Consider the following 72,089-nt stretch of genomic DNA (forward strand, 5'->3'; position numbering starts at 1 on the left):
TTCAAAGTTAGCTTATAAGTCTATCTTGCTTGGCTCTTCAACTTTGCGCGTCTGTAGTAAAAAGATCATAACTCGAAGTATGAGTGTTGAAATCATAAGTTTCTTAATTTGTTGGAAAAATGACCCAAAGAACTACAATATATGTAAAAATCACGGTCAAAGGCTTTATGGATTGATACAAATATTACTTTGAAGTTAGCTCACAATTCTTTGTTACTCAGATCTTCAACTTTGCGCGTCCATAGTAGAAAATTGATAAATCGAAGTAGGAATACTGAAATCATGAGTTTCTTTTTCCATTGGAAAGAGAGATAAAAAAAACTATCATATGTGTAAAAATCACGGTCAAAGACTTTACGGATTGGTACAGATGTTGCTTCGAAGTCAGCTCATAATTCTGTCTTTCTCGGTTCTTCAACTTTGCACGTCTATGGTAAAACATTCATAACTCGAAGTAGAAGTACTGAAATCATGATTTTCTTTTTCTGTTGAAAAGACGGCTTAAATATCTACACTATGTATAAAAATCAAGGCCAAAAGATTTAATGATTTTTACATACATACCTTCAAAGTAAGCCCACAATTCTTTCTTACTAGGCTCTTCAGCTTTGTGTGTCTGTAGTAGAAAATTCATAACTCGAAGTAGAAGTGTCTAAATCATGAGTTTCTTGTTCCATTGGAAATATGACTTAAAGAACTACAATATGTGTAAAAATCACGGTGAAAGACTTTATGAATTTTCACAAATATGCCTTTGAAGTCTGCTTTGATCAACTCCAAAATATGATGGTCTTTTTTCATTTCAACCTTGAGCGACAAAGGTAGAAAATTCATAATTTAGTAGAAACCTCTTGACTTACGGGCCAATTTTTTCATTGTGAAGTGGACTCCAAGAACTGTAATATATATATAAAAATCACGTCCAAGCCTTTTACTGATTTTCACAAATACGCCTTTGAAGTCAACTAAAACTTTGTCTTGCTTAGCTCTTCTCCTTTGCTCATTTGTAACACATTTAAACTCACGTTTTAGCTATGTAATTTTAAAGAGCTATTGTGATGATCACGTAATGCAAAAAACTTATCTTCTTTTTTTTACTCATGTGACTGAGCATAGAGTGACTAATCCAATCACCTACGTACCTCGGTGAGGAGGGTCAAGTCATATTATAGTTCAAGATGGTGAGTTTTTTTAGGTCGTACACTATTTATACTCTTGCGGGCCAGGAGTAACATGCATTGTATGCTCGTACTTTAAGGAGCATTGTAATTTGTAGAGTAGGCTCGTACGTTGATGAGCATTGTAATTTCCAGTTTAGGTTTGTGCATCGAGGAGCGTTTCAACTTGCAGTTTAGGCTCATGCATCCAGAAGCGTTGCAACTTTCAATTTAGGCTTGTGCGTCAATGAGTGTTTCAACTTCCAGTTTAGGCTCATGCGTTGAGGAGTATTTCAACTTATAGTTTAGGCTAATATGTTAAGGAGCATTGTAACTTGCAGTTTAGGCTCATGTTTCGAGGAGCATTTCAACTTGTAGTTGTAACGCCCCGAGGCTACCCCCTGGGCGTTAACACGGGACCTAGGATCACGAGTGACCCCAAGCTAACCCTGAGATGGCATATCATAAGCAAACTAGACATATCTATGAAAAGATGAACTAATGCGAAAGCTATTTCATGAGATAACTGAATGATGGGGAATACCCAATACTGGTCTGTATATATATAAAATTCTAAGAGTTTAGTGATACTGAACAATCACTCAAATGCTAAAGCTAAATCTAAAACTATGTTTGAAAATGCCTCTATCTGACTAGAGTTGTTGGGACATGTCCCCATCTAACCCTAACAAAACTAAAACTGAAATGAAAGTCTAAATCTGAAAATATGTCTATCATCCTCAAAGTATGAGGACTCACCACTGAAGCTGCTGAATGTGGATCGAGAATCGATCTATGCGTGATGTAAATGTTGAGGACCTGAACCTATATCATGAAAAAATGTAGCGCAGAGTATGTGTCAGTACTTGGAAGGTACGGAACATGCAAGATAGGATAAAAGCTGAACAAAACATATAAGCTAAACAAAACATACTGAAAAAAAATAATATAATCTGAACATAATGGAAGTATTGATATATACTAAAAAGAACTGAACTGAATGCAATGACCAAGTACATAACATGTTAAAACGGAATACTCAAGTATAACTGAAATCCTGGCCAAATGCACTAGAGTCTGACTGTGGAAGCTACTATTGACCTACATAAAACCACGTGAGCTGAACGTGGAGTCCGATGTATATGCCCCATCGAGAGGACCCAATATACCTTGCAAGGGGTATAAAGGCATAATTGTTCGATGTATACCCCCATATCTAGAGGACCCAACATACCTTGTAAGGGGTATAATGACATGAATGGTGTGATCACTAAAACTGAGGCCCACAGAGGGGACTTAACCTATGGGGGCACGTAGTTCTGGGATTATGAGGGTACGCTGAACCCTAGTCCAACTCGGTCTAAGCTTACTCCCAATTGGAACGTGTATGACACAACAAAACTGAAATACTAGATAGCTCAATGTTTTGACATGCAAATCTGAGAATGCAACATTTAAACACTAACAATGAAACATTCTTAACTGGAGCATGTATCTCTGTTTAAACTGACCTAGCAAGTGTAATTCATAAGGTAAAAGAATCTACACAACTAGGGTTCTGAGTTTCATGCAAGGAACTAAGCAACAATGTTATGAAAACATGATAATCATATTAAGGACACTATAACAGCTAAGTCGCAACAATTTTCTAAAGTTCTAGAAACCCTAGGTCTAAACAAGACAAAGGGAGTCAAGAATTTGACTGAATTCTAGGGACCTAGTGCATGAAAGGAACCCACTAGTGAAATCCCACATACCTGGTGATGAATCTCACAGAGAAATGTTTTGATTTCGGGGCTGGAACTGAAGAAAACCTATTGCGTTCTTGGAAGGGTTGGGTCGCCTCTTTTCTCTTCTTTTTTGTTCTAGGCTTGGTGATATTTAGAGAATAAATGTTATGGGTATGTCTGACTAAGCTATTAGGCTTAAACAGAGTAAAACGGCATAGTTTAGGCATCAAACGACGTAGTTTAAGTGCCGAACGCATAAGGTAAAGGACCAAAATGACCCTGACTTAATTCTGACGAATCCCATCCATGGAGGAAACGACAGTCCATCGTTTGGACTACCAACCATTGTTTGGGTTCATCGTTCATGATCTACCTGACAGGGCTTCACTAAAACGAACATAAATTTTTACTCAGAGATGAAATTTTAGCAAACTCGATTGCGTTGGAAAGAGGATTCAATTATATTTCATTTGATGGGCCATGGGTCATGGGCCACCTACTTCCTTTCGAGCTAAGAGTTATGACTGTTTGAAGTTGACCTAACAACAATTTCCCTCTAACTGGCTGTTGACCCTCACCTACGGTCTGTAGGTCCAACAACGGACCATAATGGTCGACCGTGGGTGGGATCAGAGACTATAAAGATTTGGGCCTTAACGGCGAAACCCCACCTACAGTCCATGGTCCTACCTATGGTCCATGGGTGGTTCCGTTGGTACTGGCACAAGATTTTGTGAAAACTAGGATTTTCTTCATTTGAGATCCGATGTGGTACATTATCTCCCCCTTGGGAACATTCGTCCTCGAATGAAGTCTAAATTTGTTGGGTATGGAGGGAAGGAGTTGTAATCCCTATCACTAAGTATTAGAAATTGATATCGAACTGAACTAAGTTCCAAGAACATGCAAATATGCTGAAAAAGCAAAAAAAATTGGAGGAACAAGGTACTAAGACTGAATTTACACACGAGTAAACTGAGAGACTGGAGAGGAACTATTATCTCAAGCTAAAACGAAATTGGAAGGAATGAGATGAGGATACGTGGCCTTCATGTCTGCTTTTGCTTCCCAAGTAGCCCTCTCTACAGACTGACTTCTCCAAGCTTGTCAAATCTCATCACCCCCTTTATATGTGATACTTTCAGGAAAAACCCAATCATCTATCCTGAACTCTAAGTTCCTCTGCTTACATATGCATAAGACTTCTGTCTTAAGTCTATTTCTGACGAGCTGAAATTTTTCCCATAGCCTCATAAACCAAATCTAGCCCAATCAAGGTTGCTTCACCTACTCATCCACCTTAGGAACACATAAGCGACCATCTTCCCCTTGGGAAAAACCTCTACTTTCTGCTGATAAACTACACCTTCCAACTGGAACAATATATGATCAATGTCTTGCTTTTCCTTTACCTCCACTACCAATGAAGGTATTGATCTATTCTGGACTATCACACCACCCTATGATGTTTCCGTAAGACTAACTCCTAAGCGACCAAGCCGATAAACATCTTTTGTTAATTCCTTCCCTTTTCCTCAACATGTGCTACACCACCCTCTAGATATCGTCTTTATGGCCTTAAGATAAGAGATAATTCAACCTATAGTGTAACATCTCACTATTTGAAAAAACTAGAAAGAGTTAGAATTGGAAAGAGTCATTTTAGGAAAGCATGAAAAATTTGGAAAATTGGTTAAGTTTGAGTTTTTTTTTGTCAAATTCAAACGACCATAACTCCAATCTCAGGATGAGTTAGGTGTGCTTCCAGATACCATAGGAAAGATCTTGGAATTATCTTTCCAAAGCCACCAAGTTTGCACGATTCCACATTTGTATGAGTGAGATATGCCCATTCAAAGTTGGGTTGTTCAAATAAGGAGAGTCTAATTCGGATTTTGGAAGGGTAGTTTGGTCTTTTACTTACCCAATTATTTTATTTCATTTTTAAGAGTTTAATTGGATTTTAATCAGAATTATATCAGTTGAAACAATTGGAGATTCACGCAAGGTCTTGGAGGAAAGAGAAAAGAGGAGAAAGGAGAAGAAAAGGCAAGATTCGTCAAGATCGTGCAATTTTGTTTGTGGATTTCGCCAAGGATTCAATCCTACGAGGTGTGTGATATCACATAGCGTTGGGTTAGTTCACCCACACGCCAATCATGATTCAATTCAGCGAGGTTGTGTAGTTTTGAAAACAAATATTACAAGTTCTTGATGATAATTCGTTTAAAATCTTGTGGGTTTTTTATGTTGAAGTTTATTGAGTTTGATTCCTGATTTGAGGTGTGTTTTCGAGTAGAATCTTACATATATTGATGATATAGTTGATTCTAAGTGTTTGGGTAAAGAACCAAGTGAAATTAGAGGGTTTAGAGTTGAAAAACGAAAGAGAAAAATCGGAGATTTCTGGGCAGAGGTCTGGGGTATCGCGCCAGCCAGAGCACCCCACTTTAGTGTCTGAAGTTTGGGCTCTGGGGCGACGTGCCAGCCAGAGCACCACAACTTCAGTTCTGAAGTTTGATCTCTGGCGCCCTCTCAGAGCGCCAAGGACTCCAGTTCTTCCTATTTTTCCCCCTTCTTTCCGTACTAGTTCCTTATCAACGTACCTATGTTTTCTAGTTGATTTCTATACTCTAAGGTATGTCTAAACATCATGAAATCATCATTAACATGAGATCATAAGCCTTGAATCCATACTTCAATTCAAGGAAAGTTAAGATTCAGGTCAAAAGGTTAAGATTTATGTTAAGAGAAGTTCATATAGTTTTCCAAAAGTCCTTTACAAATGTTTTAACTTTGTTTTAAGACTTAAAATTTGAGTTGAGTAAAGAGTAAGAGTAAAGTTCATTTCTTCAAAGATTATATGGGAACTAAGTATTCCTAAGATTTAAAATGTTTTCACATTTAAGCTAGAAAAAAAACACTGATTTCCAAGAGAGCTTTTAAGCTAACTTTTGAGTAATTATCTCAAACCAAGGAAAGAGTTTTGTTTTAAAAACATATGAGCTGAGTATATTTTGGGTTTGGGAGTAGTATTGAGCACTAATATAGGGATGCGAGTTCATAATAACTCAAGTCTCCATAAACCATGTAGCCATCATGGGTAGAAAGGATCATACTTTGTAGATGATTCCTTAGTGCTTTTTAGCATAGACTAGTGGATCCACTTAGTTAATGTGTTCTATATGATGGCAAAGTATAGGACAGTTCTGGGAGCGTGGGTAAGACGTTGTATCATCACTTAGGCTCATAGTGGTGGTTGTCGGTTAGAGAAACTCCCACAGTATTATATTACTTTACATGTAAACTGAGTTGTTATTGCATTTCTTTAACAAATTGAGTTGCTACCTCCTATTTTAAATGCTTTGTACAACTGCACCATTATTGTTTTTTACTTTGCATTTGAGTTGAGTTATTTATGAGTTGAGTAAAGTCAAGGTAAGTGTTATTTTTAGATTCCTTTCAAGCTTATGTCTTGTTTAGTATTCCCCTCGCATACTTGTACATTCAATGTGCTGATACCATTTGGCCTGTATCATTTTATGATGTTGTCACAGGTAACCAGGATCAACATCCAATGCCTCGTTGATCCAGTTGAGCACTCAGAGTCAATTGGTGAGCCTATTTGCTTTCCAAAGGGCTCCTTTTACATTATTTTAGTACTTTAGTTATTAGGATTATTGGGGTTCTTATCGCGACATCCCTCTTTGTTTTAGAGGCTTCATAGACTGTTAGTAGTTCAGTTGTCTTTACATTGTTATTTCTTATGTTAAGACTTAGGTTGCCATTTTGGCCAAGTTGAATGTTTGACCTTTAAACGTTCTAAGTTATTTTATTAAACAGTTGAGTAGAGATGAGTTGAATCCTTTTATTAATGCTTTTAAGTCTTCCGCTGAGTAAGTAAGCCAGGCCAAGGGTTTGGTTAGGGCCAGCAATGGTTCTCGACTCCCAGCCACATCCGGGGTGTTGGCTCAGGGAGTGACAAACTTGGTATGAGAGCTCAGAGTTCAAGAGTCGTAGGGAGTCTATAAAGTCGTGCTTGTAGAGTCCTAGTTTTTGGTGTGAAGCGCACCACATCTATAATTAGGAGACTACGACGCTTAGGGAATTTTCTCACTTCTTTCACACTCATTTCGTGCATTAGAGTTTGATCTCTAAAAATTTTCTTCTAACTCGTGTTTGCACGTGTCTTTCAGATCATGCCTCCACGAAGATCTTTTCGAGGTCGTCCTGCTAGGAGGAACGTTAAGGAGCTAGGGGTACCTAATGAACCTGAAGTGCAACCCCAAGGAGAAGTCACGAATGTTGAGTTCAGGGAAGCGATTCTAATGTTGAGCCAAGCTGTGACTAACCAGGTTAGGCAAAAAATAAGAGCTAGACAAGAAGTGGCTGATACTTCGAGGATCTGAGAGTTCTTGAGGATGAATCCTCCAAGTTTCACTAGTTTAAGCACTACTGAGGATCCATAGAACTTTATTGAGGAGCTACAAAGGGCATTTGAAGTTATGCACGTTACCGATGATGAGCGAGTTGAACTAGCTGCATATCAGCTGAAGAATGTTGCTAAGACTTGGTTTGACCAATGGAAGAAGGGTAGAGCTGAGGGTGCACCAATTCTTACTTGGGCTATGTTTGAGGAGGCTTTCTTGGGGCGTTTCTTCCTCCCGTGAACTGAGAGAAGCCAAGGTACAGGAATTCACTACCCTTAAGTAGGATTCTCTAAGTGTTCATGAGTATGGTTTGAAGTTTACCCAACTTTCTCGATATGCTCCGGAGATGGTTGTGAATATGAGGAGTAGGATGAGTTTGTTTGTTGTTGGGCTATCTCGTCTGTCGAGTAAGGAAGGTAAGGTTGTGATGCTAATATGTGACATGGATATAGCAAGGTTGATGGTTTATGTGCAGCAGGTTGAGGAAGAGAAGCTAAGGGATAGAGAGGAATTTAGAAACAAGAAAGCTAAGACAGGGAGTGAGTCCAGGCAGCAAAGGAGTAATATAAACCGTTCGTCCTTTTAGCAAAAGCAAAAGGGACCTGCTCCATCATCTACTAGTGCACTTACACCCATAAACAAAGGTAAGTATAATGGTCAAAATTCGCAGAACTTCAGAGCTAGACCTGAACAGTCTCAGGGTAGTGTGGCACAAAGAGGTGCATGGGCTCCTACATGTGCTAAGTGTGGTAGGAACCACGCAGGTAAGTGTCATAATGGCTTCACATGTTGCTTCAAGTATGGACAAGAGGGTCACTTCATGAAAGAGTGCCCCAAGAACCGGCAAGGTAATGGGAATCAAGGCAATAAAGCCCAATCTTTATCAGTTGCTCCACCAGACAGAGTTGTACCTAAAGGAGCTACTTTCAGTACTAGCGGAGGAGCAAACCGCCTTTATGCGATCACTAGTCGTCAAGAGGAAGAGAATTCTCCAGATGTTGTCACTGGTATGATCAAAGTCTTTACTCTTGATGTTTATGCTTTTCTAAACCCATGAGCAAGTTTATCTTTTGTGACTCATTATGTTGCAATGAATTTTGATGTCCTCCCTGAGAAGCTTTGTGAGCCCTTTTGTGTTTCTACACATGTTGAGGAGTTTATTCTAGTTGAGCGAGTATATCATTATTTTGTCATTTCCATCAATCAAAAGAACACCATGGCTGATTTAGTCAAGTTAGACATGGTAGTTTTTTATGTCATTCTTGGTATGGACTGGCTTCATTCCTGTTATGCCTCTATTGATTGTAGAACTCGAGTTGTTAGGTTTCAAATTCCTAATGAGCCAGTTATAGAGTGGAGTAGCAGTTCAACAGTGCCTAAGGGTCGTTTCATTTCGTACCTTAAGGAGAGAAAGTTAGTTTCCAAGGGGTGTGTATATCACTTAGTCCGAGTTAATGACTCTGGTGTTGAGATACCTCTTATTCAGTCAGTTTCAGTAATAAAAGAGTTTCCAGAAGTCTTTCCTGATGATCTTCTCGGAGTAGTACCTCTTGAGAGACAAATAGACTTCGGTATAGACACTCTTCGAGATACCCGTCCTATATCTATTCCGCCATACAGAATGGCATGAGCAGAATTAAAAGAGTTGAATGATCAGTTGAAAGACCTCCTAGATAAAGGTTTCATTCGACCAAGTGTCTTACCTTGGGGTGCTTCGGTCTTATTTGTGTGAAAGAAAGATGGCTCCCTTAGGATGTGTATAGATTACCGCAGAACAAGGTTACCATCAAGAATAAGTATCCTCTTCCGAGAATTAATGATATTTTCGATCAGCTTCATGGTGCTACCTATTTCTCTAAGATAGACCTCATATCAGGCTACCATTAGTTAAGGGTAAGGGAATGTGATATTCCAAAGACAACATTCAGGACCCGTTATGGTCATTCTGAGTTCCTAGTTATGTCCTTTGGTTTGACCAATGCGCCTGCAGTATTCTTGGACCTTATGAATAGAGTATTCAAACCTTATTTAGATATGTTTGTTATCATATTCATTGATGACATACTAATCTATTCAAGGACTAAAGAAGATCGTGTTGGTCACCTCAGAATAGTTCTCCAAACTTTAAAGGATAGAGAGTTATATGCCAAGTTCTCTAAGTGTGAGTTTTGGCTTGAGTCTGTGGCATTCTTAGGCCACACACTGTTTCTGGAGAGGGAATTAAAGTTGATACCCAGAAAATAGAGGCAGTTCAGAATTGGCCTAGACCCACATCTCCAACTGATATTAGGAGTTTCTTGGGGTTGGCTGGATATTATAAAAGGTTCATAGAGGGGTTCTCGTCTATTTCATCCCCTTTAACCAAGTTAACTCAGAAAACAGTGAAGTTTTAATGGTCTGAAGCTTGTGAGAAAAGTTTTCAAGAATTGGAAAAGAGGTTGACTACTGCCCCAGTATTGACCTTACCAGATGGTACGCAAAGCTTTGTTGTATATTGTGATGCGTCTAAAGTTGGTTTGGGTTGTGTGCTAATGTAGAATGGCAAGGTTATAACTTATGCCTCCCGACAGTTGAAAGTTCATGAGAAGAATTACCCAACCCATGATCTAGAATTGGCTGCTATAGTATTTGGTTTGAAAATATAGTGTCATTATCTTTATGGTGTTCATGTGGATATGTTCACCGACCACAAGAGTCTTCAGTATGTGTTTACTCAAAAAGAGCTTAATCTCAAACAAATGAGGTTGTTATAATTACTCAAGGATTATGACATGAGTATTATTTATCACCCAGGTAAGGCTAATGTTGTTGTCGGTGCCTTGAAAAGGTTGTCTATAGGTAGTACCACCCATTTTGAGGAAGATAAGAGAGAGTTAGCAAAAGATGTGCACAGACTTGCACGCTTAGGAGTTCGACCAATGGATTCCACAGAAGGAGGAGTAGTGGTGATGAATGGGGCTGAATCATCATTAGTGTCTGAAGTTAAAGAGAAGCAAGACCAAGATCCTATTTTTCTTGAATTGAAGGCAAATATTCATAAGAGAAAACTAATGGCTTTTGAACAAGGGGAAGATAGAGTATTGAGGTATCAAGGTATGTTGTGTGTACCAAGGGTGGATGAACTCCAAGAGAGGATCATGGAAGAAGGTAATAGCTCCAGATATTTAATCCATTCGGGTTCCACAAAAATGTATCGAGACTTGAGATAAGTTTATTGGTGGAGTAGTATGAAGAAGGCCAATGCAGAGTTTGTTGCTAAGTGTCCGAATTGCCAACAAGTTAAAGTAGAGCATCTAAGGCCTGGTGGTATGGCTCAGAATATAGAACTCCCGGAGTAGAAGTGGGAGATGATCAACCCCAAAAATTTCTAAGTTAAGGCTCAAAATATTTTTCATTGGTGAATAAGATTGCACATAGTGATTCTTGATTGTTATTAGATGTTAAGATAAAGTTTTGTAGTTTGGAAATGATTTTTGATATGAATGAAGGTCACTAGAATCCCCTAGCACAAAGTTGAGTTGAAAGCTTTCTTACCGATTGAGTTTCAATATGAGATTTTACTTGGGTCAACTTCAAACAATCATATCTCTTAGCACATATAAAATTGGGTGACCTATTGACTATCAAATTAAAGGTCTTTGGGTCCTCTTTCCAACGCAGCCAAATGTGCTTAATTTTATCTCAGAGTAAAAAGTTAAGCCTGTTTAAGTTAAGCTTTTCTATCTAAGGCATCTCATTCGTTTCTAGAAAGGTATTTTGGTCTTTTTATTTTCCTACTAGGCCTAGCATGTTTTTCTTCACCTAAATAAGGGTCTTATCAGTTTTAGATCACTTTTTCACGTTTCTAAACACTTAGAGAAATTCGAGCGAGATTTCAAGAAGACAAAAACTAGGTTTACAAGCGTCCTTCAAGAATTATTGATTTTCGCTAAGAACATTCCAGGTATGTAAGGCTTCTCACAGTGTTGGACTTGTTCGTCCTCACACCCTACATCTAAATTTAGTCAAGAAATTCTTACATCTGAAGGATCCATCCATGATTCTTGGTATTGAATTTCATTCTTTTAACAAGTGAAGTTTGATTTCCTTGTTCTCTTTAGAATCTTGTAATGTCGTTCATGCATAGAATCACATGAACCCTATGGATTGGTAAAGTGATGTTTAAAAAGGAATCATATAAAAGTTTTCATGTATTGGATTTGGGTTGAGAAACAAGAAGAGTTTAGGAGAAATATCCCAATTTTAAACTAGTTTGAAGCTTGAATTTCATCAAAAAACTTCATCGAAGTTGCTAGGGAAGGGCTGGGGTGGAACGCCAGCAGTACGCCCAAACCCAGCCCTAGTACTTTGGGGGCTTGTGCCCTGCGCCAGCAGTGGGCCAGGGTTTGCTGGGCTAATTCTTTTCTTTGTTTCATCCAGTGCATGTTCCTTTAAGTTGTGCCTATGTTTCCCTTCTTATTATTAGCTCCTATAGGCTCCATTTACCTTTGAAAATTCTGGAATATCTTAATCACAATTCACAAGTATTAATGCATGTTCAAAACTAAAGTGAGTTTAAGAAAAAAGTTCAAGAGTTTTATTGAGTTGAGTCGTTTATGTTTATATTTCAACACGAACCCTATTCTTGAGTATTCATTGAATTCTTATTGAGAATATTTTAAACAAAATATTATTGTTTAAGCTGAGTTTATGAGAAAGTAAAGAGGAGTTTGAGAAGGAGTATAAGGGAACTAAGTAGTCCCAAACATATCATTTTGTTATATTGAGAAGAGAACTATAATTCCTGATTAGTATAACAGTCGAGTATGCCATCAATGTGTAAGCACTATATATGACATCTAGATATGTCGTTAATGTTTGTGCAGTATGACTTTTTGAGTCATCAATGATCAAATCATAATAAACAATTGTTTTAAACTAATTTTTTTAGAAAGTAAAGAAGAGTTTCAGAAAAGTATAAGAGTTTTCAGTTTTTATATGTTGATCTTGGACTTGAACGATAATTCCATAAGCATGTGTTTTAAATGCAAGTTTTGAACAGAGTATTTTGAGAAAGAGTCAAATGGTTTCATAAATAAGTATGTTTGATGTTTTTGAAAAGTACTTCAGTAAAGTAATAGTCACTTTCTTTGTGAAGGGTGATTGAACAAAGTGAAAAGTAAAGTAAAGTAATAGTCCATTTCTTTATAAAGGGTGAATTGAGCATAAAGTTATAATTGATTATTTTGGGAGTAGTATCAAGCACCGAATTGGTTAGAGTCTTTTATAGGTCAGAAGTCCCATAAAACTACGTAGCCAACGTAGAATAAGATAACACTAATTCTTCATGCGACAATATCATCTTATACCCCGACAAGGTATAGGATGACCATTTCAACGTGGGTGAAACATTATATCATTGCTGGACTCATAGTAATGGTTGTCGATTAGAGAAATTCCCCACAAAGTAAAATATATTATTTTCATATTAATTAATTGTAAAGCTTAAATGGTTTCCACTTCATGTTCATGTATTGATTCAGTTGAGTTAATTTCTTTCTTCAGTCATTCAGTTTAGTTATTTGTTTATTCAGTCATATTACTTACTCGTACATTCAATGTACTGATGTCATTCGACCTCCATCTTTTAATGATGCAGATACAGGTTCTTATGATGATCAACAGACATTTCGTTGAGATCACTTTGCACTTTAGATAGCTTAGGTGAGCCTCCTTTCATCCGATAGACTTCACATTTATTTTCTAATCAGTTGTTTTGAGTAGTACCGGGTCTTCTCCCGTCACTCGTCTATATATAGTAGAGGCTTCATAGATAGACAATTTTATAGAGTCTTTCAGTTTTAAGATGTTTTATTTAAACTTATGTTTCCTAATTAGCTTATTCAGAAAAGTTTAAAGATTCAGTAAACTGTTTTTAAATGTTTCTTTTAGTTTGATGCTTATATATGCTTGAGTTAGTATTCCGCTTGTAGTCAGTCGGGATGAGGGTTAGTTTGGGGACCAACAATGATTCTCGAGTGTCGGCCACGTCTAGGGTGTAGGCTCAAATCGTCATAGCGTCACACTCTTTTACCCTTAGCCGAGATTTTTTCCTACTGGATTTTTCTAGTAAGGTTTTAAATGAGGCAACTTTCAATGCGTATATATATATAATTATTTGTTGACATAATTGGAAGTTCCTATAATAAATTGATAGCTTTTGAAAAAAGAGGAAGAGGCAATTTTAATATTTTTTTATTTCAAAGAAACATTATCAATCAACTAGATACGTGTACTCTCTTTTTTTCACTAGAACTTTTGTCCATAGAGTTTTTCCTAGCTAGGTTTTAACGAGGCACATTATCTATGGATGAAATCCAATGATTATTAATTAATACATCATATTGTGAATGTCAATTACACAGCTCCGCAAGCAAGTACCATACGCAACTTACAAACAAATTCCTAAGTAACTTACAAACAACTTCACAAGGATTTTCCTATAAGAAGCTTACACAAAAAGGTTTTTATAAGCAACTTACATATATCTCTACAAGTAGGTTTCTACAATCAACTTACAAGTAGGTTTTTACAAGAAGCTTGTAATGATGCAACAAATAATGTGTATTATGAATGACTATGCATTTCTTTTTTGTATACATAGACATCCAAGGGAGAGTGTTGTAACTACTCCCTCCGTTTCAAAAAGAATGATCTTCGTTCCTTTTTAGTCTGTTTAAAAAAGAATGACCTCTTTCTTTTTTTGGTAACATTTTAATTTTAGCTTTCCACGTGGCATGTTTAAGGCCACAAGATTAAAGGGCATTTTGTATATTTGACATAACTTAAATTTAGGACCACAAGATTCAAAAGTCTTCTTTATTTTCTTAAACTCTGGTCCAAGTCAAACTAGGTCATTCTTTGTGAAACGAAGGGAGTAGATTATTTGGTAGATGTCATGGATGACCTCACCTTATTACTATAGCATTATGACTACTCCAAGTCATAATGCTTATCAAAGGACATTGATAATAATGTAAAAATACACACAAAAAGAATAAGTTACTACTTCCTATTTCCTATATCTCTCTTCTTCTACTATTGTTGTTTCTCTTTTCTTTGTTCTTGTCATATTATTCCATCTCTTCTCTAGTTTTTCTATTCAAGTTTTAATATATTATCTTTATTTTATAACATAATTAAGGCAATATAGTACATTATCAATATAAATTGACCTAAAAAGTACTAAAATTTGGCTTTATTAGATCATAATTTCAGTAAAAAGAAATCTAAAGCTATTTGGCAGGTCAATATATGGCTGAAATTTGACCATGTCAAGACCACAACTTCAATAAAAATATCCAAATTTTGACCTTGCTAAAACAACTTCAATAAGAAGTGTGATGTTTGGCTTAAACAAGAACACACTTCAAATAAAGATTGTCCAAAATTTTCTAACTTTCACACACAATTTTTTTTAACTTCAGTATCATGTGTTTGAAGTGGTCCCAAAATGGTGTATTCGAAAAAACAATTAACTCTATCTACGGCTGATAAAATAATTGTCCCAAAAATTGATATTTATGCTCTTTTGTTGAAAATATACGTTTTTGCATGAATATCCTTTATTTTGATATGATCTTTAATTTTTATCTTGTTATTCATTCAATGAAAATTCACGGGTGAAAATATCTTTAATTATGACATAATTTCACAAGACATAAGTTTATAAAAATGTTTGCCTTGTCTAACATAAGTTTAGAATATTTTTTTTACCTAGTTAAGAAAAAATCAATTGAATAAGTTATATCTCATAAAGTATGACTTTGTTAATTCTAAAATGAACTTATGAAACTTATGCCAATATCAACATAAGCTCACTAGGAATTAAATTATGCCTTGTAAAACATAGCCTATGAGTTACGAACCGAATAAGGCAAACTTATACTTCAATCTACGTAAAATCTCTAAATCTAAGTATACTCTGTAAGACATATTTTTTAGATTGAATTTGAACCTATGCATCTAATGCCATAAATTCGACATAAATTAAGAAGCATAATTTGTTATGTTTTATAAAATCTAATCTGTGTTATATTATAATACAAAAATAAAAAATTTCACCCTGTAGAATTTTTCTTCTTCTGATATCACAAATATTTTCAATTATTTTTTTGCTACTTAAGATACTAAGAACAAAATTAAAGAGCATGAATTTAAGAAAAGAAATTTACTAAAAATGATCCAAAATTCCCATATTGAATAAAATTCTGAAAATATCAAAGGATCTCAAGATTTTGGTTCACCTTATACCCTCTCATCCTAACTATGGGATTATGGGATCTTATGCATGCATTGCACAAGCTTGCCTTGAGGTGGCTTATGAAGTATTTCTCTTATGTTATGTTAAATTAGATGCATTGATTATGCCTGTGACTATGTTGTTATCTCCCATGCTTATTTCCTATGTTCTATGATGATATCTCTTATACTTATGACTTATGTTATTGTCTCTTATGATTATGGTATATGTCTTATGTGGACTAATGCCTCTTATATACTTATGTTGATGATTTGTGCTAGCCATCATATTTAGTACATTATTGGACTAACACATATTTTTTCCTACATTCTTATTAAATGTAGGGTTCGGCGATATTGAGTTCCATTTTTGTGGATAGGTTCTTAGTAGAAGCAAGCAAGCAAAGACTTGGTGAGTCCTCATACCATCGAGGATTTGACCACTATGTTCTTTTATGTCTTTCTTTATGTTTAGATAGTGTATGAATTGTGTCCCTAACTCTTTTCAAGTATTAGATGGTTTGATACAAATGTAATAGACTTCTGCTTCGTTTTATGAGACTTCGATTGTATTTAAAAAAATATTTTAAATTTACGCACTTTTCTATTATCTTATGTTGTGATATGCTAAGTGGCTTACATGGAGCCTTTCGGGGTTCTATGTTCCTTGTTACATCTAGGGGGTACCCTGGGTCGTGACAGCCCTAAGTCTGCTTTTGAAGTTTGGGGCCTGGCGCCCCGCGCTAGTAGTGCGCCAGGGGTTGCCTGGGCCGATTCCTTCTTTGTTTCATTCGGACATGTTCCTTTAAGTTGTGGCCACATTCCCCTTCTCTGTAGTAGCTCCTATAGGCTCCATGTACCTTTGAAAATTTCTGCATAACCTAATCATGTGTCTTAATGCACATTCAAAACTAAAGTGAGTTTAAGAGAAAAATTTAAGAGTCTTTATGTAGTTATTGTTGAGAACCCTTTTTAACCAATGATCTTAAACTAATTTTCCGAAAAACAGAGACGAGTTTTGAGAAGAGTTTCATACATGATTTAGAAAGAATAAAAGGGAACTAAGTATTTCCAAATGTAACATTTTTATATTGAGAAAAGAGAAACTTTGATTTCTAAAAAGAGTTTGAGTTCAGGGTATTTCAGAGCAGTTACCTCTTTTAAGAGGATACTTTGAGTAATTATCTCAAACCAGAGAAAGAGTATGTTTTATACATTTGAGCATGATCATATATATTATTGGAAGTATTGAGCACCGATATGGGGATGAGTTCAGACAACTCAAAATCCTCATAAACCATGTCTTGCCAACATGGGTAAAGGATCATACCTTTTAGATGAATTCTTATTGCTTGGTGGATCCACTTAGTTAAGAGGTTCTATATCCCGACACAGTATATGACAGTTCTGGTAGCGTGAGCGATACGTTGTATCATAACATAGCTTATAGTGATGGTTGTCAGTTAGAGAATCTCCCAAACAGAGTTAAAAGTGAATTTTTATTTTATCACTTAATATGTTGAGTTCTGAGATGAGTAAGTATTTTGGTAAAGTTTTAATGATTTCACTCTTTTATTTCTTTACATTCAGTTGAGTATATATCTATATCTATTGGGGTCCTTTCATTTAGTTATTTTTTATTCAGCTATATTACATACTTGTACATTCAATGTACTGATGTTATTCGACCTGCATCTTATTGTGATGCAGATACAGGGTTTAAGATCATCAACATGCTTTTCGTTGAGATCACTTTGCACTTCAGATAGCTTAGGTGAACCTCCTTGCATTCCGGGGGACTTCACATTTATTTTCTAGTCAGTTGTCTTAAGGTGTCGTGGGTCTTATCTTGACATCCATCTTGAGTAATAGAGGCTTCATAGATAGTTAGAGTTGACGAGTCTCTCAGTGTGTTCCTTTCTATTTTGAGATCTTGAAAACTATTACTTATACCTTATTAAGTATTTTTAGACATTTAATTGAGTTGATTTTAATTATGCATTTAAAGTTTCCTATCGGCTTGAGTAAGTCTTCTGCTAAGTAGTCAGCCAGATCAAGGATTTGCTTGGGGACAAGCAACGGTTCTCGAGTACCGGCCACATCCTGGGTGTAGGCTCGGGGCGTGACAATTACTGTAGCATTATAACTACTCCAAGTCATAATGCTTATTAAAGGACATTATTAATAATGTAAAAAATACACACAACAAGAATAAGTTACTAATTCATATTTCCTATATCTCTCTTCAACTATTTTTGTTTCTGTTTTCTTTGTTCTTGTCATATTATTCCATCTATTCTTCTCTAGTTTTGCTATTCAAGAGTTAATATATTAACTTTATTTTATAATATAATTAAGGCTATATAGTACATTATCTATATAAATTGACCTAAAAGGTATCTCAAATTTGGCCTTACTTAGATCATAATTTCAAGGAAATCTAAAGCTATTTGGCAGGTCAATATATGGCTGAAATTTGACCATGTCAAGACCACAACTTCAATAAAAAATATCCAAAATTTGACTTTGCTAAAACTAACTTCAATAAGAAGTGTGATGTTTGGCTTTGACAAGAACACACTTCAAATAAAGATTGTCCAAAATTTTCTAAATTTCACACACAAATTTTTGTAACTTTATTTGAAGCGGTCCCAAAATGGTGTATTCGAAAAAACAATTAACTCTGTCTACAACTGATAAAATAATGGTCTCAAAATTTGATATTTATGCTCTTCCGTTGAAAATATAAGTTTCTGCATGAATACCCTTTTTATTTTGAAATGATCTTTAATTTTTATCTTGTTATTCATTCAATGAAAATTCATTGAACCGAATAAGGCAAACCTATACTTCTATCGACGTAAAATCTCTAAATCCAAGTATACTTTGTAACACATAATTTTTAAGTTGAATTTGAACCTATGCATCTAATAACATAAATTCGACATAAATTAAGAAGCATAATTTGCTATGTTTTATAAAACCTAATCTGTGTTATATTATAACACAAAAATAAAAATGTTCGCCCCGCAGATTTTTTCTTCTTCTGATATCAAAAATATTTTCAATTAATTTTTTGCTACTTAAAATACTAAGAACAACATTAAAGAGCATGAATTTAAGAAAAAAAAAACTACTAAAAATGACCCAAAATTCCCATATTGAATAAAATTCTGAAAATATCAAAAGATCCCAAGATTTTGGTTCACCTTATACCCTCTCATCCTCTCAGTGCAGAATAATTTTTGAAAACCCCAAAATCTTCTCTTATCTTCCCTCTCAAAGTTGCTCTACAATGCTAAATCCCTAAAATGTCTCCAGCTTCAGTATCAAAACCAGGTATATTATTAATCTTTAGTGTTGGGTTCAGGTTCTTTCCAAGTTTCATGGAACAGCTCATGTGCATATTGTAGAAAAATGGCATCTTTACCTCTTGTTTCAAATGACAGATTATTAGTTACTCACAAGAAATGGAAACCCCATATTGGAAATTCTGAATCTTTAAGAAGTTTCAAGAATCAATCTTGCTCATTACCCAATTCTTGTTTTACCTCAAGATTCTGTATATCTCAGTCTAGGTACAAGAAACGGATGCTTCATTTTGGGAATTCTGACCCTTTTAGGAGATTAAAGAATCAATCTTGCTCATTAGCCAATTCTTGTTTTACCTCAAGTTCTGTTCCTTTACTGGGGTTGAATTATAGGTTTTGTAAATCTCAAAGTAGATTACTGCATTGTAGTACTGGGGTTAGGTCAATGGTAAATGAGAAGGGAGATATAGAAACCCATTTGAACAAAACAAGAAGTAATAATAGTCGTAGGAAGTTTTCGTTGAGATTGAGACCAAGGATAAGATTACTGTCAAGAAGGTTGAAAAGGGTATCTGTTATATCTATGTTAAATGATTTTGGGAAGTTTCTGAGGAAGAACACAAGAAGAGTGGCACTGTCAACTTCAATTTCTGTGATATTGGGCTTGTGTTATTTGTTTCTAAGATTGACAGCAACTCCTTCTCCAAAGGTTGTTCCATATTCAGACTTGATGACCAGCCTTCAGGGAGGATCTGTATCAAAGGTTCAATTTGAGGAAGGCACGCGGCGTATTTACTACAATACGAACTTGTGGAGTCTTAAAAATGCTCAGACAGGCGACGATAATTCCTTAGTTCCTGATGAAAGCACAATCATCACTGAGGAAAGCAAAGATATAGATAGCAACAAAGGTGGCAGGAATGTCTTCAGTAAAATATCAAAAGCCCAAGGTTCTACCCCTGTATGGCAGTTTAGTACAAGGAAGATTGATCATGATGAAGGATATCTTCTTAGTCTAATGAGGGAAAAGGGAACAGCGTATGGCTCAGCCCCACAATCAACACTTATGTCAATTAGGAGCTTATTAATTACTATGTTATCTTTATGGATTCCTTTGACTCCTATAATGTGGCTTCTCTATCGTCAGCTTTCTGCTGCCAATAGCCCTGCAAGAAAAAGAAAGCCAAGTAACCAGGTGGTTGGCTTTAATGATGTGGAGGGTGTGGATGCTGCAAAAGTGGAACTTATGGAGGTAAGCAATCATTATTATGAACTGCTTAGTAACTTTTAATTGGTATTTAAGTTTTGAAATTACAGTAATAGTGAGTTTATCATCTGTCAACTGGTAGTAGTCCTTTGTTGCTTCAGTCGATGAATTGTGATGCATTCAACTGAGTTCACAGTAGATGCTTAGTTAATACTTTGATTAAACAACAACATAGCCAGTGTGATCCAACAAGTGGGGTTTGGGGAGGGTGGGGGGTGTATGCAGACCTTATCCCTACCTTTGTGAGGTAGAGAGGTTGATGCCAATAGACACTCGGCTCAAGAAGAACATTATTATAACAGATTTGAAAAATACAAGAGTAAAGAAGCTATGGAGAAAATATTGTAGAAAAGAAAAATACTGACAACAAAAATAGTAAATATAACCAAAGTAACAGAAACAGCTGTAGTACTAAAATTGAAGAATCAGATAATGATAGAATGATAATAATAATAATACTGGTAAGGTTTATCAAAAAAAAAAAAAAATACTGGTAAGGGGAAGAGGGAGCAAATAAGGTGCTGCAAACATAGAACCATGCTCTCCCACAGAAAAGAGAGAAATCGCTTGGCTGGCTACTAACCTTCTACCCTAATCCTTGATCTCCATGCTCTTCGACTCGGAAGAAAAAACACCTATTTTTTTCATCCAGCAAGCAGTACTGTAGTTTTAGTAGAAACTAGAAAGGGAACCTAGACGTTTGTGACTATTATTAGCCTTAACATTTGAAACATTTAGATTCTGATGAAATGACTTACCTCAAAAAGAATCGGCTTCCCTCTTTGTTCAACTATAAATCCTAATGATCAAGTGACCCATTTCCAGTAAGAGTGGTCTCAATTGAATTCGCATGTGAAATATCGGGTACATTCTTTAATGAGGAGTTGATTGACTATGTATTGGATGTAAATGTTGGTCTATCTTAACATGGTTATACAAGGGTTTTCAGTTTCATTTCATTTTGGGTAACTAACATAATGGGCTTTGCCAGCTTCTTTCGTTGACTGAAGAAGAAATTAAAAAGATCTACTTTTAAGGCTTCAAACATGCTTAAACAAAATCCTAGTTCTTTCATACCATATTGTCCAAAAATACACAACGACAATTGTTTATTGTCTGTAATAACCAACACATAATTGTTTTCTTCACTTTCCTTTATAACACCAGTGATATGTTAAATGGTGAGAACACAATGATCCAGTGGACTTGAAGTGATATGTATCATCTCTATACTCCTTGCACAAGTAGCACAACTCATGGAAATCCTTCTCTCCTTCTTAACTGTTCTGCTGCTGAGATAGAATTACTCTCTTGAGTGTTTGCTTCCTACATTCTCTCATACCTCCCTCTTAGACTTAATTTTAGTGAAACTTAAAACCATTTTGAATAAGAAACTCCTAACAGTTGAGGAGAAAAATGTAAGCACCATGAATTTAAAACAATAACTAGAAATTGAAGTTCCTAGCTTAGGAAATAACAACAAACTTGATAGCTTTCACATTTTTGCTGCTATATATGATGAGAAAAGTAAACCTCCATATATTCCTACAAATTCAGCCATACTGTATGTGTATGACTAAAAATATTAGAGGTTGCTAATGTACCACATAGACAGACGTTCTCTCTCTCTTTCTCTCTTCCAACCTTTTCTTTCGTCTTGACTTGTAGTTCACTAGTGATTAAGTGAGTAACTTTTATGATGATATTGATACAATAACCTATTAGGTTTCCTTATCAAAAAGAAAGAAAGAACGATAGCCTTTATTTCCTAAGATAAGGTGTCCAATTATTCCTCCTTCCATGGAAGTCAAGGAGGGTTTTGTGTAGTTCATATGTACAAGTTAGTAAAGGATCTGTCTTATTTCACCTAGTGCCATTTTTATTCCATATTGGACTGACAATCCCTTTTCTTGTTTCTAGATAGTGTTGTGCCTGCGAGGAGCTATAAACTTCAGTAAGCTAGGGGCAAAGTTACCAAGAGGTGTACTGCTTGTAGGTCCACCAGGGACAGGAAAAACCTTACTAGCTCGTGCTGTGGCAGGAGAAGCTGGAGTACCCTTTTTTTCTGTTTCTGCTAGTGAATTTGTTGAAATGTTTGTTGGAAGAGGAGCTGCTCGTATTAGAGACCTTTTCAGTGTAGCAAGAAAGAATGCTCCTTCAATCATTTTCATTGATGAACTTGATGCTGTCGGAGGAAAGCGTGGCAGGAGTTTCAATGATGAGAGAGACCAAACTTTGAATCAGGTAAAATAGAGACTGAGACCTCTGTCTCTTCTTTGATGGAGTCATCTTATTTATCTGATGGCATCTTGATTGAGTCATAAGTTTGCTGATATCCTTCTGCTATTTGTGCATTGTTTACTTGTGGATGATTAGTATTAACATTTGAGAATCTTGATCCACTGACCTCAACTTATTATATATCTACTTTTGTGAAATGGCTTATTTGGCAGCTGCCAGATTTTTTCCATTTATGTTCATATTAGGTCTTTCATTGCCAGTTATGTGATAAATAGGTGCTTCTTTATGAGAACAGGTTATGTAAGTTCATATAGAGTCAGGAGCCAAAAGGGCAACAAAATTGACCAAAAATTCCAAAAGGGCAAACAATCTATGGAGGAAACCAAAAGGGTAAAGGCGCAGGGGCCCAAGTGCCTTCCCTTTACGCAGTTAATGGCATTAACCGACAAAAAGAGGAAGACACATGACGGCATGTGCCTTGCATTCAAAAAAGAAAGGCAAATGACATTTTGCGCCTTACAGGTGCTATCAGACCCCTTTTTTCCATCTAATTAATGAAATGTATTTTATAGCCAAACGGTTAACTTAGTATTTGACTGCGAACATTCTAAATTTAATTTAAAGTTATGTTTCAAATTTGAAAAACAACTTATAGTTTGTTTTCTAATTGACTTTAAAATAATAGCACATTCAAATCTAAATATTATTTTAGATATTATAAAAAGTATAACCAATTACTATAAAATTTTATGTTATTGGATCCGTGCACAACACGGGCTATCGTAACTAGTATAAATTATAAGTATGAAAAAGTTAAGGCGCGGTAAAAATAAATTGGGAAGAATGTTAAAAACAAACACGACAAAGTTTTTAAAATACAATATAATTTAAATAACAATCAAAACAAACATTACATTGTATTTAGACTAACAATACAGTACAACCATCCAAACAAGGTGTAAATTAAAAGAATGAAAAAGGAAAGAATGTTAAAATAACTATAACTATAATTAAAAAGAATGTTAAAATAAGTAAAGAATGAAAAGGAATCTTAAAACAACTAAAGAATGAGAAATAATTAGATGAAAAAGGGGTTTGACAGTGCCTGTAAGGCGCAAAATGTCAGCCGCCTTTTTTTTTTAATGTAAGGCACAAGCCGTCATATGCTTTGTAAGGCACAAGCCATCATGTGCCTTCCTCTTTTCGTTGGTTAACGCCGTTAACGGCGTATAGGGGAAGGCCCGTGGGCCCCTGCACCTTTACCATTTTGGTTTCCTCCATAAATTGTTTGCCCTTTTGGCTCCGTACTTTGTTCACACATATAGTTCTTAAAACTGGAAATTTCTTAGAGTTGCACTGCAATTCCTAATTCTGGATTTAATAAATGTTGCAGCCCTTGTTATTGCTATAAGATGTTAGAAAATTAAGATTTGTTTAGAAACTCCTAGATTGGAGATATTTTGTATTAGATATGTTAGAAAAGTAAGATTTGTCTAGAAACTCCTAGGTTGGAGATGTTTTGTAGTAGATATGTTAGTCTTGATTTAAAATGAGTGGTGGTTAGTGAGCCACATAGGTACATAGTTTGGTGTGAGATATTTTGCTTATTATGTGGTTTTAATTCTCACACTTTATCTATAAATACACCATATGTAATTAAACATCTAGTGAAAAAAATTGAACTCAAGAAAACTTAAGCCTTCTTCTTCACTTTCAGATTTTCTCTAGCAATTTACAGCTGCTATTTCCTGCTGTTTACACCTTGTAGACCTGAAGTTCTTCCTTTTCATTGTAACATGGTATCAGAGCCTATTTTCTAAGGGATCTGAATCAAATTTTGTTTGTTTCACTCATCTACTTTCTGTTCTTGAATTTGCTTGCTGAAAAAAATTCATGGAACCTTAAAATCAACCAACGACAGGTCCTCCAACTTTTACCGGAGAGAATTATAACATATGGGCCATCAAAATAAAGGCTTATCTAAATGCTTTCAACTTATGGGAAGTTGTTGAGCTTGGAGAAGCTGCTGTCCAGCCATTGAGAGTTCATGCAACTCTCAATGAAATTAAGAAGTATGATGAGTTGGTGACTAGATCCCCACAAGCTCTCACCTGCATACATTCAAGTCTTACGGACGTGATGTTTACAAAGATTATGACTTGTGAAACAACCAAAGAGGCTTGGGATAAGTTAAAGGAGGAGTTTGAAGGCAGCAGTAGAGTAAAGTCTGTTAGACTCTTAGCATTGAAGAGAGAGTTTGAGCTTTTGAAGATGAAAGACTCAGATAGTGTGAAAGAATACTCTTCAAAGCTGATGGAGATTGTGAACAAGATAAGAATACTTGGTGAAACCTTTCCAGATCATAAAGTTGTAGAGAAGATCTTGGTCAGCCTTCCAGACAAGTTTGAATAAAAAATCTTAGCTATTGAAGAGTCTTGTGACTTGACTACTCTTACAATTGCCGAACTAATCTCCAAATTGCAAGTCCAAGAGCAACGGGTCACTATGAGAAGTGAAGGGATAGTAGAAGATGCCTTTCAAGCAAGGCATAAATTCAAACATCAAAAGGAAAACAGAAAAGTGTGGTTGGATAAACCTGGAGAGGTAAAATCTGGTGGAAACCAAGGTGATTTGTCGATAAAAGAAAAATTTCCACCTTGTGGTATTTGTAAGAAGACAAACCACTTAGAGAAGAATTGTTGGCAGAATTCAAAGAGGTCTCCAATTCAATGTAGATATTGTAAGAAGTATGGTCACATTGAGAAGTATTGTAGGCAAAAGCAAAATCAAAGTGGCCAGTCTTCCCATCGAGTGAATTTCGCAGATGATCACCAAGTTGGAAAATTAGAGGAGGAGGTTTTCATGGCCTCGCACACATCACATATTGACCAATGTAAATGGTATGTTGATAGCGCGTGCACAAGGCACATGGCGATTGATGAAAATCTGTTTGTTACCTTGAACAGATCTGATAGAACCAAAGTGAAGCTTGGAAATGGCGCATTGGTGGAAGCTCACGGTAGAGGGTTAGTAAAATTTCCTATTGACGAAGGTACGAAAATTATTAATGATGTTCTTTATGTGCCAAATTTGACTCAAAACTTGTTAAGTGTTGCTCAATTGCTCATAAAAATTATTCTCTTAATTTTAAGGACAAACAACGTGTCATTTATGTCCTAAAGGATGTGAAGTAGCTAAAATTGGCATGATTGACAATTCCTTTCCAATTTCATGCTATTCTATTGATACTTGCTCTTTCAATGTTGAATTGAGCGATACTTGGCGTTGGCACAAAAGGTTCGGTCATTATAATCTTAGCTCACTAGTGTATATGCAATCAAAGGGTATGGTGCTTGAAGTACCCAAAATTGACATGTGTAGAGATGTTTGTGAGTCATGTCAATTTGGTAAAATGCATAGACGATCCTTTCCTAAAGGAAGTCTTTGGAGAGCTAAGGAAAAGGTAGAGTTGGTTCATACAGATTTATGTGGACCAATGAAGACGGCTTCTTTGAGTGGAAAAAAGTATTTTGTTCTCTTTGTAGATGATCTGACTCGAATGACATGGGTCTACTTTCTTAGTAGCAAATATCAAGTGTTTTCCATTTTCAAAGAATTCAAAGCTATGGTAGAAAGGGAGAGTGGCTGTAAATTGAAGTATATTAGATCCGATATTAGATCCGATAATGGAACTGAATATACTTCGTATCAGTTCAGCAAGTATTGTTAAGATTTGGGTATCCAAAAACAATTTACTGTTAGCTACACTCCACAGCAGAACGGGGTTTTTGAGAGGAAGAACAGAACTGTGATGGAGATGGCGAGATGCATGTTGGCAGAAAAGAAGATGCCTAAATACTTTTGGGCTGAAGCAGTCAATACTGCTGTCTATTTGCTAAATAGATTACCAACTAGAGTAGTCCAAGACATGACACCATTTGAAGCATGGAAGGGTATCAAGCCGTCTGCAAGACACTTGAAGATATTTCGTTCGGTATGCTATGCACATGTTCCTGATGCTAAAAGAGGCAAATTAGATAGCAAGGCAGAACTGTGTGTTCTGTTGGGCTATAGTATAGTTGCAAAAGGATACAAAGTGTACAATGTTAGTAGTAAGAAGGTGTTTGTTAGTAGAGATCTTGTAGTGGATGAGTCTAGCCACTATGATTGGGATCGAGCTACCTTGTGAAGAACCAAGGTGGGAGTACTTCAGCTGCAATTCCAAATCAGAAAAAAGGTGATACTCCCTCTAGTCCTATTGCTGGAACAAAAAATAATTCAGATGTTGAATTGACTACAGACTCTCTTGTTTTGAAGACCAAATCACTAGCAGAAGTTTATGAGCAATGCAATTTTGCTCTTGTTGAACCATCCTCATTTGAAGAAGCAGCAAACCACAAAGTGTGGATTTCAGCAATGGAGGAGGAACTTGCCATGATTAATAAAAATGATACTTGGGAGTTGGTTGATAGGCCAGAAGAGAAGAATGTTACTGGTGTCAAATGGGTCTATCGAACAAAGTTCAATCCAGATGGCTCCATTTTCAAGCATAAAGCTAGACTTGTAGTTAAAGGCTATTCTCAGCAGCCTGGAGTGGACTTTGGAGAAACGTTTGCTCCTGTTGCACGGCATGAGACAGTAAGGTTTCTAGTCGCTCTCGCAGCACAATACAAGTGGAAAATCTTCCATTTGGATGTAAAATCTGCATTTCTCAACGGATTGCTTGAGGAAGACATTTATGTGGAACAACCTGAAGGTTTTACAGTTGCAGGTGAAGAAGACAAGGTGTACAAGTTTAAAAGGGCTCTCTATGGTCTTAAACAAGCCCCAAGAGCTTGGTATAGTAGGCTGGATTCTCATTTGCTGTCTCAAGGCTTCAACAGAAGCCTAAATGAGCCTACTTTGTACTTCAAAAGGCAAGCGGATGGGATGTTGATTGTGATATCAATTTATGTCGATGATTTGATGATTACAGGTGAAAATCCTCTTGCGGTTCAAGAAGTTAAAAATGAAATGCTAAAAGTTTTTGAGATGTCCGATCTAGGAGAAATGAAGTTTTTCCTGGGAATGGAGATATCTCAATCTTGTGAAGGAATTTTCTTGTCCCAAAAGAGGTATGCCTTGAATCTGTTAAAAAGGTTCAAGCTTGACAAGAGCAAAGTTGTTGCAACTCCACTTGTTGTGAATGAAAAATTAATGATGGATGATGGCGAAGAGAGGGTAGATCCAAAAGTTTATAGAAGTCTATTGTATCTAACAGCTTCTAGGCCAGACATAATGTTCGCTGTCAGTTTGTTATCTCGATATATGCAAAGTCCCAGCACTAAGCATTTTGGAGCCGCTAAAAGGGTGTTAAGGTACATTAGAGGGACGATTAATTATGGAATCTGGTATAGAAATGTGGAGAATGAGCTCTTATTGGCTATTCAAATAGTGATTGGGGTGGATGTTTGGATGATTACAAAAGCACTTCTGGTTACTGTTTTTTGTTTGGTTCAGGCATTTTTTCTTGGAGCACAAAGAAGCAAGATATTGTAGCACAATCTTCAGCAGAAGCCGAGTATGTGGCTGCTGCATCTGCTACAAATCAAGCAATTTGGTTAAGAAAGATCTTGTTGGAATTGAATTTGTTGCCAAAAGAACCAACAGTGATCTATGTGGACAATAAATCAGCCATTGCGATGGCTGAAAATCCGGGGCAGCATGGAAGAACAAAGCATATTAACATAAGGTTTCATGCTTTAAGAGATGCCGAGAAGAATGGTGAAGTTAAGTTGGTGCATTGTATCAGTGAAGATCAGCAGGCCGATATTCTGACCAAGGGTCTTTGTTTGAGTTTCAAAGGTTGTTGAAAGGAGTTTCAATGAAAAATCTCAAGGAGGAGTGTTAGAAAATTAAGATTTGTCTAGAAACTCCTAGATTGGAGATATTTTGTATTAGATATGTTAGAAAAGTAAGATTTGTCTAGAAACTCCTAGGTTGGAGATAGTTTGTATTAGTTATGTTAGAAAAGTAAGAATTGTATAGAAACTCCTAGGTTGGAGATATTTTGTAGTAGATATGTTAGTCTTGATTTAAAATGAGTGGTGGTTAGTGTGCCACATAGGTACATAGTTTGGTGTGAGATATTTTGCTTATTATGGGGTTGTAATTCTTACACTTTATCTATAAATACACCATATGTAATGAAACATCTAGTGAAAAAAAATTGAACTCAAGAAAACTTGAGCCTTCTTCTTCACTTTCAGATTTTCTGTAGCAATTTACAGCTGCTATTTCCTACTGTTTACACCTTGTAGACCTGAAGTTCTTCCTTTTCGTTGTAACATAAGAATTGTCAAGACATAAACTGATTGCAAATGAATTGTCTTCTCTTCTAAAAATGCTTCTGTTTGCCTTCGAGTTGATGATCCTCCTATATCTTAATAGTGTCAAAATATTGTACGTGGCTCAACGGCCTCAACCACTATCATTCATCATCCCAGCAATCTGTACAACATAGGATTCTCTCTTTACACCAAAAATATAAATGGAACATGTTTATCTTTCTTGCTGCTCTGATATAATATCCTAGTTCTTTCACCATAAATAATCCCAAAAAGACATTATGATGTTGTTCGCAAAGCTACTTACCTTTTCCTACCTATCTTCTGTAACCTCCAACATGCTATGCTTCATTGAAATGTAGACGGATACTAGGATCGATATAGGAAAGTATGCAATGCAATAGAGGTGGTCTATATCGGTATGTCCTAGCCTTACTCCTAGCACATATTGATATTACACCAGCTCACTACTAAGGCACCCCTCTTCGTAAGTTTTCGCTATTAAAATCTCGTCCCTCATTCCAACACTACTTCGGTGCTTTGGCATTCTAGATATTCTTCCAGACCTCCCTCTTTGGTTTCTTGAATGGATTTTTCTGGATGTTCCAGAATTACGGCCTCCAACTCTATGTTATAGCCTTCATTCCCTCGATCCGTCAGTCATTCTCTCACGTGGCAAGCTGCTACTGTGAACAACAAAGTCAAGGATGCTTCCCCTCCTTCAATTAACTCGATATAGAATTATTTTAAGGGGAAATGTTTTGCCGTGGTCCGCCTCTACATGGAGTTCTAGTTCTGCATTTGGACTTTTAAGAGTTTATAAAAACCAGAAGTTTCTAAGAGTTGAGCCATATTTTCCATTTTGTCTTTTACTTGATTAATTACTCCTTGTGTCCCAAAAGTTGATTTACTTTAGGTTATGTGGGTCAAACTGATAATTCTTATTTCATTTAGTTCAATTTTATGTTTTATGCATTAGTTTTTCTCATTTTGGACAGGGTGAAATTGACAAATAACAAAGTGATTGTTAGCCACACATTACTAAATACTGTATTTTTTTGTTGGCTATTCTTCAAATACAAGATCGGTCTAATTTTTGGGATAGAAAGGGCAGTTAGGATGTAGGTGTAAGGAGTTGAAACATTGTGCTCTAGAATTGATACTTATATATGTTGGTTAAAATATGCATTTTTTTTGTCCTAATGGTTAAAATATGCATTTTTTTGTCCTAAACCCCCTTCTGCTTTTTAGTTGCTTACGGAGATGGATGGCTTTGAATCGGACTTGAATATCATTGTAGTTGCTGCTACTAATAGACCAGAAGCTCTAGATCCAGCACTATGTCGGCCTGGACGCTTCTCCAGGAAAATCTTAGTGGGTGAACCTGATGAAGATGGAAGGAGAAAGATCCTGGCTGTACACTTAAGAGAAGTTCCCCTTGAGGAGGACCTGGAGCTTGTATGTAACCTGGTTGCATCTCTTACCCAGGGCCTTGTAGGTGCTGACCTTGCCAACATTGTCAATGAAGCTGCTTTGCTTGCTGCTCGAAGAGGTTAGATCAAGACATATTGTACTGATTACAACTGTTTCGTTGCATTCACATGTGCTTACCCTCTTCATGGTTGATATTGGTAGCTAGCTATTTATTTGTGTTATTTGCGAATGTGTAAAATTGGTAGCTAGCTAATTATTTGTGTTGCCGTAAAAATGTACCAAGTGTCCTTAAAAATAAAACAAAATAAAAAGGAGGGCCAGAAAGGGAATGAAAGTTACGGCTGTTGTTTGATGAGTATTTAGTTCATCAACTTGCTTCACTGGATAGCTATTTATGATTGGGAGAATGTGTGATGTCATTTATCTTGAAGCAAATAAGCATCACAAATAGAGTAGCATGTGATTTACTTTTTAATGAAAACTTAGTTATGAGGGGCTTATATTTTGTCTTGATATGAGGAAAATGATGTTTAAACATTGGGATGATTATCCGGTGAAAACTTGCATGCCCTTTTATTGTTTCAAATTTTCTCTCACTTGCCCACCCCTGTACCAGAGCTCCTAATTAGCAGGTCTGTAATGTTTCTCTATTACAACCAAGCACTTCCTCATATACAATTTTGCTATTGTTTCCATTTACTTAGTGCATGTGTAAAGCTTTTTTTCTCTCCTCTGCTTACCTATCTTTTTATGCTCTTTTTTGAGATGGTAAACTGTTTCTTTTACCATGATAGAAATGACAAAATCGTCAGTTGTTTATTGTATTTTGATTATCACGGTATTTTGTTGTTCTTGGTCCTTTCTTGTAGGATTTACACTGCCCCCTTGTTAGGTGCTATTTTTTCCACTGTTTTTTTCTTCCTTGTACTTGTATTTGCTGCACTTGAGCCGAGGTCTTTCGTAAACAACCTCTTTACCTCCACAAGGTAGTGGTAAGGTTTGTGTACACTCTACCCTCTCCAGACCCCACTTGTGGGATTTCACTGGGTATGTTGTTGTTGATTGAAATAACAAAATCGCATCTGTTTTACAAAACCAAGACTGAATGGCTGAAGCCACCGACATAACAATATTACATTTATATGCATGTTTTACAGGGGCTGATTGTGTGTCAAGGGAAGATATAATGGAAGCCATAGAAAGAGCAAAATTTGGGATTAATGATAAGCAATACACCCAAAGTGCAATAGGCAAGGAGCTGGAGAAACTGTTCCCTTGGGTTCCTTCTTTCATTAGGAAGAACAGTACAAGAAGTGATGCAATACAAGGACCTCTGGGGTATCAAGCACTCAGCTGAGATATTAACCCTCTTGTTTGTATAATGTTTTTTTTTTCTCCACATATTGAAGAATGTAATGCAATGGAAAAAATGGTTGTTCATTATTCATATTGCCGACCTCAACTTGTTTGGGATTGAGATATAGTATCAAGAATGTAACGCGAAAACTTATACATGAATTTTTTTTGGCAACAATTTGAACAAAGATTTTTATTTTTTTGGTATTAATGTCCCTTCCCTTTTTTGGGATGTGTGGGGCTGAACATTTGAACCTTCAACATGGTTATAAACATAGATAAAGATCACTGGCTGATTTTTTTGCCCAAGTTTAGACGGCCCAAGTTTAGACGGACAAAGTTACTCAATACTTGTGTTGATAGGAGGCAATAGATACCTAATGAGATACTTGAGGTGGCCAGAAGCTGGTTTGAATCATTATGGGGTCGTTTGGTAGAAAAATAAATTATGCAGGGATTAGTAACGTAGGGATTAGTAGTGCAGGGTGTATTTTTTATCAAGTGTTTGGTTCATTGCTTCTAACCTCATCTTGTGTTTGGATTAAAATTCTACAAAAAACTTCTTTTCAATTATACCCTTGCATTATTATGAGATTTTCTATTTTATGTAATCGGTCAAGGTAGATAATTGCCGGACAATATTATACTCGTATGGCCTTCTAACCAACTAGGAGGAACAATTTTGTTGTCATGTTTGCTATTTTCTCACTTGAATTATTTGAGGGTAAATAATTGTTATCTTAATAAATTAATCACTTAAAAATGTTAATTTTCAATTTAAAATAGATAGACCATCTACTTTAAAATCGAAAATACGATAAAAATAGTAAAATCGAATAAATCATCTATATTTACATATAAAAATTGCAAGGTGTAGTTTTAATATGTATACAATTTATAAATTGTTCAAAATACAAACAATTAGAAACCACATATAAACCAACAAATAAAATATTCAATTAAGATCATAAACGTCATGTGGTGATATATTTGCCTTTTCAATTATTAAATGTTAAACAACTCACATTTCAAATATTGTATTGATATGTATTGTATTTATTTAGTAACAAACAACTCTATCTAAATAATAAAATTTGTAAGCTAATTTATTTAAATAAATTACTAGTACAAATATAAAACATAAAATCAAGAAAATAAATAAAATGATTTGAGGGATATTTTTGTCTTTACATAGATAATCTCATGGTATTAAATCCAATGTATATATTACTAATACCACCACATGGAAGGTATTAGTAATACCTCCTATTAGGGGTGTTCACGGTTTGGATAAAAACTTATCCAAACCAAAAAATTGAACCAAACCGATTAAATAAATAGATTTTTATTTGGGTTAGGTGTGGTTTGGTTTTAGATTTTTAAAAATCGATAGTATATGGGTTGGTTATGGTTTGGTTCGAAAAAACCGAAGAAATAACCGAATCAAACCGAACCGACAAGTTATATACATATATTTTATTATTATACATACATAATATACTATTTTTATTAACAACTTTAAAGATCTTATATGTGTATTCATCAAATTTTGGGAAAAGGGCCTAATATACCCCTCAACTTTGTCATTTAGAGTTGATATGCCCCTTGTTATGAAAGTGGCTCATATATACCCTTACCGTTATACAAACGGCACACATATAACCCTACCGTTACAAAATGAGCTCACATATACCCTTCATTTAACGGAAGTGAAAAAATTAGTTTTAAATTTATATTTTTGACTTTTAATTTTCTTAAAAATTAGTTAGGGGTATATATGATTCTTCTAGCAAAGTTCAAGGTATATTTTAATCTTTTTCATACATAAATTATTTTTTGACTTCTTTGATTATAATTATTTGAGTTTCTTATTCTTATTTTATTTTTTTCTTTCATTCCTTAGTGTAAAGAAAAAAATTTAAAACTATTTTTTTTGGCTATATTATAATTTAAAACTATTTTTTTTTGTCTATATTGTAATTTAATTTTTGCATTTGAAGAAACAAATTTGGTCATCTATAATAAGTTTTACAAGAATATTAGTGAAACATAAATAAATTTGACCATCAAAATAATAAATTTAAATTAGTCATTGAAACAAAAAAAGTAAAAAAAAAAATGTTTGAGGAGGATTAAATATACGCTTATGGGATTATGTTTTTTTTTTTTAAAAAATAATAAATATTAAAGTAAAATTAATTTTTTTCATTTCCGTTAGAGAAAAAGGGTATATGTGAGCCATTTGTATATAAGCAGGGGTATATATGAGCCACTTTCATAACGAGGGGTATATCAGCTCTAAATGACGAAGTTGAGGGGTACATCAGTCCCTTTTCCCATTTATTTATAATTTACTTATGAAAGAAAAAATGTCCAAGGTGAGAATATTTATCTTATTGATTTTATGTATATGAGTGTGTCTATGACAATTCTTTTTTAAGATTGAAAATATCAATGTCTCTTTCTTCTAAGCCAAAATAATGAAATTGGAAGTTTTATTCATAGTAAATTCAATGATGGAAAGTTATGTAATGTCAGTCATTCTAACTATTTTCGTTTTAAATAAATTGTTGTCATTTTTTTAACGTTTTAAATGAATTATTTTTTTATTTTTGTCTATGGTTAATAACCGAATAGCCGAACCAAACTGAACTGAACCGAAACTGATAAGAACCAAACCGATAAATATATACTATATTTGGTTTGGTTTGGTTTTGATAATTTTAAAACCGATTAAGTTGGTTTGGTTTTGGTTTTGACCAATAACCAATCCAAATCGACCCATGAACATCTCTAGCTCCTATAATACCATGTAGGGTGTATAACTAATCCATGGATTAGTTATACTTAGGCCCAAAAATTTTACCAAACATAGTACTAAATAATACCATACATAATACATGAATTATTTCTCCTAATACCTCCTACCAAACGATCCATAGTGTTCATGTAAACCATTGTTACAAAAAGAATTTAAAAGGGTTAATACTGTTCCTACGACTTGCTAGATTCCATTAATCCTAAACATGTGTTTCTTTTTTGTTATTTGAAAAGAATGTCATTTAAATTTGAGTTTTTTTTTATTATTAGTTTAATTTTCTGGACAAAGTAGAGACAACCACACCATTGGCCAGCCACTCCTTCCATTAATTTCTGGTAATTTTGCTGTTGATGAAATCAAATGGCATTTAGTAGTTTATGTCGTTTTTAAGATGGGGAAGAAGCTTGAAGAATGGAGATTGAGCACAATGATTATGCTGTACAAAAATAAAGGTGTCATTCAAAATTGCAATAACTATAGGGGTATCAAGTTGTTAAGCCACACTATAAAGATTTAAGAGAGAGTAGTAGAAATGTGGGTGAGGAGGGCAGTGACTATTATTGAAAATTAGTTTGAATTCATGTCGCAACGCTCAACTATAGAGTCCATTCATTTTGTAAGAAGATAGATGGTGTAGTATTAGAAAAACATAAGAACTTACCAATGGTGTTCATTGATCTAGAAAAGTCTTAATTACGACAAAGTCCTAAGGAAGGTTCTTTGGAGTTACTTGGAGGATAGAGGTATGTGACATACTAGGGTGATCAAGAACATGCATGATGGAGTCAAAACTTGAATAAAAACTATGTAAGGAGGCTCATAACACTTCCCAATTTTGATAAGGTTGCACCAGACATCAACCCTTAGCCCCTTTTTATTTGTCTTACTGATGGATACATTGATGAGACAAATTCAAAGTGAGGCGTCATGGTGTATATATGTTATTTGCAAATGCCATAGTTCTAGTTGACGAGACTCGTGGTGATTAAGCACTAAGCTAGCTGGAAGTTTGTAGACACACCCTGAAGTCTAAAGAGTTCAGGTCGAGCAGGCCCAATACAAAGTACTTGGAGTTCAAGTTCAGTGACTATGTGGAAGTGAGGCTTGATACACATGTCATCCAAAAAAGAGGAAGTTTCAAGTATCTTGAGTCTATTATTCAAGTGAATGGGGAGATTGATGAGAATGTCACTCATTGTATTGGTGCAGGATGGACTAAATGGAGGTTCATATGAAGTCTTATGTGATAAGAAAGTACTACCTAAGGTTAAAGACAAGTTCTACAGAGTAGTTGTTAGGCCAATTTTTTTTTTTATAGGAAGGAGTGTTGACCGATGAAGAACACTTACATTCAAAAGATGAAAGTTGCGGAAATGAAGATGTTGTGATGATTGTGTTGGCATACTAGTAGAGATAAGATAAAAAATAAGGATATCTAGGATATGGTGGTAGCAGCTCTAGTGGAGGACAAGATGCGGAAAGTGAGAGTGCGAGACTGAGATGGTTTGAGTATGTGAAGAGAAGAGACACATATGTCCCTGTGTGGAGGTGTGAGAGGTTGGTCATGGATGATTCTAGAAGAGGTATAGGTAGACCGAATATATATTAGGGGAGGGGGAGGTAATTAGATTTGACATGACATAATTTCAGCTTACCAAGGACATGACCGTAGATAGGAGAGTGCAGAGGACACATATGGATGTACAAGAATAGTAGGTGACAATGCGTTGTTTTGTTGTCCATTCATATAAAAAGTCATGGTATTGCTCATGTAGTTTCTTGTCCTTTAATTTTTGTTACTATCTGTTATTACTTGTACCTCAATTATTGTAATTTTGGTTATTACTAGATGCTATTATTGTTAGTGTTTGTTTTTTTTGTACTTCCGCAACTTTCTTTTTTGGAACTGCTTCGGACTGTCTTCTTGAATCAAATATATATTAAAAATAACTTTTCTATCTTAAAGATAGTAATAAAACTTGCGTATATGCATCCCTTCCCAAACTCTACTTTGTGAGACTAGTACAGTTATTTTATATTGATAGTGTAAATATTTTTTTATATCAATATATTTTGATATATTATGATAAAAGATTGCTTTTTTATTTTTTTAAGGTACCAATTAATGTTTTTATAGAAAATTTCATACAGTCACCTATTAAATATGATGTGATGATATAAATTTTATACACAACAAAGCAGACAACATACATGCTTAATTAGAGACATTAAAATTACATTAATAAAACATCCAATATGTTCAAGTTTAATCTCCCACCAGCAACATATATGTGGAGATTGTTTTGTCAACTAATTAACACAATTGGACAAGAATTAAAGTTGTCCTGATCAAACGCTCGACAATTATTCTAAGGTACACACGTATTGTTACACATCCATTATTACTACCTATATATATCTTACCTATTTGCTTTAATTTTCAGCATCACTACCAAATTAATTAAACACTTTCTATTAATAGTTTATTTTCTACATTTAATATTTTTTTTATTGCAAGATGAATTCATCTCAGAAAGCCAGTTATCATGCAGGAGAGGCTAAGGGTCAAACTCAGGTTCATTAAATATATATATCAATCTCAAAAATATTTTCTATTATTTGGATTGATTCACTACTAGAAATAGAAACAAAGATTTTTCACACTGCAAATTAGTGAGAAATTTGTGTTATAAAGCATGAATTTTCCACTCGTTTCCCATTGAATCAACATACTAGGAAAATGCATGATGGAGAACAGATTCTCACGTGGGGAACTTCTTATTTTTTTGTTTTACACCGACTCAATCCAAATATCCGAGAGAATAACCATTGAACATTTTTCAATGAAAATTTTTAGTGAGAAAATAGTGATTTTTTAGTAGTGATTAATGACATGTCATCTTAATTAGTTCATAAATATATATTTCAGGAGAAAGCTAGCCAAATGATGGACAAAGCTAGAGATACTGTCCAATCTGCCCAACAATCCGTTCAGGAGGTTTGTTTATGCAACTTGTATTAATATTAAAAAAAACTTTTCTTTATATATATTACATTTTTTTCAACAAAAAATTAACTCAACATATATATATATATAAGGATAGACATAAAAATAAAAAAATTGAAACATGTATTGCAGTGAGTTTGTAATAATTACCCTGTGAAGACTCACTTTCGCTACGACTCTATGTTGTTCTTACTTGAATTTTTCTTCATAATATCTGCAGACTGGACAACAGATCAAAGCTAAGGCACAAGGAGCTGCAGATGCAGTGAAAGATACTTTTGGAGCAAACAAATAAATTATTGGAAAAATTCAGTTCTAATTAGTAATTTAAGTTCCATAAAGTGTTGGTTATCCAACCTGGATTTTTTAGTTAATTTTTTTATTTTATTTTAATTTTCATGTTAAGATAAAGGCATTAATTGCCACAGTGAATTTTTCAGTCAGTTAATAATATGATTTCACGGTTTGAAACTATTTCTATGAGTATTTAATTTTTCAAAATTCTTCAATTACTATAATTGTTAAAATCTATGGGAGGGTGGAAAGTCCTATGTTGGGTCCGAATGCATCCACATGCAAGTGTATGTGGTTACATACTACATGCAACTATGCAATCATATCCGCCAAAACTTATCTTAAGCAGTAAACTTAAAAAACAGATTTCTAATCAATTCTCAACATTCCCACTTCATTCAAAATCATATCCGCCAAGACATAACATAAAGTAATTGTGCTTTGTTGGAGGAAGTACTTTGGTAAGAATATCTGCAACTTGTTCTTTGGTGCTACAACCCTCAACTCAATCAGTCCTTCTGTAACGAGTTCATGGATAGAATGACACCTTTGATCTTTCATGAGTCACAATGCTTGGCATGTTGAAGATATTGCTTCGACATTTTCAGCCTCGAAACTAGACAACACTGCTTTTGGTTGTGTTTTTGAGCTCCTAGTTATAGCTGCAGAATCAAGAGTGATAAGGTTCCCAAAAAAACTCTCCCTATCATCCGAACACCTTACCCACAATCACTATCTGAATAACTATAGAGATTAAAATTTGAACTTTGGAAGTACCATAGTCCAAATTTTGTAATTTCAGCAACATAGCGCATGACTTTCTTAGCTTCTCCAGGATGATGCTTTTGTAACACCTAAAAATGTCTAAGCTAAGACCCGAATCATTCTTCATTTGCATATAAGGTCGTATCGAGTGATTCTTAAATTGGGCTTAGGTGGTAAGATATATTCTTTAGTGTGGGAATAGATTTGGAGAGGAATTATGGTCATAAGAATACCCTAGCACAAAGTTTAGTTGAAAGCTTTTTTACCGATTGAGTTTTGATATAAGATTCAACTTATGTCAACTTCAAACACTCATATAGATCTATGAGTATTCTTTCCAACGCCACCAAGTATTTCTTATTTTGCATTTGGAGAAAAATGTTATGGTCGTTTAACTAGAACATGTCCGGGTAGAGAAAATTTAGCAAGGACACCGACTCATTTATGGCGAATCGCCGAATGAGTTGGCGAATCACTGAATTAACTCACTGAAATATCCTAAAAACCATAAGTCTCTGTCTATTTTGGTGATCTAAAGCCCTACTTGGCGACCCACCGAATATTTTAGCGAGGGGACCTCCAGATCGCTGATTTGATTGACAGGATTTATTAAAGGACGTTTTCTTTGATTGTTATGGTCTTATTATGTTTCCAGAAAGGTATTCTTGACCTTTTAATCGCAATTAGATTTTTTAAATCTATCTTATAACCTAATATCATCATTATACATATACAAACTCTCAAAATCCTTAAATTCTCCTTCTTTCAAAGATCAAGAACTCCAAGAAAAAGATTTCTCCAATTTCTCAAGATCTAAAGACTCCAAGTTCAAGGTTCTCTTCAAGATACCTAAGGTTTTCAATCCAAGACTCTTCCCCACACTTCATCTTCCAAGATTTTCTTCAAAATTCTCCAAGAACATTATTCTTCCAGGTATGTAAGGCTACTCATAGTGATGGACTAATTAGTTCTTCCTCACGCCCTACATCTAAATTCAATTATTAAAATGTTATGTTTAGGGTTCTACCCACAATTTCTTGAAATCAAAATTCGGGTTGTGTTTTTATTATGAGTTCCAATTTCTTAATCATTGAGATTTTGATGTCTATTATGCATATTTAATTCTAAACTATTGTTCCAACTTCATATCACATAAACCCTATTTTTTTTATAAAAGTCAGTTTTATAAAGGGTTTTACCTGAGTTTTTCGTATACATTGAGTTTGGATTTTAAATGTGAGCCCATGAATATACTTTTTAAATGCATGCTTTGAAAATGGTTTTTTGTTTTGTCTAAAGGACATGAATGACTTCATATGTACTATTTGACAATCAAGAAGAAAAATAGTATAATTGATTTTCTGAAAGGTATTTCAGTTAAGAAAAGTGAAGAAAAAGGTAAAATTCTCTCAGAGGACTATTGAGTATATAAATTTTAATTATTTTTAGCATATTATTGAGCATAAATTGGGTAATCGAAGCCCCATAAACTATGTAGCCAGCGTAGGATAGGATCATACTGACTTTTTGGCGACTCCTCACTGCCTCAAGAAGGCTTATTCGATGGATCCATAATTGTAGTTAGCATCCCATACCCCAACAAAGTATAGGATGACCCTATGTAACACCTAGGAATTTAGAAGCTGGATTAGAAGGGAAAAAGTTGCAATTTTGGCATAGATGCAAAGGTTTATGAGTCCTACCTACAAACCATAAGAAGTTCTACGGGACATAGAAAGACAGTCGTTGGATTGGATTGATATTTGGAAAATGTGAAGTCTCTGATATTTCACCTATGAATAGCCAGGATGGGTCATAGAGTGTTCTATGGGTCGTGGTATCCATAGAAGTTATCCAGACATGGTAAAATTTTGTGCTTAAACTTGAGCTTTACGGAAGAGGTCTAAAAACCGTGGATGTCACGCCCCGAGGCTACCCCCTTGACGTAACACGGGATCTAGGATCATGAGTGACCCCAAGCTAACCCTGTGTCTGGCATATCATAAGCATACATAGAGATACTAAATAAAATAGATACTATGCAAAAGCTAAAACAGTGGATAACTGAAAATGGGGAATGCCCAACTAGTCTGAATATATGAAATATACTAAGAGTTTAATAACAACCGAAAGATCAAACTCAACAAGTCAAGCTGATTCAACTACTATGTCCGAAAAAGCCTCTGGTCGAGTCGAGTTGCTGGGACATGCCCCCAGCTAACTCTAACAAAACTGAATTAAAAGACTAAAATGAAAGCATGTCTATTGTCCTCAAAGTATGAGGACTCACCACTGAAGCTGCTGAATGCGGATTGAGAATCGATCTAAGCGCGATCTAGACGCTGAGTACCTGAACCTACATCATAAAAGGATGTAGCGCAGAGTATGTATCAGTACTTTGAATGTACTAAGCATGTATGATATAAATACTAAGCTAAACAAACATATCTAAGCTGAAACAAGGCATAACTAAGCAATACTGTAAACTGAGCAAGAATGTAAAACTAAAAATATAACTGAAAAGCTGAACTGAATGCAATGACCAAGTACTAATCATGAATATGACATGCTAAACAAAATACTAAAGTATATAATGAAAACCTGGTCAAATGCACTAAGAGTCTGATTGTGGGAGCTACTATTAACCAATATAAAACTACGTGAGCTAACTGTGGAGTCCGATGTATACGACCCATCGAGAGGAGCCAATATAACTTACCAGGAGGTATAAAGGCATGACTAGCGTGATCACTAAATCTGATGCCCAACAGAGGGGACTGTTCTGGGACTATGAGGGTACGCTGAACCCTAGTCCAACTCGGTGCTAAGTCTACTCCCAACTGAATATGTATATGATTGAAATGTAACTGAGATACTAACATACAGAATAGCTCAAAATATTGACATGCAAATCTGAGAATGCAACATTTATATATTGATAATGTAACATTCAAAACTGAAGCATAATTATTTATTTAACTGACCTAGCAAGTGCAATTCATGAACTAAGAGAATCTACACAAACTAGGATTCTGAGTAGTATGCATGGAATTAAACAACGTTTCCAAGAAATTATGATATTTTGATTAAGAATACTACATCAGCTAAATCACAACAATTATCCAAGGATTTAGAAACTCTAGGTCTAAACAAGCCACGTAGAATCAAATATATGACTGAATTCTAGGGACCTAGTGGATGAAAGGAACCCACTAGTGAAATCCACTTACCTGGTGATGAAACCTACGGAGAAATCCTTTGATTTCAGGGTTGGAATTGAAGAAAACTTGTTGCGTGTTCTTGAGAAAACTGGCGCTTCTTTCTTCTCTTTTTGCTTTAAGTTTTGGTATTTTGGGTGAATAAAGATTTTGGTTAGGTTCTGACTAAGTCATTAGGCTTAAACTGAGTAAAACGACTTAACTTAGGTGTAAAACGACGTAGTTTAAATGCCCATGCGTAGGGGAAAAGACTAGAACGACCCTAACTTAAAAGCTGACGAGGCCGACCACTACCCCACTGACGGTCCGTCGTTGGGACCACGACCTCTCAAGTGGGTCGTGGTTTTTGGCCATGGTCTACTGGTTCTAGGGGGGAAGGGGTCCAACCATGAGCCTTACCACGGCCTGTGTGAAGGACTACGGACCATGAAGGCCATCGTGGTTCTTCACTTGGGCTGGGGTCTACTGGCTGAAGACGACGAACCCTTCCACAACCTGTCATCATGACCACGGACCGTGGTGGGCTCTGTGGTTTGAGGCCAGAGCTGGGTGATTCTGCCTTGCCTCCACGAGCCTTCCCACGGATTGTGTGGTGGTCCACAACCTGTGAAGGGTCCCGTGGTCCACCACTTTTGGGTGGGTGTGAACCATGATGAGGGTGATAGACCGTGGTCCTGATCACTGTCCGTGAACCCCTCCGTGGTTCACCTGTTTCTGCTGAAAAGTCCAAGTGTGTTTTTTTGAGGTGTTAAAACATCTCCCTCTCGGGAACATTCGTCCTCGAATGAAGTCTAAACTAGCTAAGTATGGAGGGAAGGAGCTGTAATTCCTACCACTAAGTAGTAGAAATTGATATCTAACTAAACTGAGGTCCAAAAACATGCAATATGCTAAAATGCAAGAACAACTGCAGGAACAAGATACTAAGATTGAATTTACACAAGAGTAAACTGAGAGACTGGAGAGGAACTATTAACTCAAGCCAAAACATAATCGGACGGAAAGAGATGAGGATACTTGGCCTTCATGGCTGCTTCTGCTTCCTAGGTAGCTCCCTCTACGGACTGACTCCTCCACAAAACCTTCACTAAAGTGACTTCTTTATTTCTCAACCTACAAACCTGGCGGTCAAGAATCTCAACTAGAACCTCTTCATAAGTGAGACTATCCTTCACAACCACACTCTCTAATGGTACTATCGATGCTAGATCACCCATACACTTTTTCAACAAGGAAATGTGAAAGATTGGATGAACCGCTGCTAGTTCTGCTGGCAACTCTAACTCATAAGCCATATTACCAACCCTTTTTAGGATTTTGTAAGTACCTACATATCTAGGACTGAGCTTTCCTTTCTTGCCAAATCTCATCACCCCCTTCAAAGGTGGCACTTTCAGGAAAACCCAATCATCGATTTCGAACTCTAAGTCCCTTCTCCTCATATCTGCTTAGGACTTCTGATGACTCTGAGTTGTCTTTAGTCTATCTCTAATGAGCTGAACTTTTTCCATAACTTCATGAACCGAATCAGGCCCAATCAATGCTACTTCACCTACTTCAAACCAACCAATCGGGGACCTGCATCAAGCCCATATAGTGCCTCATACGGGGACATCTGAATACTGGAATAAAAGCTATTATTATACGTGAACTCTATAAGGGGTAGGTGATCATCCTAACTTCCCTTGAAATCGATCACACAAGTTCTTAACATGTCCTCTAAGGTCTGAATGGTACACTGTTCCTGACCATCTGTCTATGGATGAAATGTTGTACTGAGATTTACCTTAGTACCAAGACCTTTCTGAAATGATTTCCAGAAATAAGAGGTAAACTGAGGACCTCTATTGAGATGATATACAAGAAAACCCTATGCAACCTGACTATCTCATGGATGTAGAGTTTGGTGCATTCCTCCGCTGAATCTGTAGTCTTGACAGCCAAGAAATGAGCGGACTTAGTAACTCTGTCCACTATCACCCAAATAAAGTCATGCTGTCTGCGAGTACGAGGTAAACCCATGATCAATTCCATGTTTATCACTTCCCACTTACACGTAGGAATATTAATCTCTTGAGTTATACCTCCTGGTTTCTGATGTTCTACCTTAACCTGTTGACAATTAGGGCACTTAGCCAAAAAATCTGCTATGTCCCTCTTCATGCCATTCTACCAAAAGACTTCCCGTAGATCATGGTACATATTAGTGCCACCTGGATGAATGGAATACCTGGAGTTATGAGCCTCTGTAAGGATCTGCTGCCTCAACTCACCCACATTAGGAACACACAAACGGCCCTGGTAACGAAGCACACCCCTTGGGTGAAAACCTGGACTTTCTGCTGATGAACTACACCTTTCAACTGAAGTAAAATAGGATTACTATCCTGTTTCTCCTTAACCTCCACTACCAATGAAGATTCTGATCTATTTTGAACTATCACCCTACTATCTGATGTGTTCGTAAGACAAACTCCTAAGCGAGCAAGCCGGTGAACATCTTTGGCTAGCTCTTTCCTTTCTTGCTCAACATGTGTTACACTTCCCATAGACAGTCTGCTGAGAGCATCAACCACTACATTGGCCTTACCGGGATGGTAAAGCACATTCATGTCATAGTCTTTGAGGAATTCAAGCCATCTCCTCTGACGAAGATTCAACTCTTTTTGGGTGAACACATATTGAGGGCTCTTATGATCTGTGAACACATCAACATGAACGCCATACAAGTAGTGTCTCCAAATCTTAAGGACAAATACTATGGTTGTAAGCTCGAGGTCATGAGTCGGGTAGTTATTCTAATGGACCTTAAGTTGTATAGAAGCATAAGCTATGACCTTACCTCGCTGTATCAACACACAACCTAGGCCGACCCTGGGTGGATCACAATAAATTACATACCCATCTGAACCATCTAGTAGAGTCAAGACAAGAGCTGTAGTCAACCTAGTCTTCAGTTCTGAGAAGCTTTTCTCACACTCATCTGACCATTGAAACTTGACCTTTTTCTGAGTAAACTTAGTTAATGGGGAAGCTATGGATGAAAATCCTTCAACAAATCTCCTATAATATCTGTCCAAACCCAAGAAACTTATGATATCTATTGGGGAGGTGGGTCTGGGCTAGTGCTGTACTGCCTCAATTTTATGAGAATCCACTCGGATCCCTTCGCTGGATACCACATGACTAAGGAAAGCGACAAATTGTAACCAGAATTCACATTTCCTGAACTTAGCAAATAGCTGGCGATCTTTGAGAGTTTGCAGAACAACTCTCAGATGAGTCACATGCTCTTCCTCACTCTGGGAATAGATGAGGATATCATCAATAAAGACGATGATGAACAGGTTCAAATACTATTTGAACACCCTGTTCATTAAATCCACGAAAGCCGCATGAACATTTGTTAGTAGTAAAGACATAACTACAAATTCATAATGACCATACCGAGTTCTGAAAGCTGTGTTTGAAATGTCACTATCTCTGACTCTGAGCTGATGATAGCCGGATCTGAGGTCTATCTTAGAAAAACAAATAACACCTTGAGGTTGGTCGAAAAAGTCATCAATATAGGGGATGTGATACTTATTCTTGATGGTGAATTTTTTCAACTGACGATAGTCAATGTACATTTTGAGGGAACCATCTTTCTTTTTCACGAACAACACTGGAGCACCCCATGGAGAGATATTAGGTTTGATGAAGCCTTTATCTATAATTTCTTTCAACTGCTCTTTCAATTCCTTAAGCTCGGCTGGAGCCATTCTGTAAGGAGGAATTGAAATGGGATGGGTATCTGGAAGGAGATCTATTTTGAAGGCGATTTCCCTTTCAGGAGGAACTCCTAGAAGATCTTCTGGAAACTCATTTACTATTGGGACTGACTCAAGAGTTGCGGTTTTGGAGTTTGAATCCTTAACCCGAACAAGATGATAGATATACCCCTTGGAAATAATCTTTCTGCCTTAAGGTAAGAAATGAATCAACCCATAGGCACAGAGCTGCTACCCTTCCACTCTAACACTGGCTCGTTTGGAAACTGAAACCGAACAATCCTAGTTCTACAATCGACTGAGGCATAATAGGAATGTAACTAATCCATGCCTAGAATGATATCAAAATCTACCATTTCTATATCTAAAAGATCTGCAGAGGTGACTTTCTGAGAGACTGTGACAGGATAATTTCTATATACCCGTCTAGCTATAACTGGGTCACCAACTGGATTAGAGATTGATAAGGGTTCTGAAAGAGTTTCTGGACATACATTAATACCACAAGATTCCTCCCACTGCTGGTAGCAAGAGTAGGCCACTCCCTTCAACTAATAGGTGGCCAAATCTGCATTCTCGGCTTGAGTGTCTCCCATAATGTTTGTTACATTTTTGATGTCGTCGAGAAATTATTGTGGATCTCATCCTGACCTAGACCCATGAAACTTTGTAGGGTTTATCCGAGTAAAGTCTTGGATTCTTGTTGTAGTAGTGTTAGTCTGTTGCAGGGCTGCCACCATATCCTACTGATTGACCTGGGTAGTTGATTAATGTATCAACTACACCTCATCTGATACTAGGTGTAGACGATCGTTAAGCAGTATAAATCCAACAAAAGAGTTGTGGTCGATCCCACAGAGAGTAGTTTTATTTTGAATTTAAGTATGAAGTTACAATAGTGATTTTTCTAGCTGAAGGAATAAAGGTTTTTGGAAACCACTAATAAAATTTGAAGGGTGACATTAATGTCAAGGTAAGGGGTTTGTTAGCCAGTAATCAATCTCAATAATTAACTAAGAACAATCAAATAAAAGAAATATATTTGGGGGATTGACCAATCAATTGCTAACTCAACTCGATGGATGTTAATTGATAACCAAAAGTACTAACTCTTTGTGGATAAGATGAATTTTAGATGAGGTACTTTTCTCTCGAACAACTACCTCGCTTCAATTGAGTTCTCTCGAACCTCAATGTGCTACACATGGAGACCAGCCCACAACCTCACTAAATTCACTCTCTCGAGTTGAATAAATAAAATGAATCTTGGGATTCACTCTTTAAAGTTGAACCCACCATGACCCAATAACTACGAGTGCCAACTTATCACCTTAGTTTCACACTTCTCTCTCAAGCAAGCATAAAACACTAAATTATATTGAAATAAACTAACAATAGAGTAGTTAAACAACAATAATAAGTCAAACCCACTTCGAATTAGCACTAAAATTGATAACAACGAACACCCATCAAGCCAAAATCAGCAATTAATCACATTGTCAAACCCCCAAGATTGGGGTTTTAGCTAATCATCATAAAAGAAAGAAATTCAGTACCTAATACATGCTCCATACCTGGGTATTGAAAATCAAAGTTCTAAGATGAATAATATCTTTTATATTACAACACCCAATCTAAATCTCTTGCCAAAAATTGCTTAAAATCAATAAAGATACTGTTTTTGTTCTCTATATTTTGTTCCACAATGGCTAAATCCCTTCTCTCTCTTCCAAAAGTCACTTTATACTGATCTGAGATGTGCCTTTTTAGGGTTGATTGGCGAGGAAAATCGGGCTTCGCCGACTCGCCGATCATCCTTATCCATCGCCTTTTTTCTTCACGTTTTTCATCCACCAAGCACTGTAACTTTATTCGGTCTGCATCGGGATCGCTGATCACCTCTGTGATTCGCCCTTTAGTCCTTTAGCTCACCAACTCGATTTCATTTTTTTCTTGTTTAGAGCATTCGACGGTACCGTTTTGTCTCGCCGATTGGTTTGGCGATCTGCCGATATGGAGTACAATTCACCTAAATTTCTCTTATTTCAGGCAGAGGGTACTGTAAAATTAGGTGGGTTAGGGGCAACTCGGCGATTCGCCGAGTGCTCTTGGTGATCACCAGGTTTGCTTTTCCTCTCTTCCTTAGCTTATTTTGTTCCGTTTTCCCTGTTAGTGTCCTTGCTTTTCTCCTCAATTCAGGTACCTAAAAATCAAGGTTTTAACATAAATCTATAGCATAAATTAGGCATTTGAGGACACTAAAACTATCAAAACAATGCCTCAAATGAGTCCAAATCTTGGACTCATCAACATTCCCAACTTAAACTTTTGCTTTTCCTCAAGTAAAACTCAAGATCAGCAGTTCAAAAAGAATGTCTCAAAAAGTGCTGCATAAGACTCAACATGAATGCACACAACAAGGTTCAATTTACTCATACAATGCTTAATTGTGCACTCAAAGATTCAACTTGTGACTCACCATTATCAAAGTTACTCAAGTTCACAATACTTGCCTTAAATGCAAGTTCAAGCTCAACAAAGGTGATCAAATGCCCTCACAAGAAAGATGATTCCATATTCACACACATTTTCTCAACAATGTTAATGTTGTGGAATCACATACAACTCTCATAATCACAAAGATGAACACATGCATGACTTCACCCATAGGTTTGCCCTTATTTTCCAATCAACATTCGTTTCAGCTCACTCAAGATTACAAAGGTCTTTTCACAACTTGTGACAGGGTGGAGTGTCAAGGTATGGTCATTTAGGCTCAGTGGCTTCTACCTTCATGAAGTGTGACATGGACATCACTTTTCTCCTTTTCTTTAACATTTCAAACATGCTCATAATCCACCCCATTATTCAACTTCATATAAATTACCGAACACCCCATTTCTTTTGCAATTTTCCTCACTTTATTTCACAACTTTTTCATTCTTTTCTTTACTTCTTTTTTTTTTTTACATGAATGGGTTCCATCTTTTTCACAACCATTACTAAAAAAGGGGATTTCTCACACTTCTTGATTTTCCTTCTCTTTTCACCACACCCCCAACTTATTTTGGCCTAAGTTGGCTATTCACACAAACCACACTTCATGAAAGTTATGGGTAGATGGATAAAGAGGGATCACAATTGTTCAAGTTTCTTTCAAGAAAAGGATAAGGCTCAATAGGGTTCAAGCAAGGTTCACGCATCTCACAAGGTTGGCCACAAAAGAGGTATATTGTCAAATTGTTTCACTCTTCAAACTCATTGTCTAAGATCATTTGAAGTGCTCACGCCCTGAGGCTACCCCCTTGATGTAACACAAGACCTAGGATCACGAGTGACCCCAAGCTAACCTTGTGTTTGGCATATCATAAGCATACATAGAGATACTAAATAAAACATATGCAATGCGGATGCTAAAGTAGTGGATAACTGAATATGGGGAATGCCCAACTAGTCTGAATATATGAAATGTACTAAGAGTTTAATAACAATTGAAAGATCAAACTCAACAAGTCAAGCTAATTCTACTATGTCTGAAAAAGCCTCTATCTGAGTCGAGTTGTTGGGACATGCCCCTAACTAACTCTAACAAAACTGAAAACTAAATAAAAAGACTAAAATGACAGCATGTCTATTGTCCTCGAAGTATAAGGACTCACCACTAAAGCTGCTGAATGCGGATCGAGAATTGATTTAAGCGCGATCTGGACGCTGAGTACCAGAACCTACATCATTAAAGGATGTAGCGCAGAGTATGCGTTAGTACTTTGAATGTACTGAGCATGTAGTATATATATACTAAGCTGAACAAACATCTATAAGCTGAAAGAAGGCATAACTGAGCAATACTGTAAATTGGACAAGAATGTAAATATTAAAAAGATAACTGAAATGCAAAACTGAATGCAATGACAAAGTACTAATCATGAATATGACATGCTAAACTGAATACTGAAGTATATACTGAAAACCTGGTCAAATGCACTAAGAGTCTGACTGTGGAAGCTACTATTAACCGACATAAAACCATTTGAACTAAACATGGAGTCCGATGTATATGCCCAATCGAGAGGACCCAATATACCTTGCCAAGGGTATAAAGGCATGACTAGCGTAATCACTAAATTTGATGCCCAACAGAGGGGACCTATACTCCTATGGGCGCACGTAGTTCTGAGACTATGAGGGTACGCTGAACCCTAGTCCAACTCGGTGCTAAGTCTACTCCCAACTGAATATGTGTATGAATGAAATGTAACTAAGATACTGACATACAAAATAGCTCAAAATATTGACATGCAAATATGAGAATGCAACATTTATATACTGATAATGTAACATTCAAAACTGAAGCATGATTATTTGTTTAACTGGCCCAGCAAGTTCAATCTATGAACTAAGAGAATCTACACAAACTAGGGTTCTGAGCACTATGCATGGAATTAAACAACATTTCTAAGAAATCATGATATTTTGATTAAGAATACTACAACGGCTAAATCACAACAATTATCCAAGGATTTATAACCCATAGGTCTAAACAAGCCATGTAGAATCAAAGATATGACTGAATTCTAGGGACCTAGTGGATGAAAGGAACCCACTAGTGAAATCCCACATACCTGGTGCTGAAATCTACAGAGAAATCCTTTTATTTTGTGGCTGGAACTGAAGAAAACATACTGCGTGTTCTTGAGAAAACTAGCACCTCTTTCTTCTCTTTTTGCTCTAAGTTTTGGTGATTTTGGGTGAATAAAGATTTTGGTTAGGTTCTTACTAAGTCATTAGGCTTAAATTGAGTAAAACGGCGTAGTTTAGGTGTAAACCATCATAGTTTAAATGCCAAATGCGTAGGGCAAAACACCAGAACAACTCTAAGTTAAAAGCTGACGAGGCCGACCACGGCGCCACTGACGGTTTGTCATTGGGACGACGACCCATCAAGTGGATCATAGTTCTTGGCCATGGTCTACTGGTTCTGGGGGAGTCCAACCAGGAGCCCTACCACGACCCCTATGAAGGACCACAGACCATGAAGGCCACTGTGTTTCTTTAGTTGGGCGAGGGTCTGCTGGATTAGGATGATAGACCCTCCCACGACCTATCATTACAACCACAGCCCGTGATGGGCTCCGTGGTCTAAGGCCTGGCTCGGGTGATTCTACCTTGCCTTCACAAACCTTCCCACAACTCATGTGGTGGTCCACAGCCCGTGAAGGGTCTCATGGTCCACCACTTCGGGGTGGGTGTGAACCACTATAAGGGTCATAGATCGTGGGCCTAATCACCGCCCGTGAACCCCTCCGTGGCTCACCTGTTTTTGCTGAAAAGTCCAAGTCTGCTTTTCTAAGGTATTTCAGTTGAATGGTTAATGGTATGTAGGAATGATTCATGGAAATTAGCTAGATTTTTGGGTTCCAATCATAGGCTCTACGGTTGACCAGTACAGTCTACATGTCCAAATCGCAGACCTGTACAACATATTTTTATTAAGGGATCTGTTCCTACCGATTTAACCCCTAAACTAAGTCGTTTTGTCCTTATAACTACTCCTATAAATTTTTTATTCCTAAGACTAAGCCTAAATCCCCTCATTCACTTAATTCTCCAAAATCCCTCAAGTCTTTTTCTCTAAATTCTCCCAAGAGCTCTGAAGGTGGAAGTTATGTAAGCTTCAAGGTCTCATTCTCCTTGCAATCTTAGGGCTTTGATTATCAACGTATTTGGGAATTTACCAATGAATCCGTTTCATCCATTGGATCCCAAAAGAATCTCAATCTCCTAAATTGGTTTCACCCAACTCCATTAAAGTTACATGCAAAATGTCCATGAGTTCTATCTATTATGATTCAATTATTTATATTCAATCTTATTATGCAAGATTTGATTAAACTACATGATTTTCAATTTATTTCATATGTACCTATTTCTATGCCTACTTTATGAGCATGAGTTATGAGAAAAACATATTAACTTATGAACTATGATCATCAATTTGATTAAGGATTTATGCATGTCTTATGAAAATAATGGTTTATGACTAAATGATACTTTTAAGATAAAGTATCAATAATTTGTAAAAGGTTTTCTTACAATTGAAAGAAATCATGATTTAGATGCTTAGAAAGGTAACTGTCTAATATGAGAGTTTTATAAAATCATGAGTTGAAAGGAGCTACTCTATTATGACTTATGATTGGATTGGTAGTCTTAATCGTTGCCTTTACAAGTATTTTGATTTGATTATAATTATGTATTTTCCATTGGAATTTACTAAGCACCGGGAGGACATCGATATGAAGACTCTCCATTAGTAGAGGCCAGGTTTCTAGAAACAATCTCCTTGTCCCAAACTATGTGCCCCCTAGGACTGTCTTATATGACCTAGCTAATGGATCCACCTTATCAATAGGAATGATAATTTCTTTTAATCTTTGTAAGTAGATTCCCCTTTTCATTGTGAGAGTTATGCAAGATTCCATGTTATAACTCACATGGTATTATTATCGGTTAATGCTAAATACCCAACAAATGAACTATGTTTTTCGTAAAAGAATTTTATGAAAGCTTTCTTTATGATTTTAAGATGCATTGACCTTGTAGACATTTATGAATTTGACTTTTAAACCTTCTCATGCATTTACATGGTCTTGCATATTCACGCTTCTAACTCATTTATGATATCATGTTTATGTTTATGCATATTTCCCCATACTTAGTACATTCATCATACTAATGCATATTTATATCTACATTATCTCATAATATAGGACCCGACGCTTCTCCTTCTGCTCGTAGTTAGCTTGAATTGTTGTACTAGTATTTAAGATTGGCGAGTCCTTATCGTTCGAGGATAGGACCATTTATGCTATATTTCTATTATTATATTGTTGTTTTAGACTTACATGATGAATAAGTTACATCCCAACCACTCTTATGAGGTTTAGAAAGGCTATGTCAGATACAATTTAGTATTTTACACCTATGTTCACATTCCTTTTATGATATAAGGCTTATATTTCCTATTTTCTCTCTTGTTTCATTTCCTTTATGTCATGCTTATGTTAAGTGACTTGTTTAGGGCCTCTCGAGGTTCTATTCACCATGTCCTACCTACACAGTACTTTGGGTCGTGACAAACTTCGTATCAAAGCAAAGTTTTAGAAAATGTCCTAGGATGTCTAACAAGCCGTATTGAGTAGAGTCTTATTCATAAGTGTGAAGCACACCAATTTTATTAATAGGAGGCTATGATGCATTTAGAAAATTTCACTTCTTTCACTTCTCTAAAGTCGTGCCACAAAGTTTATCTCAATAAATGTCTTTCTCCTAACTCTTGTCCGATGCTTTTCGTGAAATGCCTCTTCAAAGAGCTAACACAAGAAGAATTATGGAGCCTGAGGTTCATCATGTGCCAGTCGATCCCTTGGCCGAGCAAGTGTCTTATGTCGAATTCTAATCCCAGTTCTAGGTGTTGGCTCAACCTATGACAACCTAAATCAATAGAAAGGCCGTTGCTCCCATGAACCCAATTGTGGGTACGATATCAACAAGAGTGAGGGACTTTACTAGGATTAATCCCCCCGAGTTTCATAGGTCAAAAAATGATAAGGATCCTCAAGAGTTTGTTGATGAGAGTTATAATGTATTGGAGATTATGATAGTGTCTTTGGTGGAAAAGGTGGACTTAGCCTCTTACCAACTTAAGGGTGTTGCTCAAGTGTGATTCAACCAATGGAAGGAAGAGAGGGATATTGATGCGGTTCCTTTTGATTAGTAGAGATTCAGAAGGGCTTTTTTTATCATTTCTATCCTCTTTAGAAGAGAGAGGCGAAGGTTCTTGAGTTCATTAATCTCCTTCAAGGGAATATGAGTGTCAATGAGTATGCATTGAAGTTCACTCAGTTGTCTAACTATGCTCCTACTATTGTTGCTGGCTCTAGGGAAATGATGAGTAAGTTTGTGTCGGAAATGTCTAAAATGGTGGTCAAAAAGTGTCGTACTTCCATGCTGATTAAGGAGATGTATATCTCCCACTTGATGATACATGCCCAGCAAATTGAAGAGGAGAATCTTAAGGAGAAATCTACAGTGTCTAAGAGGGCAAGGGCCAACGATGGTGATTTTTCTCATTCCAAGTCCGGTGGACATGGTCATCCTCAATTCTAGCAAAATTTCTCTGATCAAGCTTCTTCTAATGTTTCGGTTCCAAAGTTCAACAAAGACAAAGTGTCTAAACCTAACCCTCAAGGAGGTGGGGAAAATGGATCTTCAATTCTCGCTTGCAAAAGTGTGGGAAGAGCCACATTAGGAAATGCTTAGACGATATAGATGGTTGCTTTGTTTGTGGGAAGACTGGTCACAAGGTGAGAGATTGTTCGTTGCTTGATACTAAGGGTAGAGATGGCAAGCAAGCTCAACCTAGTTGTTCTGGTTTGTCTGCCCCTTATAAGAATTTTTTTTATGTTCTTCACACTCTATATGATCATGAGGGTTCTCTAGATGTTGTGACTTATATGTTGAAAGTATTTCTTTTTGATGTGTATGCTTTTCTTGATCCATGTGATACCTTGTCATTTGTTACTCCTTATATGGATATGAGATTTGATGTCTGTCCTCATATTCTTTTAGAACCTTAATCATTCTCTACACATGGTGATTTCATTATTGCTAAATGAGTCTATAAAAATTGCCATGTTTCTGTTTCTCATAGAGCCACTCATGTTGATTTGGTCGACCTTGATATGTTAAATTTTGATGTTATTCTTGGAATGAATTGACTTCATTCCTGTTATGCTTCCATTGACTGTTGGACCCAATCAGTCACATTATAGGTTCTAAACGAACCTATCTTAGAACAGAAAAAGGGAAATTTAGTGCCTGAGGGTCAGTTCATATCTTGCCTAAAGGCTAGGAAAATAATTTCTAAGGGTTTCATCTATCATCTTATTAGAGTTAGGGATACAAATTTTCAAACCCTTACTGTTGAGTAAGCTCCGATTGTAAATGAGTTTCTAGAAGTGTTTTCCAATGATCTTCCAAGTATTCCTCCTGAAAGGGAAATAGGCTTCGGTATTGACATACTCCCAGATACACAACCCATCTCTATTCCTCCTTACCTAATGGCATTATACCGAGTATCTCGCCATAGGGTTCTCCGTTGTTGTTTATACGAAAGAAGGATGGTTCACTTTGTATGTGCATTGACTATCAACAATTGAATAAGGTTGCCATAAATAATAAGTATCCTATTCTATGGATTGATGACTTTTTTTATCAACTCCAAGGTGCAAGTTTCGTTTCAAATATTGATTTTCGGTCAGGTTATCACCAATTGAGAGTAAAGGAAAGTGATCTGAATACGACTTTCGAAACTCGATAAGGTCACTATAAATTCTTGGTAATGGCGTTTGGTTTGACTAATGCCCCGATGACATTCATGGACTTAATGAATAGGATATTTAAATAATATCTTGACATGTTAGTGATTGTGTTTATAGATGATGTTTTTATTTACTCTCGGAGTGAGGATGTGCATGTTGAGCATTTGAGAATTGTGTTGCAAATTATCAAGAATCGAGAATTGTATGCTAGGTTTAGTAAATGTGAGTTTTGGTTGAGGTGAATTTATTTTCTTGGATATATTGTCTCTGGTGAAGGTATACAAGTCAATTCTAAGAAGACCGAGTGTGAAGGATTTTCCTCCATTACTTCGTCTTTGATGACATTGAATCAAAATAAGGTGAAATTCCTATGGTCAGAAGATTGTGAGAAGAGCTTCCTAGAGTTAAAGGATAGACCCACTTCAACCCCTATTTTGACATTACCTGAAGGATCAAATGGTTTTGTGGTTTATAGTGATGCTTTATAGATTGTTCTTGGTTGTGTTTTAGTGCAATATGTAGTCTTCTCTTATACTTCAAGGCAATTGAAGGTGCATGAGAAGAATTATCTGAATCATGATTTGGAATTAACGGTGGTAGTATTTGCTTTAGATTTGGAGACATTACCTATATGGTGTTCATGTGGACGTGTTTACTGACCACAAGAGCTTGAAGTATGTGTTCACCTAAAACAATTTGAATCATCTCGAAAGGACATGGATTGAGTTATTGAAATATTACAACATGAGTGTCCTTTATCATCCCGATAAAGTGAATATTATTGCGGATGCTCTTAGTCGACTATCAATGAAAGTGTTGCTCATGTTGAAGAGGGTACGAAACAACTAGTTCCTGATGTTCATAGATTGGATCAATTTTGTGTTTACTTAGTTGATTCGAGTAAGGGTGGTGTGGTTGTTCAGAATAGTTCAGAATCGTCTCTTGTATCAGATGTGAAGGCTAATCAAGATCTTGATCTGGTATTGGTCGATTTGAAGAATTTGATTTCCAAAAAAGCCATTAAGTCTTTCTCCCAAGGGAAAAATGGTGTCCTCCGATACCAAAGTAGGTTATGTGTTCTGAATGTTGATGAATTGAGAGTAAAGGAAAGTGATCTGAATACGACTTTCGAAACTCGATAAGGTCACTATAAATTCTTGGTAATGGCGTTTGGTTTGACTAATGCCCCGATGACATTCATGGACTTAATGAATAGGATATTTAAATAATATCTTGACATGTTAGTGATTGTGTTTATAGATGATGTTTTTATTTACTCTCGGAGTGAGGATGTGCATGTTGAGCATTTGAGAATTGTGTTGCAAATTATCAAGAATCGAGAATTGTATGCTAGGTTTAGTAAATGTGAGTTTTGGTTGAGGTGAATTTATTTTCTTGGATATATTGTCTCTGGTGAAGGTATACAAGTCAATTCTAAGAAGACCGAGTGTGAAGGATTTTCCTCCATTACTTCGTCTTTGATGACATTGAATCAAAATAAGGTGAAATTCCTATGGTCAGAAGATTGTGAGAAGAGCTTCCTAGAGTTAAAGGATAGACCCACTTCAACCCCTATTTTGACATTACCTGAAGGATCAAATGGTTTTGTGGTTTATAGTGATGCTTTATAGATTGTTCTTGGTTGTGTTTTAGTGCAATATGTAGTCTTCTCTTATACTTCAAGGCAATTGAAGGTGCATGAGAAGAATTATCTGAATCATGATTTGGAATTAACGGTGGTAGTATTTGCTTTAGATTTGGAGACATTACCTATATGGTGTTCATGTGGACGTGTTTACTGACCACAAGAGCTTGAAGTATGTGTTCACCTAAAACAATTTGAATCATCTCGAAAGGACATGGATTGAGTTATTGAAATATTACAACATGAGTGTCCTTTATCATCCCGATAAAGTGAATATTATTGCGGATGCTCTTAGTCGACTATCAATGAAAGTGTTGCTCATGTTGAAGAGGGTACGAAACAACTAGTTCCTGATGTTCATAGATTGGATCAATTTTGTGTTTACTTAGTTGATTCGAGTAAGGGTGGTGTGGTTGTTCAGAATAGTTCAGAATCGTCTCTTGTATCAGATGTGAAGGCTAATCAAGATCTTGATCTGGTATTGGTCGATTTGAAGAATTTGATTTCCAAAAAAGCCATTAAGTCTTTCTCCCAAGGGAAAAATGGTGTCCTCCGATACCAAAGTAGGTTATGTGTTCTGAATGTTGATGAATTGAGGGATCAAATTTTGATGGAATCTCATAGTTCTTGATATTCTATTCACTAGGGAGCCACAAAGATGTACCACAATTTGTGAGAAGTCTATTGGTGCAATGGAATGAAGAAGAAGATTGTGGAGTTTTTGGCCAAGTGTCCTAATTGCCAACACGTGAAAGTTGAGCATCAAAACTAGGTGGTTAGGCTCAAGACATTTGCATTCCTACTTAAATTCGAAAGATTTGAATATGGACTTCTGTAGAACCTCGAAAATTGGAAGTTCAGTTTGGGTTGAGAAAGTTTAGAAAATTTGCTAAAGTATGGTGCTACGACTTGACCTATCTATCGTCAAGAGTCCTAGGGGTCGTAGGAAGGGTTTCTTAGAACCTTGTTTGAATTTTTGGAAATTGTCAAGTCTTTGATAATGAGTTATGATTTAACAGGACAAGTCGTCGAATGGAGTACGGGCCGTAGGTGGCACCCATGGGATGATTCTGCACTTAGTAATTTTGGAGGACATATGATTGATGGTATAAACTATGATTCGTAGTTGGTGCTATAGACTGTAGAGTGTAATGAAGGAAATGCAATTAGACTTAGGTGATTTTTTGTAATGTGAGGTCTATGAGTAAGGTCTACAATTCGTAGACCAAGTGACGTGTCATAGGACTAGATTGAGGAGATACTCTCTAACACAGTCTATCTATGAAGCCTCTTCTGTCTGAAATAGGCTTCAAGACAGATCCACGACAACCTTAGATAAAACTACTAAAGAAAATAAATGAATGAAGTCTTCCGAAAGCAAGGAGGCCTCACCAAAAGTTGGGTGATATCAACGATGCACCTGTTGATGATCTTGAACACATGTATCTTCATCATAAAAGGATGCAAGTCTAATCACATTAGTACATGGAATGTAAGAGTATGTAATATAGCTTAATGCAATAATAAGAGAACTGAAAATGGCTAATAACCACTCAACTGAAAGTAAAAAAGTCATGAAGTAAAAATCATTTAAGCCTCACATTAAAAGAAATAAGGTAAACCATTGAACTGATTAAATATATATAATAAAATGCTCTTTACATTTCTAGGGAGTTTCTCTAACCAATAATCATCACTATGAGCATTAAGATAATACAACGTCTTACCCACATTGCTAGGGCCTTCCTAGACCTTGTCGGAATATAGAATGCAACTGAACTGATGGATCCACTAAGAGGCTTTCTTGAGGCAGTGATGAGTCATCTGAATGTTGGTACGATCCTACCCTACGATGGCTACGTAGTTTATGGAATTTGAGTTATCTGAACTCTTACCCTATGTCGGTGCTCAATACTACTCCCAAAGTAATATGCTTATATGACATGCTCATAGTTTGGTAAATTATCTGTCTATCTGAATAAAGGGTAACACCAAGATATAACTTGTGAGTCAAATCTCAAATCTTTAAAAAAAATATATCTTACAAAGTCATGCATATAACTTAAATCATGAGAAAGTCTTCTAACTTGCATAGCTCATAAATATTTGAAATAGTTTTCATAATAGTATAAAGATTCTAAAATCATTCTTTGAAATATAAGATTCATGAAATCATAACAATTTAATATCAATAACTCACAAGAACAATAATGTAAAATCTTACTAAGTATAAAAAGGAAGAACATAGGTCAAGAATCTTTAATCGTGAATAATTAATTTAAGAAATCATGTAATCCGGATCATAATTATTGATGAATTAAAAAGTGGGTTTGATAACCCTAACTTTGGAATTTAGTTCATGAACAATGATAAATCTTGGACACGAGGAAGAAATGAATTCCTCATTGAAGTCTTACATACTTTAATCGCTCCAATTGCCGAAGAAAAATATGATCTTGGAAGTAGAAGAACCAAAAAACGTTTCTTGAACCTTGGAGATGTATTCTTGAGGAGCTTTCTTGAAAATCTATGAAGTTCCTGAGTAGAAGTTATTAATTCATGTTAAGATGAAGAAATTATGAAGTTCTATTGTCAAAACTTACCTTGTATGATGGATGAACCTTGGAGGAAGTTAGTTTCTTGAAAACTTTTCTATCTAGGGTAAATTTATGAACTAGGGATGTGAACTACATCTTTGCAGATTAAAAGCCTCAGACGCCTGCACGGAAATGCCTCAGGTGTGCAATCAACCATGTAGGAAGAAAGTAGCTACGGCCTCGGTGCGCTAGCACGTGAAAATTTCCTTGGCCGCGCGGCCAACACGTGGCAAGACCGTGTCTAGTAAAATGGGCATAATTTTTTTTTGAGCTCCAATTGATGTAAACTTCATGGCGTTTGAAAGAAACCTCATAAGGATTTAATTTGATAGGTTATGGTCTACGTAGTTCTTTATATATTGAAAGATATGGTCATTTGAAAGGTTGAAATTTACGTGAACTAATGCAAAAAACCTAGCCGGTAGAAAGGCTTTGAACTTGAGGTAAAAAGACAAAAACAACCGTTTTTAATGTTTTCCCGTCGGCTAATTCATCACTACACTATATCAGGTTACTAAAATGGTCATAACTCTTTACTCAAAACTTGGATTGTTGCCAAATTATTGGAGTTGGAAAGAAGATTCAACTACCTTTAATTTGATAAGTTATGAGCCACGTAACTCTTTATATTCTTAAAGATATGGTCGTTTGAAGTTGACCCGAGTAATATCTTACATTAAAACTTAATCGGTAAGTAAACTATGAACTCAAATTTTTGTTAGGAGGATCTAGTGACCTTAATTGATATCCAAATTCATTCACACTAAAGAATTGACCTTTACACATATGGACAATTTAATAATTACCTAATACAACCTTATTCACAAATAAAGAATGATTTGGGTCTTAATTTAGAAATTTTGGGGTGTTACAATATCTCCCCCTTGGGACCATTCGTCCTCGAATGATGGTTAAACTGAGGGTGAAAGGGAAATGAAATACTATCATTATATCTCTCGACTTCTGATATTGTCTACTAATAAAGGTGGAATTGATTCATACCAAGAGTTTCGAACTGGACTCGAGCATGCTTGGCACGAAACTCACATAAGATTTCAAGATTACAGGCTATGACATGAAACAAGTGTACCTAGGCATTAAGAATATGACTACTATTCCCTGAATGATATTACTGGCAGCATTTACACTTTGCAACACTTCTAAACTATGCTCTCCTTTCTGATTACTACACTTCATTAGCTGCAACTCCTAGCTCCCACTAGAGTATGTGACTACTCTTACAAACGTCTAAATCAAATCACTTGCTCTTACTGTATTCAAGCCTAATCTCTAATTCACAAGGTTCTAAACATGAGATGGTTATACTTATCTAAACCACAAGATTTAGGTTCTATACCTCTATAGGGAATCCCATCCCATGAATACTTCTCCTTAAGCCCCTATCAAGAAACACCTAATGCATCATGCATTCATCCACATGCTACCAACACCATTCAAGCCTAGTACTATAACTACTCCATGGACTCCTACTAATCAATCCTTACAAAAATTCCTTATTCTCTCGTCACTCTTACCAACTGAACTTTCACACATTAATACCAGGAACTGACTAATTGCTCTCGTTTAACTATTACTCATGGTAAATAACCATTCTATTCCTCCTACACGTTATACCTTTAGATGGAATATGAAAACTACAACTACCACAATAAGAAACATTAACCCTCTCCTTCTATCATTACTCAACTACTATCAACAACACCACTCTCAAAACTAAAAAGGATTACTAAAAGAACTTTAGGGCAAAGATTATAAGCATGATTCATTCAAGATGTCTGATATAAGAATATGCATGACATAACATTATATTTCTAGCCATTGAAAGTAAATCATGAATTTGTGAGACTCAACATATTGTGAGACATGAATGCTTATATTAATAGATTCATATCATGAACCTTATATCCATAACTTTTTGGATTAAGCTTGAAATTAATGAGCTAAAGTCTTTGCCCCTCATTCTAAGAGCTGAGCATAGATGTAAATCTCTCTGAAGTGTATAAACATAGGTCATAAACACAATTCTGATATTAGGAATATCAACCAGATGTTGTAATAACTGAACTTGAGGAATACACAATATTATGAATGGGTTGATATATATCTAGAACTCTTTTTGAAAACATCACTATCTTATTCTCAACTCTTGACTTGATTTCTCATCTTATCATCTCCCCCTTAGGTTTGGATTTGACACTTTAAAGCTATGGATCTTTTCCATTATCTCTAAACTGGTCTACATTTCCTTTACTCCAATACTCAAGAAAGGCTTATCTCATGGCTATTGAACCCTCTATAAGCAAGTACTAAGACTCCTTCTAAGACCTCTTTCTAAGATGCTTATATTAACCTCTTCTCATAGGCTTTTAAGGCCTCTTCATCTAACTCTTAAGGAAAAAATACTGCTTACATCTGCCTATTCCATATTAAAAGCTCAAATATACTATCTAGGCACACATGAACAATCATATACTTAATTGGAACCTTGTCTGATTACATACAATCTCGGTTACACCTCTTAATTCTCTTGTTACTCTTATGACTTAGCTACACTTCGCTGCCCATATCTAAAAGTTAGGATCTCTCACTTGTACCACTCATATTCATAGAAACCAACATCTCAATTCCTCACCTACTCTATGTCAAGTCTACTAGATCAGATCTCAAGAATAACATCATCACCCTCATGTTGCCATTCTTTTGATTACGACACTCATCTCAAATTCAAGCTTGTTTATTACTAAACCCAACTATCAATATGATTGCTCGCTTACTATACTAACTTACAACTGCTAGATAAAAATTAATAAACACTCGCTCACTAAGACCTCACGACAAGTAGTCAATCTTCACCTCTCAGTCTTCATACTTACAATTTACCGTCACACTTCCTTTCAACACTTAAGTACTGTATACCCATTCCCTATACATCGTTGTCGAATTATTTCTGTAACCCTCTGAATATTATGGGCTCGTCCTCAAAAACCATAAGCCTAGCTTAGATCTATCACCTCATGAATACTCCTGCTCTTCTATTCAACACCTATACATGGTCGTTACTAACAGAATGACAGATCATTATAAACTCTTTTTTGGTTAAAGTATATTCTAAGTCATCTTGACTAGTAACTATTCCTTAACCTTTTATCATGATATCTTCACAACTCATCACTTCTTAGTCTATCCATAAGGAAAAACTCATCATTAATAACTTACTAGGTGCATGGCTATAATAACATACCTTGCCTCATCACTATCTCCCTTTCTTAGATCACTTAACCTCTGCATACCTTCCTCTAACTTTGGGCACTTTCACCACTACCAATCATAATCTCATAACTCATACTATCTCTCGGGTGAGAATACTACCCAAACTATCAATAAAATTCCTCATAAGGGTCTTAATTGGGACAAGGTTTAGAGAAGAAATTACATCTCTCTTTTAGCTTGAACGCACGATTCATATGAACATGAGTGCATTCCTCTAAAACTCAACACTTAACTCACTCATGGACTTCTCTCAAGCCCCTCTGGACTCTCATGACTTCCTCAAGACTCTTTCTAAAAATAACTCATCCATAAGGATCTTGGGCTTTACTTTTCAACCACCTTTAGTATGAGGGGTAGTCAAATGAATATGAGGACGCACGAGTGAGAATAAATTCCTTGTGGCGCAGTTCTACTACACGATTTAGAGTATGAAAGAAGGAAAACTTTTCTTAAGTGTCTGTAGTCCCTCATTTATAGAAGTGGGGCCCTCACAACCATAAATAAGATTCTACCGACACGACTTCATAGACAACCTAAGACGCATGAACTCTATGCTTTGATACCAAGTTTATCACGACCCAAGCCTACACCCTGGACGTGGCCGGCACTCGAGAACCATTGTTGGTCCTCAAGGGAACCCTCATCCTAGCTGACTACAAGCGGAAGACTAACTCAAGCATACATAAGCATCAAACTGAAAGAAACGTTTAAAAATAATTTACCGAATCTCAAAACTTTACTGAATATACTGAGTATGAAACATAAGTTTTAAATAGAATATCTAAATCTAAAAGACTCTCCAAAACTGTCTATCTATGAAGTCTTTACTATACAAACATGAGTGTCGGGACAAGACCCACGATTCCTCAAAAGAACTACTACTAACAACTCATAAAACTGAAGTACTCTGTAAGAAAAGAGGTCTCACTCATAAGAAGACAAGCGGATGAAGTAATCTCAACAGACTCTTGTTAAGGATCCTAATAAGCTGTATCTACATCATTAAAAGATGCAGGTCGTATGACATCATTACATTAAATGTATGAGCATGTAATATGGCTTAGTAACAAATAACTGAAAGAAAGGATGGCAATAGATAACAATGTACTCAAGCTGAATGTAAAGAAATAAAAGAGTTAAATCATTTAAAGCTTTGAAAAATACTTTCTCATCTCTGAACTCAACATAATATGTGATATATAAAAATACACTTAAACTCTATTGGGAGATTCTCTAACCGACAACCATCACAGTGAGTTACATGATGATATAGAGTCTCGCCATGCTACCAGAACTGTCTTATATCTTGTCGGGATATAGGACACCTCAACTAAGTGGATCCACTAAGCTATGCTAAAAAAGTAATAATAAATCATCTAAAAAGTATAATCCTTTACCTATGTTGGCATACATGGTTTATGAGGACTTTGAGTTGTCTGAACTCATCCCCATATCGATACTTAATACTACTCCCAATAATATATACTCATGCTCATATGTTTAAAAAACATAACTCTTTCTCTAGTTTGAGATAATTTCTTAAACTACCCTCTTAAAAGAGGTAACTGCTCTTGAAATATCTTTTAAACTCATAACTCATTTAGAAATCAAAGTTTCTCTTTTATCAATGAAAAAACTGATACCTTTTGGAATACTCAGCCCCCTTATACTCTTACTCGACTAATACTTGAAAACTCTTTCTAAAAATATATCAAAATCATATTGTGATATGATCATTAATGACTCGGGAAGTCATACTGCATAAATATTGATGGTATAACTAGATACCATACTTCTTAAACATTGATGGCATACTCGATTGTCATACTAATGATGTTATAGAAACTTTTTCTCAAAACTCATCTTTACTTCCTCAAAAACTCAGTTTAAACTCAAGTGTTTACTTTAAAAAGCTTCTCAAGATTTATAACTCAATTCATAGGGCTCATGCTGAATTATAGACATGAACGACTCAACTCAGGGATTTTTATAGCAATATGGAAACTCAACGATACTACTCATCTCAAAAATACTCGATTCATAGGGTTCATGCTGAAATATAGACATGAACGAATCAACTCAAGAATCTTAATGCATAACATATAGCAATTCAATAATTAGGAATAGAATTTCCAAAAAATAAAAAGGAACTCGAGAAGTCAAAATAAACTCATCTCCAGAATACCCAAATCTAGGGGTAGAATCCTAGATTTCTCTTTTACTGATTTGAAAGTAGATATAGGGAGTGAGGACGAACTAGTCCAACATTATGATAGACTTACAGTTCTGGAAGAAGAACGTTCTGGAAGAAGAACTTATTAGAAGCCTTGAAACCCTAACTTGAAGGTATACACTCAAGAAAACGTTTCTTGAGATTCTTGAATTAGTTTCTTGAAATCTCTATGGCTAAAAAAATATGATTTTCAGTAGTGATTCATAATTGTATGGAGGAATCTGAGTTGGAAAGAATGAAATTCTTGGAGAAAAACTTATCTTGAAAAAGATTGAAAGAATCTTGAATGCAGTCTTCTACTTTGATTTTTTCGTAGGGTTTGAGAGAGAAGAGAATGATGGATTAAGAGATGAAAATCTAATTGCTTTGGGTCTTTAATTAGTCAAGAAATTCATTTAGGGTTTTCTTAGAGGTAAAAAGACAAAAATGACCCTTTTTAATATTTTCCAGTCGGCGAATTTGTCACTTCACTATATCAGGTTACTAAAATGGTTATAACTTTTTACTCAAAATTTGGATTGTTTCGAAATTGGTGGCATTAAAAAAAGGATTGAAATATCTTTAATTTGATAGGTTATGGGCCACGTAACTCTTTATATTCTAAGAGATATGGGACCCAAGTAGAATCTTACATTAAAACTTAATCGGTAAGGAAACTTTCAACTCAACTTTTTGTTAGGAGATTCTATTGACCTTAATTGATATCCAAATTCATTCACACACTAAAGAATCGAACTTTACACATATGGGTAATTTAAAAATCACCCTATACGACCTTATTCACAAATGAAGAATGATTTGGGTCTTAACTTAAAAATTTTGGGGTATTACGATTGGAATGTTGCAATTGAAAATTACGGCTATAAATCATAGAAAGTAATTATTCGAGGGATGTGTCATTCACCATAAGGGATTCTATTATCCAGATCCATGTTGCACGTCATGACAGATGTATGGACATATATGTCAACATGGGTCCCGAAATAAGAGGCAGAGGGTGTGTATCACTAGGTTAGGCATGCAATACCATACTTGGCATTGCTTATCATTATATTGCATATCTTTATCGTGGTGAACTTGTGAGTGTTTTTCTGTTGAACTTGTGATTGATGATATTTATCTTGTGTATTGTTGATCTAAAATTGTTAGAGTGTTGTTGAGCTATAAGCTATTTAAATTGTGCAATGTTAGGTTTGACTGGTTTTATGTAGGTTGTATTTGTGGATGTTTGGTTGGAGTGTTAAGAGTACTCGTATTATATATTACTTGAATTTGTGTTTATGAGTTTGTTTGATGAGCACCGTATTGTTTGATACTGACCCTTTACTGCTTCATTTTTCTGGGTTACGAGCCTGAATCTTCCTAATACTCCATTTTCCCATCCTGTATGAGGATTTCTATGGAGTATTGTGAGGTAGTTGCTTTCCTTTCTAGTGAACCTCTTACTCCTATTTATGATCTTGCTCTACTTTAGAGACAATGTCATTGAGATTTGATTGTTTCCTTTCAAAGCTGTTGTAATACATTATTGGCATATGGCGTGACAATCAGGTTTTGATGGTTTAATGAAGTTGACATTGTTATTTGTGTTTTTATTTATTGTTAAACTTTTTTTTTACTTTCGCATTTTATTGTAGTATATGGGTTTTAGGCTAAGTTTTTTTTGTGGGATAAGAGGAGCGCCATCACATCCATTTTGGATTGTGACATACATCACGTTCATTTTTAGGTCGTGACACCCATTGATTCCAGACCTCTTGATGAGGCCGTCGTTGTTTGATCGTGGTAAGCTCTTGCCATCTGGAGATTTATTGCTTTCCCTTTTTTGTATTGTCTCTATATTTTATATTTTGATTAGAAAAAACTATTGTACATAGTTTGTTTATGTACGTAGATTCTCTTGTACCAATGACAGCAGGTCGAGGTTTGTTCTTGAAAATATTTTTGTCTTTCTTGGTAACTTTCGAGCTATTTTTGTATACTTAGTACCATTATGTATATAACTATACTAAGGCCCCACTCCTTGTCTAATTTTCTTCCACCTTGTTTTATTTTAAATTATTTAATATATTACTTGTAGTTGGGTTCTGACTTGCCTAGTAAAGGTGACAGTGATGTTTGACCTGCATTTTACTTGGTAAGAATATTTAAAGTTTCTTGAGAATTGAAAAATATTTAAAGATTAGATTTTTAAATCTATGGTCAAATGCTAACTTGGCTTGTTGTAACTTTTTATATGTAGATGTTTGAGTATATCCATATAGATATACCATCCTTAACCTAATAAATATACTTTTTTACCATGTTTCAAATATATCTAGACAAATATATGATCTATAAGAATTATTTTAGTACAAAATAATTTAGGGACTATAAGGCTACATAAAATAGACCTTTGTTCGGCTTATTCTTGAATTTCGAATACAATGAGAGCTTTCATGCACTACACTTCCCTTTGATTATTGTAAAATATATAACAAATAAAGATTTGCATAACTTCAATAGGTAAAAAATATTTATATTATTTATCCGGGCAACATAGATTATGTATTAAAAAAAATATTAGAAAAATGATTCTCTAAAATAATTTCTTGAAAATACTGCTTGATTAGAAGTGACACAAAAGTCTTAAGCAAATTTATTTTTGAAATTTTTTTTACAACACTTAAAAATATTGTAATGGACAAACGTCAAACATTTTCTCATTCAAATATGTGAAAAGGAAATTATACGACCTATAGTTTATGGATTTCAATTACTTACCTTGTATTTTTATGTTTACTCATTTTTTTATTTTTTCAAATGATTTAATTCAATAAAAGTTCGATTACACATCTATTAAATAAGTTCAATAAAAAGGTTCTCTTCAGAAAAAAAATAACTGTCACCAAAATTCATGTAGAAGTAACAACATAATAAGCTTTTGAGAAATTGCATATCAATCTATGTTTGCACCAGAAGCTTCACCAACTTGTATGTTTGCACCAGAAGATTCACCAACTTGTATGTTCTCATTAATAAGCTTTTGAGAAATTGCATTGTCTTGAATCTTCAATTTATTCTCCATTTCAGATACTTTATTTTGCAACTCTTTAATCGAAATCTTCGCCAACTCAATCTTCACTGTATACAATAAACCCATTTTCATTTTCCACTGCCTGTTGTCTTGTTCCTGGTGCTTCTTGTTTAGGTGTGTAACTTCCCTTTCCGTTGCATCAAATACACCTTTGTAAAATATTACAGTGCTCTCTAGTTGGTCAAGCTTCTGTTTTAGGACTCCAATTTCCATTTCCTTGGCTTCTAATGCAACCTTGTGAATAGCTTCTAACATATCAACTTTCCTCAATAGAAAATTCCTTTCACGCCTCAATGACATTATCTTTTGGTTCTGATCAAGCTCTTCCATCATAGTTTAACCTTTATTAGAGACATGAGAAATGAAGAAAGTGAATTAAATTCATTTATAATTTGGTTTGTAATTTTACGTTTGTACCTAAAGTTGACATTTACTACTTTTATTTAAGTAGATTGATATATTATAAATGAATCATACTTAGAACTTAAATATAAAAAATAAAGTCATTATTCATCATAAAAAAATTTCATTTTGTCAAAAAATAGTTAAGAGTAATTAGTAAATATTTACTTGAATAGAATCACATAATTAAATAATTAATTTTAAGAATCAATAAATTAAAAGTAAAATACATAATATTATTTAACCATAATTAATACCTAATAATTGTATATGCATCAACGCTTAATTAAATCTCTCTTATAATTGTTTGAAGAAAAAAATCAATAACTTCAATTTAATATCAATTGTGTTGGGAAAAAATAATTTTCTAAAAAAGTTATTTTGGAACTAAATTAAGTAAAATAAATATTATTATGTACAACTATATAAATAATTTTTTATTTATAAACTTACTTTTTAAAAATAATAACATGTTGAGTAATAAGCTAAGCGGGTAAGTAAGATAAATTAGTTAGATCATATGTCATTAATTAATTGTGCTGGAGAATGATATTAATGGCTAGCTCTTTTCCAAATTAGCATTATGGGATAATTGATTGATGGTGCAACTATTATAAATTCATTAAAATAATGAATTTTCTTTTAGGAGTTCTTGTAGGGCTTTATTTGATTTTTTTTTTTTTGTCAATGAATAGCCTTAACAATGTAAAAATATTCATCAAAGTTTTTTCTCCACAAAGATATCCTAAGGATCTTTTCTAGTCTTCCTTTAATGCCCTAGATATTTTTTAAAAAACATAAACATCAAGCACAAAAAATCACACTATCACATATATTAAACATACAAAATAGGACCCTAAACATACTAATCTAACATAGAAATCTTCATAGATGGTATACCTAATGAGAAGAACTAAGTGAAAGCGGAGTTTAAAAATTAGTTACCTCTTTGCCCTAGCCGCCGTCAGTGATGAAAAATTGTAGAGAATATTTAACAACCCTAAGGGATGGAGAGAGGACCATTTTATAGAAGCTTAAGCTTAATCTGGTCCGTTCATCAAGTGACTGATCTGACAGATGAGATTTATTTTTTAATAAAAATTATTTATGGGCTTTTTTTTTATTTGGGCCAAACATAAATTAACAAATGACAAATTATGCATAATGTCAGCTCTTACACTTTACTTACCATCTTTTTAGTTGAATTTACAAAATTTACATGAAACAAGTTTATTCGGCCTTTTTTATTGAAATCGAAATGCAAGTCTGATTCCTTTTCTTCTATCTGCATCTTTCTTCTTCTCCTCCTTCTACATTCTTCCTCCTCCTCCTCCTCTTCGTCTTCTTTGCCTTTTTATTTTTTTTTATTTTTTTTTCATTTTCATCTTCCTCATATTCTTCTTCTCCTTCTCCTTCGCCTTCTTCTTATTCTTATTCTTATTCTACTTCTTCTTCCTCTTCTTCCTCTTCTTCCTCTTCTTCTTCTTCTCCTTCTCCTCCTCCTCCTCCTCCTTCTCCTTCTCCTCCTCCTCCTCCTTCTCCTCCTCCTCCTCCTTCTTTTTCTTCTCCTTCTTCTTCTTCCTCTCCGTCTCTAGAAGTGGTCGAGAGAGTATTGGTTGAGTTTCCCCCCTTTTAGAAGCTTTCATAATTAAAGAGTTATCGTTAGTCCACAAATAAACAAATTGTTGTCGTATGATATTTTTGCCAGTTTATGAGCTCTTGTAGGTCCATTTTGTGTTAGTAGCATGGTTTGGAAAGTTCAGAATATTAAGAGAAATTGTATAATTTTCTTGGAATCTTATTTTAAAAGAGATATTTACTTTATAAATTATAAATTTTACTATAGAGATATGGTTCCGGGGGTATTATACTATTTTATGAGGTTTTAAACTTGAAAGGAATTTTTTTTAAATATATGGATTGTTACGGTTAGCCGAGCAATGGTCTTATTTTATGTTATTGTATGCCCGAAGAATGATTTCGGGTTGCACTACATCCACACTACATACATTGCTGAGCTCTAGTGGTGCACATAATGAATTCCAAGCTTTACTTTTTTCCGTATGTTGATGAGTTCAAGCGGGTTCCACAATCGTCTCAGGGAGCCATGGGGCAGCCGGTGATATGATTTTGAGACTTTTTACTTGATGCATACACTGGCCACATATGCTTTGCCTAATTTAATTTTTTATGATTTTTTATGGTTGACTTGTAATTATGTCACGAACAGAGCCTACACCCTTGACGTGGACGATAATTGAGAGCAATTGTTGGTCTGAAGGCGAACACTCATCATGAATGACTACAAGTGAAAGACTAATTCAAGCATACACAAGAATCAAAATTAAATAATTATTTAAAAATTACTTATTAAATTTTAAAGTTATCTGAAAATACTGAGCATTAAATATAAAGATTTAACTAAATTATCTGAAACTGAATACTGCAAGACATTCTATCTATGAAGCCTCTCCTGTATAAAGATAGGTGTTGGGACAAGACCCATGACACCTCAGAATACTACTACTAATAAATCATAAAACTAGAGTCTTTCGAAAGCAAGGAGGTCTCACCAAAAGCCAACGAACAGATGATGTGATCTCAACTAAATGCTTGTCTAAGATCCTATGTAGCTGAAAATGCATCATGAAAAGATATAGGTTGAATGACATCAATATATTGAATGTACCATAAGTTAAGATGAAAATAATTTAATTAATGATCTTATGTATGGATGTAATGAAAGTAAATACTAAACTGAAATATATATATAAACATACTTTACTGGGAGTTTCTCTAACTGACAACCATCACTATGAGCCTCATGATGATACAACATCTTACCCATGTTGTGTCACGACCCAGACTGTCGTGATTGACAACCATACTAACCCTCAGGTGGGAGAACCATTATTACAATCCAAACTAACTTTTTTATATGAAAACTAAGACATTTAAAGATACGGAAGCAGGTTTAAATGACAATAAAAATGGGGTCCCCATAAACTCCAAGGTTTTAACAAACAACTAACCTAACTAATGTGGAAGAACAACCCCTAGAATCGGAAAGTCATTGTATAAAAACTCTACTAACGACAAGTCTAAGAACAAGGGGTACAACCCCGAAACTAAACAACACCTTAAACAAAAGTTGGAGTCCGAAAAGAGTGGACTTAAACAAGAAAGATCCATGGCAGCCTGAAAGAACTGACTCACCCTTGAATCCAGTCACGCTCAATAGTCACCTAGCTGAGGTCTATCAATAGCCACATGAAGATGCCCTGTACTCAAAAAAGAAAGAGCAAGTGATGTATCAGTACACAACCACAGTGTACTGGTAGGATCACGCGGCTATCCTAATAAGTGAAACACATGCAAGTAACCGCAACATTATAAAACAGGCATATACCAAACATATACAATATTAGTCATCTTTTCAGGATCAATATATCATTCCACGTTCTCAATAATACACATTGGTTATCATTTTAGAGCGACATACAGTCTTCCAATATCAATCAGCATTAGACATAAACGTAATCATCACAAGTAGATACACAACACAATTCAATGGTCCTCTCATGGAACCCAATTCAATGGTCCTCTCATGGACCCAAACCCAAAGTGTTAGTATACCGGTTCATGGTACTTGATCCAATGTTTATGCCGAAACGTGGCAATAGATCCCATATTTATGCCAGAATGTGGCAATCGATCGCATATTTATGCCGCAACGTGGCAACCGATCCAAGTTAGTGTGTCGAAACGTAACACCCGATCCATTCAACAAACCACAATCACAATGTATATTCTCACAATCATACAACAAGAGGTGATTCATGGCATACAATTATTTAATTATCCTCATTTACGATTAGGGTGATCCAAAATGCAGTATTCGCATACATACATGTATTATAATGAGCAATTACAAACATATATCACATAACATGAAATCACAACCATCACCTACCTCGAATCCAAGCTTGAATCCCCTAAGGCACTTGAATCTTCCCTTTTCGGATTCTTTCCGCTTGTTCTAGGTCTACAAA

General features: G+C 35.6%; 3 protein-coding genes across 3 annotated transcripts; 2 read left to right on the forward strand and 1 right to left on the reverse strand.

Moving 5' to 3' along the window:
• Positions 1–18,781: 18,781 nt before the first annotated feature.
• Positions 18,782–31,828, forward strand: LOC125858138 (probable inactive ATP-dependent zinc metalloprotease FTSHI 3, chloroplastic). Its single transcript, XM_049537828.1, has 4 exons — positions 18,782–20,160; positions 22,096–22,419; positions 29,994–30,294; positions 31,334–31,828. Exons 1-4 carry the CDS (start codon positions 19,015–19,017, stop codon positions 31,531–31,533), a joined length of 1,971 nt encoding a protein of 656 aa, XP_049393785.1. The 5' UTR covers positions 18,782–19,014; the 3' UTR covers positions 31,534–31,828.
• Positions 31,829–36,817: 4,989 nt separating this feature from the next.
• LOC125860442 (stress-induced protein KIN2-like) lies at positions 36,818–37,834 on the forward strand. Its single transcript, XM_049540401.1, has 3 exons — positions 36,818–36,928; positions 37,283–37,351; positions 37,581–37,834. The coding sequence occupies exons 1-3, from the start codon at positions 36,872–36,874 to the stop codon at positions 37,653–37,655; spliced, it is 201 nt and encodes a 66-aa protein (XP_049396358.1). The 5' UTR covers positions 36,818–36,871; the 3' UTR covers positions 37,656–37,834.
• Positions 37,835–67,497: 29,663 nt separating this feature from the next.
• On the reverse strand, positions 67,498–67,968 carry LOC125859076 (uncharacterized). The gene has a single exon (XM_049538809.1). It carries the CDS (start codon positions 67,966–67,968, stop codon positions 67,498–67,500), a length of 471 nt encoding a protein of 156 aa, XP_049394766.1.
• Positions 67,969–72,089: the final 4,121 nt, after the last annotated feature.

Source organism: Solanum stenotomum, chromosome 3, assembly GCF_019186545.1.
Source record: "Solanum stenotomum isolate F172 chromosome 3, ASM1918654v1, whole genome shotgun sequence".
Classification (NCBI taxonomy): domain Eukaryota; kingdom Viridiplantae; phylum Streptophyta; class Magnoliopsida; order Solanales; family Solanaceae; genus Solanum; species Solanum stenotomum.

Coding starts and splice junctions, on each gene's coding strand:
- LOC125858138 (XM_049537828.1), top strand. CDS start 19,015: ATGGCATCTTTACCTCTTGTTTCAAATGACAGATTATTAGTTACTCAC. Junction 20,161..22,095: donor CAAAAGTGGAACTTATGGAG/GTAAGCAATCAT, acceptor TCTTGTTTCTAG/ATAGTGTTGTGCCTGCGAGG. Junction 22,420..29,993: donor GAGACCAAACTTTGAATCAG/GTAAAATAGAGA, acceptor TCTGCTTTTTAG/TTGCTTACGGAGATGGATGG.
- LOC125859076 (XM_049538809.1), bottom strand. CDS start 67,968: ATGATGGAAGAGCTTGATCAGAACCAAAAGATAATGTCATTGAGGCGT.
- LOC125860442 (XM_049540401.1), top strand. CDS start 36,872: ATGAATTCATCTCAGAAAGCCAGTTATCATGCAGGAGAGGCTAAGGGT. Junction 36,929..37,282: donor AGGCTAAGGGTCAAACTCAG/GTTCATTAAATA, acceptor TATATATTTCAG/GAGAAAGCTAGCCAAATGAT. Junction 37,352..37,580: donor CCCAACAATCCGTTCAGGAG/GTTTGTTTATGC, acceptor TAATATCTGCAG/ACTGGACAACAGATCAAAGC.